The sequence below is a fragment of the Schistocerca gregaria genome, unplaced genomic scaffold (assembly GCF_023897955.1).
Source record: "Schistocerca gregaria isolate iqSchGreg1 unplaced genomic scaffold, iqSchGreg1.2 ptg000317l, whole genome shotgun sequence".
In the NCBI taxonomy this organism is placed as follows: Eukaryota; Metazoa; Arthropoda; class Insecta; order Orthoptera; family Acrididae; genus Schistocerca; species Schistocerca gregaria.
In genome coordinates this window covers 1,877,276-1,949,364 of record NW_026061795.1, presented here as the reverse complement: position 1 = coordinate 1,949,364, position 72,089 = coordinate 1,877,276, and positions in this window count along the sequence as shown.

The window sequence follows — 72,089 nt, the reverse complement described above, 5'->3', positions numbered from 1 at the left end:
AAGTGTTAGTAATCGATTATTGACCTTTTACCCGACTTTTGTAGCTTGGACATGGGCTAGGACCTTAAGATTTTGCATGAAAGGAGGACTAGCTGCCACGTTGCACGGTAGAATGTGAAAAGTGATCATATGTAGTAAACACCTGAGAAATCCGTCCGTATCCGTCATTTGTTGTCGAAACGACTGAAAGCCAGATCGTCACATTGGCCGCTCTTCTCCCTGAAACGGTTACATTTATCGTCTGCAAAGCTATATCGCGTGCTGCGGTATTCGGAGACACTAAAAGCACCATAGTAGAACACAGATGAATCTTCGAAGCTGATGTAATAGAAAGTATGAAGTAGAACAATTCAAGTGTTAGTTATCGATTATTGACTCTTACCCGGCTTTCGTGCCTTGGACTGGAGCTAGGGCCTTAAGATTTTGCATGAAACGAGGACTAACTGACGCGTTGCACGTGAGAATCTGAAAAGTGTTCATATGTAGTAAAAACATGAGAAATTCTTCCGTTTTATACTTTTTTCCCGAATCGACTTAAAGCCAGATCCTCACGTAGGATGCTCTTCTCTCTGAAACGGTTACATTTAACGTCTGCAAAGCTATGTCGCGTGCTGCTGTATGCGGAGACACTAAAAGGACCATAGTAGAACACAGATGAAGCTTCCAAATTGATGTAATAGAAAGCAAGAAATGGTACAATTCAAGTTTGATAACGTAACGACTTAAGATTGATCCTCACATTGGCCGCTCTTCTCGCTGAAACGATTACATTTATCGTCTGCAAATCTATGTTGCGTGCTGCGGAATGCGGTGACACTAAAAGCACCATAGTAGAACACAGAAGAAATATCTAACTTGATGTAATAGCCAAAAGAAGCAGAACAATTCAAGCTTTTGTACTCGATTATTGACTTTTTAGGCGGCTTGTGTGCCTTGGGCATGACCTAGGACCTTAAGATTTTGCATTAAAGAAGGACTAGCAGCCGCGTTGCACGGGAGAATGTGAAAAGTGTTCATATGTAATAAAAACCTGAGAAATTCATCCGTTTTCGTCATTTTGTATCGAATTGACTTAAAGCCAGATCGACACATTGGGGGCTCTTCTCTCTGAAACGGTTACATTTATCGTCTGCAAAGCTATGTCGCGTTCTGCGGTATGCGGAGACACTAAAAGCACCATAGTAGAACACAGAAGAAGCTTCTAAGTTGATGTAATAGCCAGTACGAAGCAGTTCAATTTAGATTTTAGTTATCGATTATTGACTTTTTACTCTTCTTTGGTGCCTTGGACATGAGCTTGGACCTTAAGATTTTGTATGAAAGGAGGACTAGGAACCGCGTTGTACGGGGGAATGTGAAAAGTGTTCATATGTAGTAAAAACCTGAGAAATCCGTCCGTTTCCGCCATTTCATAACGAATCGACTAAAACCTGGTCGTCACTTTAGCCGCTCTTCTCACTGAAACGGTTACATTTATCGTCTGCATATCTATGTCGCGTGCTGCAGTATGCGGAGAGACTAAAAGCACCATAGTAGAACACAGAAGAAGCTTCTAAGTTAATGTAATAGCCAGTAAGAAGCAGTAAAATTCAAGTTTCAGTTATCGATTATTGACTTTTTAGGCGGCTTGTGTGCCTTGGGCATGAGCTAGGACCTTAAGATTTTGCATGAAAGGAGGACTGGCAGCCGCGTTGCATGGGTGACTGTGAAAAGTGTTCATATGAAGCATAAACCTGAGAAATCCTTCCGTATTCGTCATTTGTTTTCGAATCGACTGTAAGCCAGATCGTCACATTGGCCGCTCTTCTCTCTGAAACGGTTACATTTATCGTCTGTAGAGCTATGTCACGTGCTGCGGTATTCGGAGACACTAAAAGCAGCATAGCAAAACACATAATAGGCTACTAAGTTGATGTAATAGCCAGTAATAAGCAGCACAATTCAAGTTTTAGTTTTCGATTATTGACTTTTCACCCTTCTTTGCTGCCTTGGAAATGAGCTAGGATCTTAAGATTTAGCATGAAAGGAGGACTCGTAGCCGCGTTGCACGGGAGAATGTGAAAAGTGTTCATATGTAGTAAAAACCTGAGAAATCCGTCCGTTTTCGTCCTTTGTTATCGAATCGACTAAAAGCCAGAACGTCACATTGGCCGCTCTTCAATCTGAAACGGTTATATTTACCGTCTGCAAAGCTATGTCGCGTGCTGCGGTAGGCATAGACACTAAAAGCACCATAGTAGAACACAGATGAAGGTCCTAAGTTGATGTAATAGCCAGCAACAAGTAGTACAATTCAAGTTTCACTTACCGATTATTGACTTTTTACCCTTCTTTGGTGCTTTGGACATGGGCTAGGACCTTAAGATTTTGCATGAAAGGAGGACTGGCAGCCGCGTTGCACGGGAGAATGTGAAAAGTGTTCATATGTAGTAAAAACCTGAGAAATCCGTCCGTTTTCGTCATTTGTTATCGAATCGACTAAAAGCCAGATCGTCACATTGTCCGCTCTTCTCTCTGAAACGGTTACATTTATTGTCTGCAAAGCTATGTCACGCTCTGCGTTATGCGGAGACACTAAAAGCACCATGGTAGAACACAGATGAAGCTTCTAAGTTGATGTAATAGCCAGTAAGAGGTAGTAAATTCATGTTTTAGTTATCGATTATTGACTTTAAACCCTACTTTGGTGCATTGGACATGAGCTAGGACCTTAAGATTTAGCCTGAATGGAGGACTGGGAGCCACTTTGCATGGGTGAATGTGAAACGTGTTCGTATGTAGCATAAACCCGAGAAATCCGTCCGTTTTCGTCTTTTGTTATCTCATCGGCTTAAAGCTAGATCGTCACATTGGCCGCTCTTCTCTCTGAAACGTTTACTTTTATAGTCTGCAAAGCAATGTCGCGTGCTCCGGTATGCGGAGAGACTAAAAGCAGAATAGCAGAACACATAAGAGGCTTCTAAGTTGATCTAATAGCCAGTAAGAAGCAGTACAATTCATGTTTTAGTTATCGATTATTGCCTTTTTGCCCTTCTTTGGTGCCTTGGACATGAGCTAGGACCTTAAGATTTTGCATGAAAGGAGAACTAGCAGCCGCGTTACATTGGAGAATGTGAAAAGCGTTCATATGTAGTAAAAACCTGAGAAATTCGTCCGTTTTCGACATTTGTTATCGAATCGACTTAAAGATAAATCGTCACATTGGCCGGTCTTCTCTCTGAAACGGTTACATTTATCGTCTGCAAAGCTATGTCGCGTGCTGCGGTATGCGGAAACACTAAAAGCACCATAGTAGAACTCAGATGTAGCTTCCAAGTTGATGTAATAGCCAGTAAGAAGTAGTACAATTCAAGTTTTAGCTATGGATTATTGACTTTTTAGCCGGCTTTGGTGCCTTGGACATCAGCTATCACCTTAAGATTCTGCATTAAAGGAGGACTAGCAGTCGCTTTGCACGGGAGATTGTGAAAAGTGTTCATATGAAGTCAAAACCTGAGAAATCCGTCCATTTTCGTCATTTGTTATCGTTTCGACTTAAAGCCAGATCGTCACATTGGCCGCTCCTCTCTCTGAAACGGTTACATTTCTCGTCTGCAAAGCTATGTCGCGTGCTGTGGTATGCGGAGATACTAAAAGCACCATAGTAGAAAACAGAAGAAGCTTATAAGTTGATGTAATAGCCGGTAAGAAGCAGTACAATTCAAGTTTTAGTTATCGATTATTATCTTTCTACCCTTCTTTGGTGCCTTGGACATGAGCTAGTACCTTAAGATTTTGCATGAACACAGGACTAGCAGCCGCGTTGCACGGGAGAATGTGAAAAGGTTTCATATGTAGTAAAAACCTGAGAAATCCGTTTATTTTCGTCATTTGTTATCGAATCGACTTAAAGCCAGATCGTCACATTGGCCGCTCTTCTCTCTGAAACGGTTGTACTTATCGTCTGCAAAGCTATGTCGCGTGCTGCGGTATGCGGAGACGCTAAAAGAACCATAGTAGAACACAGATGAAGCTTCTAAGTTGATGTATTAGCCAGTAACAAGTGGTACAAACCAAGTTTTAATTATCGATTATTGACTTTTTAGCCGGCTTTGGTGCCTTGGACATAAGCTAGGACCTTAAGATTTTGCATGAAAGGATCACTTTCAGCCGCGTTCCACGGGAGAATATGATATGTGTTCATATGTAGCAAAAACCTTGGAAATCCGTCGGTTTTCGTCATTTGTTATCGAATAGACTTAAAGTTAGATCGTCACATTTGCCGCTCTTCTCGCTAAACGGTTACATTTATCGTCTGCAAAGCTATGTCGCGTGCTGCGGTATGCGGAGACACTGAAAGCACCATAGTACAACTTAGAAGAAGCTTCTAACCTGATGTAATAGCCAGTAAGAAACAGTACAATTCCAGTTTTAGTTATCGATTAATGACTTTTTACCCTTCTTTGGTGCCTTGGACATAAGATAGGACCTTAAGATATTGCATGAAACGAGGACTATCAGTTGCATTGCACGGGAGAATGTGAAAAGTGTTCATATGTAGTAAAAACAAGAGAAATCCGTCCGTTTTCGCCATTTGTTACAGAATCGACTTAAAGCCAGATCGTCACATTGGCCGCTCTTCTCTCTGAAACGGCTACATTTATCGTCTGCAAAGCTGTGTCGCGTGACTCGGTATGCGGAGACACTAAAAGTACCATAGTAAAACACGGAAGAAGCTTCTAAGTTGAAGTAATAGCAAGTAAGAAGCAGTACAATTCAAATTTTAGTTACCGATTATTGACTTTTTACCCTTCGTTGGTGCCCTGGACATGTGCTAGAGCCTTAAGATTTTGCATGACAATAGGACTAGCAGCCGCGTCTGACGGGAGAATGTGAAAAGTGTTCGTATGTAGTAAAAACCTGAGAGATCCGTTTATTTTCGTCATTTGTTATCGAATCGACTTAAAGTAAGATCGTCAAATTGGCCGCTCTTCTCCCTGAAACGGTTACATTTATCGTCTGCAAAGCTATGTCGCGTGCTCCGGTAAGCGGAGAGACTAAAAGCAGCATGGCAGAACACATAAGATGCTTCTAAGTTGATCTAATAGCCAGTAAGACGCAGTACAATTCAAGACTTAGTTATCGATTTTTGATTCTTTGGTGACTTGGACATTAGCTAGGACCTAACGATTTTGCATGAAAGGAGGTCTAGCAGCCGCGTTGCAAAGGAGAGAGTGAAAAGTGTTCATATGTAGTATAAACCTGAGAAATCCGTTCGTTTTCATCATTTGTTATCGAATCGACTTAAAGTAAGATCGTCAAATTGGCCGCTCTTCTCTCTGAATTGGTTACATTTATCGTCTGCAAAGCTATGTCGCGTGCTCCGGTATGCGGAGAGACTAAAAGCAGCATGGCAGAACACATAAGATGCTTCTAAGTTGATCTAATACCCAGTAAGAAGCAGTACAATTCAAGTTTTAGTTATCGATTATTGACTTTTTACCCTTCTTAGATGCCTTTGACATGAGCTAGGACCTTAAGATGTTGCATGAAAGGAGGACTAGCAGAAGCGTTGCACGGGATAATGTGAAAAGTCTTCTTATGTAGTAAAAACCTGAGATATCAGTCCGTTTTCGTCATTTGTTATCGAATCGACTTGAAGCCAGATCGTCACATTGGCCGCTCTTCTCTCTGAAACGGTTACATTTATCGTCTGCAACGCTATGTCCAGTGCTGCGGTATGCGGAGACACTAACAGCACCATAGTAGAACACTGCTGAAACTTCTAAGTTGATGTAATAGCCAGTATGAAGTAGTACAATAACGTTTTGGATATCGACTATTGACTTTTTAGCTGGCTTTTGGGTCTTGGACATGAGCTAGGAACTTAAGACTTTGCATCAAAGGAGGACCAGCAGCTGCGTTGCACGGGAGAATGTGATAAGTGTTCATATGTAGTAAAAACCCGAGAAATCCGTTCGTTTTCGTCATTTCTTATCAAATCGACTTAAAGCCAGATCGTCATATTGTTCGCTATTCTCTCTGAAACGGTTACATTTATCGTCTGCAAAGCTATGTCGCGTGCTGCGGTATGCGGAGACACTAACAGCACTATAGTAGAACACAGATGGAACTTCCAAGTTGATGTAATAGCCAGTACGAAGTAGTACAATAACGTTTTAGATATCGATTATTGACTTTTTAGCTGGCTTTGGGGTCTTGGACATGCGATAGGACCTTAAGATTTTGCATCAAAGGAGAACTAGCAACTGCGTTGCACGGGAGAGAGTGAAAAGTGTTCATATGTATTAAGAACCTGAGAAATCCGTCCGTTTTCGTCATTTCTTATCAAATCGACTTAAAGCCAGATCGTCACATTGGTCGCTCTTCTCTCTGAAACGGTTACATTTATCGTCTGCAAAGCTATGTCTTGTGCTGCGGTTTGCGGAGACACTAACAGCACCATAGCAGAACACTGATGAAACTTCTAAGTTGATGTAATAGCCAGTAAGAAGTAGTACAATAACGTTTTAGATATCGATTATTGACTTATTAGCTGGCTTTGGGGTCTTGGACATGAGCTAGGACCTTACGACATGCATCAAAGGAGGACTAGCAGCTGCGTTGCATGGGAGAATGTGAAAAGTGTTCATATGTAGTAAAAACCTGAGAAATCCGTCAGTTTTCGTCATTCCTTATCAAATCGACTTAAAGGCAGAACGTCACATTCGCCGCTCTTCTCTCTGAAACGGTTACATTTATCGTCTGCAAAGCTATGTCGCGTGCTCCGGTATGCGGAAACACTAACAGCGCCATAGTAGAACACAGATGAAACTTCTATGTTCATGTGATAGCCAGTAAAAAGTAGTACAATAACGTTTTATATATCGATTATTGACGTTTTATTTGGCTTTGTGGCCTTGGACATGACCTAGGACCTTCAGATATTGCATCAAAAAAGGACTAGCAGCTGCGTTGCACGGGAGAATGTGAAGATTGTTCATATGTAGTAAAAACCTCAGAAATCCGTCCGTTTTCGTCATTTCTTATCAAATCGACTTAAAGCCAGATCGTCACATTGGTCGCTCCTCTCTGAAACGGTTACATTTATCGTCTGCAAAGCTATGTCGCGTGCTGCGGTATGCGGAGACACTAACAGCACCATAGTAGAAAACAGATGAAACTTCTAAGTTGATGTAATAGCCAGTTAGAAGTAGTACAATAACGTTATAGATACCGATTACTGACTTTTAAGCTGGCTTTGGGGTCTTAGACATGAGCTAGGACCTTAAGATTTTGCATCAAAGGAGAACTAGCAGCTGCGTTGCACGGGAGAATGAGAAAAGTGTACATATGTAGTAAAATCCTGGAAATTCGTCCGTTTTCGTCATTTCTTATCAAATCGACTTAAAGCCAGATCGTCACATTGGTCGCTCTTCTCTCTGCAACGGTTACATTTATCGTCTGCAAAGCTGTGTCGCGTGCTACGGTATGAAGAGACACTAACAGCACCATAGTAGAACACAGATGAAACTTCTAAGTTGATGTAATAGCCAGTAAGAAGTAGTACAATAAAGTTTTAGATATCGATTATTGACTTTTTAGCTGGTTTTGGGGCCTTGGACATGAGCTAGGACCTTAAGATTTTGCATCAAAGGAGGGCTAGATGCTCCGTTGCACGGGAGAATGTGCAAAGTGTTCATATGCAGTAAAAACCTGAGAAATCCGTCCGTTTTCGTAATTTCGTATCAAATCGACTTAAAGCCAGGACGTCACATTGGACGCTCTCCTCTCTGAAAAGGTTACATTTATCGTCTGCAAAGCTATGTCGCGTGCTGCGGTATGCGGAGACACTAACAGCACCATAGTAGAACACAGATGAAACTTCCAAGTTGATGTAATTGTCAGTAAGAAGTGGTACAATAACGTTTTAGTTATCGATTATCAACTTTTTAGCTGGCTTTGGGGAAATGGACATGAGCTAGGACCTTAAGATTTTGCATCAAAGGAGGACTAGCAGCTGCGTTGCCCGGGAGAATGTGAAAAGTGTTCATATGTAGTAAAATCCTGAGAAATCCGTCAGTTTTCGTCATTTCTTATCAAATCGACTTAAAGCCAGGTCATCATATTGGTCGCTCTTCTCTCTGAAACGGTCAAATTTATCGTCTGCAAAGCTATGTCGCGTGCTGCGATATGCCGAGACACTAACAGCACCATAGTAGAACACTGATGAATCTTCTAAGTTGATGTAATAGCCAGTAAGAAGTAGTGCAATAACGTTTTGGATATCGATTATTGACTTTTAACTGGCTTTTGGCTCTCGGACATGAGCTAGGACCTTAACACTTTGAATCAAAGGAGGACTAGCAGCTGCGTTGCACGGGAGAATGTGAAAAGTGTTCATATGTAGTAAAAACCTGAGAAATCCGTTCGTTTTCGTCATTTCTTATCAAATCGACTTAAAGCCAGATCGTCACATTGGTCGCTGTTCTCTCTGAAACGGTTACATTTATCGTTTGCAAAGCTATGTCGCGTGCTGCGGTTTGCGGAGACACTAACAGCACCATAGTTGAACAATGATTAATCTTCTAAGTTGATGTAATAGCCAGTAAAAAGTAGTACAATAACGTTTTATATATCGATTATTGACATTTTATTTGGCTTTGTGGCCTTGGACATGACCTAGGACCTTCAGATATTGCATCAAAAAAGGACTAGCAGCTGCGTTGCACGGGAGAATGTGAAGATTGTTCATATGTAGTAAAAACCTCAGAAATCCGTCCGTTTTCGTCATTTCTTATCAAATCGACTTAAAGCCAGATCGTCACATTGGTCGCTCCTCTCTGAAACGGTTACATTTATCGTCTGCAAAGCTATGTCGCGTGCTGCGGTATGCGGAGACACTAACAGCACCATAGTAGAAAACAGATGAAACTTCTAAGTTGATGTAATAGCCAGTTAGAAGTAGTACAATAACGTTATAGATACCGATTACTGACTTTTAAGCTGGCTTTGGGGTCTTAGACATGAGCTAGCACCTTAAGATTTTGCATCAAAGGAGAACTAGCAGCTGCGTTGCACGGGAGAATGAGAAAAGTGTACATATGTAGTAAAATCCTGGAAATTCGTCCGTTTTCGTCATTTCTTATCAAATCGACTTAAAGCCAGATCGTCACATTGGTCGCTCTTCTCTCTGAAACGGTTACATTTATCGTCTGCAGAGCTGTGTCGCGTGCTACGGTATGAAGAGACACTAACAGCACCATAGTAGAACACAGATGAAACTTCTAAGTTGATGTAATAGCCAGTAAGAAGTAGTACAATAAAGTTTTAGATATCGATTATTGACTTTTTAGCCGGCTTTGGGGCCTTGGACATGAGCTCCGACCTTAAGACTTTGCATCAAAGGAGGACTAGCAGCTGCGTTGCACGGGAGAATGTGAAAAGTGTTCATATGTAGTAAAAACCTGAGAAATCCGTCCGTTTGCGTCGTTTCTTATCAAATCGACTTAAAGCCAGAACGTCACATTGGCCGCTCTTCTCTCTGAAACGGTAACATTTATCGCCCACAAAGCTATGTCGCGCGCTGCGGTATGCCGAGACACTAACAGAACCTTAGCAGAACACAGAAGAAGCTTCTAAGTTGTAGTAATTGCCAGTAAGAAGTAGTGCAATAACGTTTTAGATATCGATTATTGACTTTTTAGCTGGCTTTGGGGCCTTGGACATGAGCTAGGGCCTTAAGATTCTGCATCAAAGGAGGACTAGCAGCTGCGTTACACGGGAGAATGTGAAAAGTGTTCATATGTAGTAAAAACCTGAGAAATCCGTCAGTTTTCGTCATTTCTTACCAAATCGACTTAAAGCCAGATCGTCACATTGGTCGCTCTTCTCTCTGAAACTGTTACATTTATCATCTGCAAAGCTATGTCGCGTGCTGCGGTATGCCGAGACACTAACAGCACCATAGTAGAACTTAGATGAAACTACTAAGTTGATGTAATAGCCAGTAAGAAGTAGTAAAATAACGTTTTAGATATCGATTATTGACTTTTTAGCTGGTTTTGGGGCCTTGGACATGAGCTAGGACCTTAAGATTTTGCATCAAAGGAGGACTAGATGCTCCGTTGCACGGGAGAATGTGCAAAGTGTTCATATGCAGTAAAAACCTGAGAAATCCGTCCGTTTTCGTAATTTCGTATCAAATCGACTTAAAGCCAGGACGTCACATTGGACGCTCTCCTCTCTGAAAAGGTTACATTTATCGTCTGCAAAGCTATGTCGCGTGCTGCGGTATGCAGAGACACTAACAGCACCATAGCAGAACACAGAAGAAGCTTCTAAGTTGTAGTAATTGCCAGTAAGAAGTAGTGCAATAACGTTTTAGATATCGATTATTGACTTTTTAGCTGGCTTTGGGGCCTTGGACATGAGCTAGAGCCTTAAGATTCTGCATCAAAGGAGGACTAGCAGCTGCGTTACACGGGAGAATGTGAAAAGTGTTCATATGTAGTAAAAACCTGAGAAATCCGTCAGTTTTCGTCATTTCTTACCAAATCGACTTAAAGCCTGATCGTCACATTGGTCGCTCTTCTCTCTGAAACTGTTACATTTATCATCTGCAAAGCTATGTCGCGTGCTGCGGTATGCCGAGACACTAACAGCACCATAGTAGAACACAGATGAAACTACTAAGTTGATGTAATAGCCAGTAAGAAGTAGTAAAATAACGTTTTAGATATCGATTATTGACTTTTTAGCTGGTTTTGGGGCCTTGGACATGAGCTAGGACCTTAAGATTTTGCATCAAAGGAGGACTAGATGCTCCGTTGCACGGGAGAATGTGCAAAGTGTTCATATGCAGTAAAAACCTGAGAAATCCGTCCGTTTTCGTAATTTCGTATCAAATCGACTTAAAGCCAGGACGTCACATTGGACGCTCTCCTCTCTGAAAAGGTTACATTTATCGTCTGCAAAGCTATGTCGCGTGCTGCGGTATGCAGAGACACTAACAGCACGATAGTAGAAAACAGATGGAACTTCTAAGTTGATGTAACAGCCAGTAAGAAGTAGTACAATAACGTTATAGATATCGATTATTGACTTTTTAGCTGGCTTTGGGGTATTGGACATGAGCTAGGACCTTACGATTTTGCATCAAAGGGGAACTAGCAGCTGCGTTGCACGGGAGAATGTGAAAAGTGTTCATATGTAGTAAAAACCTGAGAAATCCGTCTATTTTCGTCATTTCTTATCAAATCGACTTAAAGCCAGATCGTCACATTGGTCGCTCTTCTCTCTGAAACGGTTACATTTATCGTCTGCAAAGCTATGTCGCGTGCTGCGGTATGCAGAGACACTAACAGCACGATAGTAGAACACTGATGAAACTTCTAAGTTGATGTAATAGCCAGTAAGAAGTAGTGCAATAACGTTTTGGATATCGATTATTGACTTTTAACTGGCTTTTGGCTCTCGGACATGAGCTAGGACCTTAACACTTTGAATCAAAGGAGGACTAGCAGCTGCGTTGCACGGGAGAATGTGAAAAGTGTTCATATGTAGTAAAAACCTGAGAAATCCGTTCGTTTTCGTCATTTCTTATCAAATCGACTTAAAGCCAGATCGTCACATTGGTCGCTGTTCTCTCTGAAACGGTTACATTTATCGTTTGCAAAGCTATGTCGCGTGCTGCGGTTTGCGGAGACACTAACAGCACCATAGTTGAACAATGATTAATCTTCTAAGTTGATGTAATAGCCAGTAAAAAGTAATACAATAACGTTTTATATATCGATTATTGACTTTTTATTTGGCTTTGTGGCCTTGGACATGACCTAGGACCTTCAGATATTGCATCAAAAAAGGACTAGCAGCTGCGTTGCACGGGAGAATGTGAAGATTGTTCATATGTAGTAAAAACCTCAGAAATCCGTCCGTTTTCGTCATTTCTTATCAAATCGACTTAAAGCCAGATCGTCACATTGGTCGCTCCTCTCTGAAACGGTTACATTTATCGTCTTCAAAGCTATGTCGCGTGCTGCGGTATGCGGAGACACTAACAGCACCATAGTAGAAAACAGATGAAACTTCTAAGTTGATGTAATAGCCAGTTAGAAGTAGTACAATAACGTTATAGATACCGATTACTGACTTTTAAGCTGGCTTTGGGGTCTTAGACATGAGCTAGGACCTTAAGATTTTGCATCAAAGGAGAACTAGCAGCTGCGTTGCACGGGAGAATGAGAAAAGTGTACATATGTAGTAAAATCCTGGAAATTCGTCCGTTTTCGTCATTTCTTATCAAATCGACTTAAAGCCAGATCGTCACATTGGTCGCTCTTCTCTCTGAAACGGTTACATTTATCGTCTGCAAAGCTGTGTCGCGTGCTACGGTATGAAGAGACACTAACAGCACCATAGTAGAACACAGATGAAACTTCTAAGTTGATGTAATAGCCAGTAAGAAGTAGTACAATAAAGTTTTAGATATCGATTATTGACTTTTTAGCCGGCTTTGGGGCCTTGGACATGAGCTCCGACCTTAAGACTTTGCATCAAAGGAGGACTAGCAGCTGCGTTGCACGGGAGAATGTGAAAAGTGTTCATATGTAGTAAAAACCTGAGAAATCCGTCCGTTTGCGTCGTTTCTTATCAAATCGACTTAAAGCCAGAACGTCACATTGGCCGCTCTTCTCTCTGAAACGGTAACATTTATCGCCTACAAAGCTATGTCGCGCGCTGCGGTATGCCGAGACACTAACAGAACCTTAGCAGAACACAGAAGAAGCTTCTAAGTTGTAGTAATTGCCAGTAAGAAGTAGTGCAATAACGTTTTAGATATCGATTATTGACTTTTTAGCTGGCTTTGGGGCCTTGGACATGAGCTAGGGCCTTAAGATTCTGCATCAAAGGAGGACTAGCAGCTGCGTTACACGGGAGAATGTGAAAAGTGTTCATATGTAGTAAAAACCTGAGAAATCCGTCAGTTTTCGTCATTTCTTACCAAATCGACTTAAAGCCAGATCGTCACATTGGTTGCTCTTCTCTCTGAAACTGTTACATTTATCATCTGCAAAGCTATGTCGCGTGCTGCGGTATGCCGAGACACTAACAGCACCATAGTAGAACACAGATGAAACTACTAAGTTGATGTAATAGCCAGTAAGAAGTAGTAAAATAACGTTTTAGATATCGATTATTGACTTTTTAGCTGGTTTTGGGGCCTTGGACATGAGCTAGGACCTTAAGATTTTGCATCAAAGGAGGACTAGATGCTCCGTTGCACGGGAGAATGTGCAAAGTGTTCATATGCAGTAAAAACCTGAGAAATCCGTCCGTTTTCGTAATTTCGTATCAAATCGACTTAAAGCCAGGACGTCACATTGGACGCTCTCCTCTCTGAAAAGGTTACATTTATCGTCTGCAAAGCTATGTCGCGTGCTGCGGTATGCGGAGACACTAACAGCACCATAGTAGAACACAGATGAAACTTCCAAGTTGATGTAATTGTCAGTAAGAAGTGGTACAATAACGTTTTAGTTATCGATTATCAACTTTTTAGCTGGCTTTGGGGAAATGGACATGAGCTAGGACCTTAAGATTTTGCATCAAAGGAGGACTAGCAGCTGCGTTGCCCGGGAGAATGTGAAAAGTGTTCATATGTAGTAAAATCCTGAGAAATCCGTCAGTTTTCGTCATTTCTTATCAAATCGACTTAAAGCCAGGTCATCATATTGGTCGCTCTTCTCTCTGAAACGGTCACATTTATCGTCTGCAAAGCTATGTCGCGTGCTGCGATATGCCGAGACACTAACAGCACCATAGTAGAACACTGATGAATCTTCTAAGTTGAAGTTATAGCCAGTAAATGTAGTACAATAACGTTTTAGATATCGATTATTGACTTTTTAGCTGGCATTGGGGTCTTGGACATGAGCTAGGACCTTAAGACTTTGCATCAAAGGAGGACTAGCAGCTGCGTTGCCCAGGAGAATGTGAAAAGTGTTCATATGTAGTAAAATCCTGAGAAATCCGTCAGTTTTCGTCATTTCTTATCAAATCGACTTAAAGCCAGGTCATCATATTGGTCGCTCTTCTCTCTGAAACGGTTACATTTATCGTCTGCAAAACTATGTCGCGTGCTGCGGTATGCGGAGACACTAACAGCACCATAGTAGAACACTGATGAAAGTTCTAACTTGATGTAATAGCCAGTAAGAAGTAGTACAATAACGTTTTAGATATCAACTATTGACTTTTTAGCTGGCTTTGGGGACTTTGACAAGAGCTAGGACCATAAGATTTTGCATCAAAGGAGAACTAGCAGCTGCGTTGCACTGGAGAAAGTAAAAAGTGTTCATATGTATTAAGAAACTGAGAAATCCGTCCGTTTTGGTCATTTCTTATCAAATCGACTTAAAGTGAGATCGTCACATTGGTCGCTCTTCTCTCTGAAACGGTTATATTTATCGTCTGCAAAGCTATGTCGCGTGCTGCGGTATGCGGAGACACTAACAGCACCATAGTAGAATACTGATGAAACTTCTAAGTTAATGTAACAGCCAGTAAGAAGTAGTGCAATAACGTTTTAGATATCGATTATTGAGTTTTTAGCTGGCTTTGGGGTCTTTGACATGAGCTAGGACCTTAAGACTTTGCATCAAAGGAGGACTAGCAGCTGCGTTGCACGGGAGAATGTGAAAAGTGTTCATATGTAGTAAAAACCTGAGAAATCCGTCCCCTTTCGTCATTTCTTATCAAATCGACTTAAAGCCAGATCGTCACATTGGTCGCTCTTCTCTCTGAAACGGTTACATTTATCGTCTGCAAAGCTATGTCGCGTGCTGCGGTATGCAGAGACACTAACAGCACGATAGTAGAACACTGATGAAACTTCTAAGTTGATGTAATAGCCAGTAAGAAGTAGTGCAATAACGTTTTGGATATCGATTATTGACTTTTAACTGGCTTTTGGCTCTCGGACATGCGCTAGGACCTTAACACTTTGAATCAAAGGAGGACTAGCAGCTGCGTTGCACGGGAGAATGTGAAAAGTGTTCATATGTAGTAAAAACCTGAGAAATCCGTTCGTTTTCGTCATTTCTTATCAAATCGACTTAAAGCCAGATCGTCACATTGACCTCTCTTCTCTCTGACACGGTTACATTTATCCTCTGCAAAACTATGTCGCGTGGCGCGGTATCCGGAGAGACTAAAAGCATCATAGTAAAACACAGATGAACCTTCTTAGTTGATGTTATAGCCAATAAGAAGTAGTAAAACTCAAGTTTTAGTTATCGATTATTGACTTTTTTTGTCGGCTTTGGTGCCTTAGACATTAAATTGGACCTTAAGACATTGCATGAAAGGAGGACTAGCAGCGGCGTTGCGCGGGATAATGTGAAAAGTGTTGATAGGTAGTAAAAACCTGAGAATCCGTCCGTTTTCGTCATTTGTTATCGAATCGACCTAAAGCCAGATCGTCACACTGGCCTCTCTTCTCTTTGACACGGTTAAATTTATCCTCTGCAAAATTATGTCGCGTGGTGCGGTATCCGGAGAGACTAAAAGCATCATAGTAAAACACAAATGAACCTTCTAAGTTGATGTAATAACCAAGAAGAAGTAGTAAAACTCAAGTTTTAGCTATCGATTATTGACTTTTTAGGTGGCTTTGGTGAGTTGGACATGAGATGGGACCTGAAGATTTTGCATGAAAGGAGGACTAGCAGCCGCGCTACACGGGTGAATGTGAAAAGTGTTCATATGTAGTAAAACCTGAGAAATCCGTCCGTTTTCGTCATTTGTTATCGAATCGACTTAAAGCCAGATCGTCACATTATCCGATCTTCTCTCTGAAACGATTAGATTTATCGTCTGCAAAGCTATGTCGCGTGCTACGTTATCCGGAGACACTAAAAGCATCATAGTAAAACACAGATGAACCTTCTAAGTTGATGTGATAGCCAGTAAGCAGTAGTACAATTCAAGTATTAGTTATCGATTACTGACTTTTTACGCTTCTTTGGAGCCTTGGACTTGAGGTAGGACCTTAAGATTTTGCATGAAGGGAAGTCTATCAGCCCCGTAGCACGGGAGAAAGTGAAAAGTGTTCATACATAGTAAAAACCTGATAAATCTGTTCGTTTTCGTCATTTGTTATCGAATCGACTTAAATCCAGATCGCCACATTGGCCGCACTTCTTTCGGAAGCGGTTACATTTATAGTCTGCAAAACTATGTCGCGTGCTGTGGTATCCGGAGACACTAGAAGCACCATAGTAGAACACACATGAACCTTCTAAGTTGATATAATAGCCAGTAAGAAGTAGTACAATACAAGTTTTAGTTATCGATTATTGAGTTTTTAGCCAGCGTTGGTGTCTTGGACATGAGCTAAGACTTTACGATTTTGCATGAAAGGAGGACTAGCAACCACGTTGCACGGACGAGTGTAAAAAGTGTTCATATGTAGTAAAAACCTGAGAAATCCGTCCGTTTTCGTCATTTGTTATCGAATCGACTTAAAGCCAGATCGATACATTGGGCGCTCTTCTCTCTGAAACGGTTACATTTATCGTCTGCAAAGCAATGTCTCGCGTTTCGGTATCCGGAGATACTAATAGCACCATAGTGGAACACCGATGAAACTTATAAGTTGATGTAATAGCCAGTAAGAAGTAGTACAATTCAGGTTTTAGTTTTCGATTATTGACTTTCTAGCAGGCTTTGGTGCCTTGGACATTTGGTAGGACCTTAGGATTTTGCATGAAAGGAGGACTAGCAGCCGCGGTCCTCGGGCGAATGTGAAACGTGTTCATATGTAGTAAGAAACTGAGAATCCGTCCAATTTCGTCATTTGTTATCGAATCGACTTACCACCAGATCGTCTTATTGGCCGCTCTTCTCTCTGAAACGGCTACATTTATCGTCTGCAAAGCTATGTCGCGTGCTGTGGTATGCGGCGACACTAAAATCACCATAGAAGAATACAGATGAAACTTCTAAGTTTACGTAATAGCCAGTAAGAAGTAGTAGAATTCAAGTTTTAGCTATCGATTATTGACTTTTTCCCTTCATTGGCGCTTGGACATGAGTTACGGCCTTAAGATATTTCATGAAGGGAAGGCTAGTGGCCACGATGCACGGGAGAATGTGAAAAGTGTTCATATGTAGTAAAAATCTGAGAAATTCGTTCGTTTTCGTCATTTGTTATCGAATCGACCTAAATCCAGATCGACACATTTGCCGCTCTGCTCTCTGGAACGATTACATTTATCGTCTACAAAGCTATGTCGCGTGCTGCGGTATGCGGAGACACTAAAACCATTATAGTAGTACACAGATGAAGCTTCTAAGTAATGTAATAGCCAGTAAGCAGTAGTACAATTCAGGTTTTAGTTATTGGTTATTGACTTTTTAGCACGCTTTGGAGACTTGGACATTTGCTGGAGCTTAGGATTTTGCATGAAAGGATGGCTAGCAACTGCGTTGCACGGGAGAATACGATAAGCGTTCATATGTAGTAAGAATCTGAGAAATCCGTCCGTTTTCGTCATTTGTTATTGATTCGACTTAAATCCAGATCGACACATTGGCCGCTCTTCTCTCTGAAAGGATTACATTTATCGTCTGCAAAGCTATGTCGCGTGCTACGTTATCCGGAGACACTAAAAGCATCAGAGTAAAACACAGATGAACCTCGTAAGTTGATGTAATAGCCAGTAAGAAGTAGTACTATTCAAGTTTTTGTTATCGATTATTGACTTTTTACCATTCTTTGGTGCTTCGACATGAGGTAGGAAATTAAGATTTTGCATGAAGGGAAGTCTAGTGGCCGCGTTGCAGGGGAGAATGTGAAAAGTGTTCATAAGTAGTACAAATCTGAGAAATTCGTCCGATTTCGTCATTTGTTATGGAATCGACTTAAAGCCAGATCGTCACATTGGCCGCTCTTCTCTCTGAAACGATTACATTTATCGTCTGCAAAACTGTGTCGCGTGCTGCGGTATACGGAGACACTAAAAGCACCATAGTAGAACACAGATAAAGATTCTAAGTTGATGTAATTGCCAGTAAGAAGTAGTACAATTCAAGATTTAGTTATCGATTATTGACTTTTTAGCCGGCTTGGGTGCCTTTCACATGAGGTAGGACTATACGATTTTGCATGAAAGGAGGACTAGCAGCCGCGTTGCTCGAGCGAATGTGAAAAGTATTCATATGTAGTAAATACCTGAGAAATCCGTCCGTTTTCGTCATTTGTTATTAATTCGACTAAAATCCAGATCGACACATTGGCCGCTCTTCTCTCTGTAACGGTTACATTTATCGTCTGCAAAGCTATGTCGAGTGCTGCGGTATGCGGAGATACTGAAAGCACCATAGTAGAACACAGATGAATCTTCTAAGTTGATGTAAAGCCAGTAAGAAGTATTACAATTCAAGTTCTTTTATCGATTATTGACTTTTTAGCCGGCTTTGGTGCATTGGACATGAGCTAGGACCTTAAGATTTTGCATGAAAGGAGGACTAGCAGCCGCGCTGCACGGGCAAATATGAAAAGTGTCATATGTAGTAAAAACCTAAGAAATCCGTCCGTTTTCGTCATTTGTTATCGAATCGACTTAAATCCAGATCGTCACATTGGCCGCTTTTCTCTCGGAAACGCTTACATTTATCGTCTGCAAAGCTATGTCGCGTGCTGCGGTATGCGGAGATACTGAAAGCACCTTAGTAGAACACAGATGAAGCTTCTAAGATGATGTAATAGCCAGTAAGAAGAAGTACAATTCAAGTTTTAGCTATTGATTATTGACTTTTTAGCCGGCTTTGGTGCCTTGGACATGAGCTAGGACCTTAAGATTTTGCATGAAAGAAAGACTAGCAGCCAAGTTGCAAGGGACAATGTGAAAAGTGTTCATATGTAGTAAAAACCTGAGAAATCCGTCCGTTTTCGTCATTTGTTATCGAATCGACTTAAAGCCAGATCGTCACATTATCCGCTCTTCTCTCTGAAACGATTACATTTATCTTCTGCAAAGCTATGTCGCGTGCTACGTTATCCGGAGACACTAAAGCATCATAGTAAAACACAGATGAACCTTCTAATTTGATGTAATAGCCAGTAAAAAGTAGTACTATTCAAGCTTTTGTTATCGATTATTGACGTTTTACCATTCTTTGGTGCTTGGACGTGAACTAGGACCTTAACATTTTGCATGAAGGGAAGTCTAGTGGCCGCGTTGCAGGGGAGAAAGTGAAAAGTGTTCATATGTAGTAAAAATCTGAGAAATTCGTCCGTTTTCGTTATTTGTTATCGAATCGACTTAAATCCAGATCGACACATTGCCGCTCTTCTCTCTGAAACGATTACATTTATCGTCTGCAAAGCTATGTCCGGTGCTGCGGTATGCGGAGACACTAAAAGCACCATAGTAGAACACAGGTAAAGCTTCTAAGTTGATATAATAGCCAGTAAGAGTAGTACAATTCAAGATTTAGTTATCGATTATTGACTTTTTAGCTGGCTTTGGTGCCTTTGACATGAGGTAGGACTATACGATTTTGCATGAAAGGAGAACTAGCGACCGCGTTGCACGGGCGAATGTGAAAAGTGTTCATATGTAGTAAAAACCTGAGAAATCCGTCCGTTTTCCTCATTTGTATCGAATCGACTTAAAGCCAGATCGATACATTGGGCGCTCTTCTCTCTGAAACGGTTACATTTATCGTCTGCAAAGCAATGTCTCGTGTTTCGGTATCCGGAGATTCTTATAGCACCATAGTAGAACACAGATGAAACTTATAAGTTGATGTAATAGCCAGTAAGAAGTAGCAGAATTCAGGTTTTAGTTATCGATTATTGACTCTTTAGCAGGCTTTGGTGCCTTGGACATTTGCTTTGACCTTAGGATTTTGCATGAAAGGAGGACTAGCAGCCGCGGTCCTCGGGCGAATGTGAAAAGTGTTCATATGTAGTAAGAAACTGAGAAATCCGTCCGTTTTCGTCATTTGTTATCGAATCGACTTAACACCAGATCGTCTTATTGGCCGCTCTTCACTCTGATACGGCTACATTTAGAGTCTGCAAAGCTATGTCGCGTGCTGTGGTATGCGGCGACACTAAAAGCACCATAGAAAAATACAGATGAAACTTCTACGTTTATGTAATAGCCAGTAAGAAGCAGTAGAATTAAAGTTTTAGCTATCGATTATTGACTTTTTACCCTTCTTTGGCGCTTGGACATGAGTTAGTGCCTTAAGATATTTCATGAAGGGAAGGCTAGTGGCCACGATGCACGGGAGAATGTGAAAAGTGTTCATATGTAGTAAAAATCTGCGAAATTCGTCCGTTTTCGTCATTTGTTATCGAATCGACTTAAATTAAGATCGACACATTTGCCGCTCTTCTCTCTGGAACGATTACATTTATCGTCTCCAAAGCTATGTTGCGTGCTGCGGTATGTGGAGACACTAAAACCATCATAGTAGTACACAGATGAAGCTTCTAAGTAATGTAATAGCCAGTAAGCAGTAGTACAATTCAGGTTTTAGTTATCGGTTATTGACTTTTTAGCACGCTTTGGAGCCTTGGACATGAGCTAGGTCCTTAAGATTTTGCTTGAAGGAGGACTAGCAGCCGCGTTGCACGGGAGAATGTGAAAAGTGTTCATATGTAGTAAACACCTGAGAAATCCGTCCGTGTTCCTCATTTGTTATCGAATCGACTTAAAGACACATCGTCACATTTAACGCTCTTCTCTCTGAAACGGTTACATTTATCGTCTGCAAAGCTATGTCACGTATTGCGGTATGTGGTGAGGCTAAAAGCAAACATAATAGAACACAGAAGAAGCTTCTAAGTTGAAGTAATAGCCAGTAAGAAGCAGTACAATTCAAGTATTGGTTATCAATTATTGATTTTTAGCCGGCTTTGGTTCCTTAGACATTACTTGGAACCATAAGATTTTGCATGAAAGGAGGACTAGCAGCCGCGTTGCACGGGAAAATGTGAAAAGGGTTCATATGTAGTGAAAACCTGAGAAATCCGTATGTTTTCTTCAATTGTTATCGAATCGACTTAATGCCAGATCGTTACATTGGCCGCTCTTCCCTCAGAAACCGTTATATTTATCGTCTCCAAAGATAAGTCGCGAGCTACGTAATGCGGAGACACTAAAAGCAATATACTAGAACACAGAAGAAGCTTCTAAGTTGATGTAATAGCCAGTAAGAAGTAGTACAATTCAAGTCTTAGTTATTGATTATTGACTTTTTAGCCGGCTTTGGTGCCTTGGACATGAGTTAGGACCTTAAGATTTTGCATGAAAGGAAGACTAGCAGCCACGTTGCAAGGGACAATGTGAAAAGTGTTCATATGTATCAAAAACCTGAGAAATCCGTCCGTTTTCGTCATTTGTAATCGAATCGACTTAAAGCAAGGTTGTTACATTGGCCGCTCTTCTCTCTGAAACGGTTACATTCATCTTCTGCAAAGGTATGTCGCGTGCTGCGGTATTCGGAGACACTAAAAGCACCGTAGTAGAACACAGAAGAAACTACTAAATTGATGTAATAGCCAGTAAGAAGTAGTACAATTCACGTTTCAGTTATCGATTATTGACTTTTTAGCTGGCTTTGGTGCCTTGGACATGAGCTGGGACCTTACGATTTTGCATGTAAGGAGGACTAGCAGCTGCGTTGAACGGGAGAATGTGAAAAGTGTCCATATGTAGTTATAAAGTGAGAAATTCGCCCGTTTTCGTCATTTGTCATCAAATCCACTTTAAGCCAGATCGTCATATTGGCCGCTCTTCTCTCTGAAACGGTTACATTCAGCTTCTGCAAAGCACTGTCGCTGGGTGCGGTATGAGGAGACACTAAAAGAACCATTGTAGAACACAAAAGAAGCTTCTAAGTTGATTTAATAGCCAGTAAGAAGTAGTACAATTCAAGTTTAAGTTATCGATTATTGACTTTTTAGCCGGCTTTGGTGCCTTGGACATTTGCTAGGACCTTACGATTTTGCATTATGGAAGGTGTAGCAGCCGCGTTGCACGGAAGAATTTGAAAAGTGTTCATATGTAGTAAAACCTGAAAAGCCCGTCCGTTTTCGTTATTTTTTATGGAATCGACTTAAAGCCAGATCGTCACATTGGCCGCTCTTCTCTCTGAAACGAAACATTTGTCGTCTGCAAAACTAGGACGCGTGCTGCAGTAAGCGGAGACACTAAAAGCACCGTAGTAGAACACAGAAGAAGCTTCTAGGTTGATGTAATAGACAGTAAGAAGTAGTACAATACACGTTTTAACTATCGATTATTGCCTTTTGAGCCGGCTTTGGTGCCTTGGACATGAGCTAGGAACTTAAGATTTTGCATGAAATCAAGACTAGCAGCCGCGTTGCACGGGAGAATGTGAAAAGTGTTCATATGTAGTAAAAACCTGAGAAATCCGTCCGTTTTCATTTGTTATCGAATCGACTTAAAGCAAGGTTGTTACTTTGGCCGCTCCTCTCTCTGAAACGGTTACATTTATCTTCTGCAAAGCTATGTGGAGTGCTGCGGTATGCTGAGACACTAAAAGCACCATAGTAGAACACAGACGAAGCTTCCAAGTTGATGTAATAGCCAGTAAGAAGCAGTACAAATCAAGTTTCAGTTATCGATTATTGAATTTTTAGCCTTCTTTGGTGCCTTGGACATGAGCTAGGACCTTATGATTTTGCATGAAAGGAGGACTAGCAGCCGCGTTGCACGGGAAAATGTGAAAAGTGTTCATATGTAGAAAAAACCTGAGAAATCCGTCCGTTTTCGTCATTTGTATTCGAATCGACTAAAAGCAAGGTTGTTACATTGGCCGCTCTTCTCTCTGAAACGGTTACATTCATCTTCTGCAAAGGTATGTCGCGTGCTGGGGTATGCGGAGACACGAAAAGCACCATAGTAGAACACAGAAGAAACATCTAAGTTGATGTAATAGCCAGTAAGAAGTAGTACAATTCACGTTTTAGTTATCGATTATTGACTTTGTAGCTGGCTTTGGTGCCTTGGACATGAGCTAGGACCTTAAGATTTTGCATGAAATGAGGACTAGCAGCTGCGTTGAACGGGAAAATGTGAAAAGTGTCCATATGTAGTTATAAAGTGAGAAATTCGCCCGTTTTCGTCATTTGTTATCGAATGGACTTGAAGCCAGATCGTCACATTGGCCGCTCTTCTCTCTGAAACGGTTGTACTTATCGTTTGCAAAGCTATGTCGCGTGCTGCGGTATGCGGAGACACGAAAAGCACCATAGTGGACACACAGATGAAGCTTCTAAGTTGATGTAATAGCAAGTAAGAAGTAGTACAATTCAAGTTTTAGGTATGGATTATTGACTTTTTAGCTATCTTTGGTGCCTTGGAAATGAGATTGGACATTAAGATTCTGCATGAAAGGAGGACTAGGAGCCGCGTTTCATGGGAGTATGTGACAAATGTTCATATGTAGTAAAAACCTTAGAAATCCGTCCGTTTTCGTCTTTTGTTATCGAATAGACTTAAAGCCAGATCGTTACATTGGCCGCCCTTCTCTCTGAAACGGTTGTACTTAACGTCTGCAATGCTATGTCGCGTGCTGCGGTATGCAGAGACACTAAAAGCACCATACTAGAACACAGACGAAGCTTCTAAGTTGATGTAATAGCCAGTAAGAAGTAGTACAATTCAAGTTTTAGGTATCGATTATTGACTTTTTAGCTGGCTTTGGTGACTTGGACATGAGCTAGGATCTTAAGATTCTGCATGAAAGGAGTACTACCAGCCGAGTTGCATGGGAGGATGTGAAAAGTGTTCATATGTAGTAAAAACCTGAGAAATCCGTCCGTTTTCGTCATTTGTTATCGAATCGACTTGAAGCCAGATCGTCACATTGGCCGCTCTTCTCTCTGAAACAGTTGTACTTATCGTCTGCAAAGCTATGTCGCGTGCTGCGGTATGCGGAGACACTAAAAGCACCATAGTAGAACACAGATGAAGCTTCTAAGTTGATGTAATAGCCAGTAAGAAGTAGTACAATTCAAGTTTTAGGTATCGATAATTGAAGTTTTAGCTGGCTTTGGTGCCTTGGCCATGAGCTAGGACCTTAAGATTCTGCATGAAAGGAGGACTAGCAGCCGAGTTGCATGGGAGAATGTGAAAAGTGTTCATATGTAGTAAAAACCTGAAAAATCCGTCCGTTTTCGTCATTTGTTATCGAATGGACTTGAAGCCAGATCGTCACATTGGCCGCTCTTCTCTCTGAAACGGTTGTACTTATCGTTTGCAAAGCTATGTCGCGTGCTGCGGTATGCGGAGACACTAAAAGCACCATAGTAGAACACAGATGAAGCTTCTAAGCTGATGTAATAGCCAGTAAGAAGTAGTACAATTCAAGTTTTAGGTATCGATAATTGACGTTTTAGCTGGCTTTGGTGCCTTGGCCATGAGCTAGGACCTTAAGATTCTGCATGAAAGGAGGACTAGCAGGCGAGTTGAAAGGGAGAATGTGAAAAGTGTTCATATGTAGTAAAAACCTGAGAAATCCGTCAGTTTTCGTCATTTGTTATCGAATCAACTTGAAGCCAGATCGTCACATTGCCCGCTCTTCTCTCTGAAACGGTTGTACTTATCGTCTGCAAAGCTATGTCGCCTTCTGCGGTATGCGGAGACACTAAACGCACCATAGTAGAACACAGATGAAGCTTCTAAGTTGATGTAATAGCCAGTAAGGAGTAGTACAATTCAAGTTTTAGGTATCGAATATTGACTTTTTAGCTGGCATTGGTGCCTTGGACATGAGCTAGGACCTTAAGATTCTGCATGAAAGGAGGACTAGCAGCCGAGTTGCACGGGAGGATGCGAAAAGTGTTCATATGTAGTAAAAACCTGAGAAATCCGTCCATTTTCGTAATTTATTATCGAATCGACTTAAAGCAGTGCGTCACATTGGCCGCTCTTCTCTCTGAAACGGTTGTACTTATCGTCTGCAAAGCTATGTCGCGTGCTGCGGTATGCGGAGACACTAAAAGCACCATAGTAGAACACAGATTAAGCTTCTATGTTGATGTAATAGCCAGTAAGAAGTAGTACAATTCAAGTTTTAGGTATCGATTATTGACTTTTTAGCTGGCTTTTGTGTCTTGGACATGAGGTAGGACCTTATGATTTTGCATGAAAGGAGGACTAGCAGCCGAGATGCATGGGAGAATGTGAATAGTGTTCATATGCAGTAAGAAAATGAGAAATCCGTCCGTTTTCGTCATTTGTTATCGAATCCACTTAAAGCCAGATCGTCACATTGGCCGCTCTTCTCTCTGAAACGGTTGTACTTATCGTCTGCAAGGCTATGTCGCGTGCTGCAGTATGCGGAGACACTAAAAGCACCATAGTAAAACAGAGATGAGGCTTCTAAGTTGATGTGATAGCCAGTGAGAAGTAGTACAATTCAAGTTTTAGATATCGATTATTGACTTTTTAGCTGGCTTTGGTGCCTTGGAGATGAGCTAGGACCTTACGATTCTGCATGAATTGAGGACTAGCAGCCGCGTTGCACGTGAGTATGTGAAAAGTGTTCATATGTAGTAAAAACCTGAGAAATCGGTCCATTTTCGTCATTTGTTATCGAATCGACTTAAAGCCAGTTCGTCACATTGGCCCCTCTTCTGAAACGGTTGTACTTATCTTCTGCAAAGCTATGTCGCGTGCTTCGGTATGCGGGGACACTAAAAGCACCATAGTAGAACACAGATGAAGCTTCTAAGTTGATGTAATAGCCAGTAAGGAGTAGTACAATTCAAGTTTTAGGTATCGAATATTGATTTTTTAGCTATCTTTGGTGCCTTGGACATGACCTAGGACCTTAACATTCTGCATGAAAGGAGGACTAGCTGCCGAGTTGCATGGGAGGATGCGAAAAGTGTTCATATGTAGTAAAAACCTGAGAAATACGTCCGTTTTCGTAATTTATTATCGAATCGACTTAAAGCAGTGCGTCACATCTGCCGCTCTTCTCTCTGAAACGGTTGTACTTATCGTCTGCAAAGCTATGTCGCGTGCTGCGGTATGCGGAGACACTAAAAGCACCATAGTAGAACACAGATGAAGTTTCTAAGTTGATGTAATAGCCAGTAAGAAGTAGTACAATTCAAGTTTTATTTATCGATTATTGACTTTTTATCTGGCTTTTGTGCCTTGGACATGAGCTAGGACCTTAACATTCTGCATGAAAGGAGGACTAGCAACCGAGTTGCATGGGAGAATGTGAAAAGTGTTCATATGTAGTAAAAACCTGAGAAATCCGTCCGTTTTCGTCATTTGTTATCGAATCGACTTAAAGCCAGATCGTCACATTGGCCGCTCTTATATCTGAAACGGTTGTACTTATCGTCTGCAAAACTATGTCGCGTGCTGCGGTATGCGGAGACACTAAAAGCACCATAGTAGAACATAGATGAAGCTTCAAAGTTGATGTAATAGCCAGTAAGAAGTTGTACAATTCAAGATTTAGGTATCGATTATTGACTTTTTTGCTGGCTTTGGTGCCTTGAACATGAGCTAGGACCTTAACATTCTGCATGAAAGGAGGACTAGCAGCCGAGTTGCATGGGAGAATGTGAAAAGTGTTCATATGTAGTAAAAACCTGAGAAATCCGTCCGTTTTCGTCATTTGCTATCGAATCGACTTAAAGCCAGATCGTCACATTGGCCGCTCATATATCTGAAACGGTTGTACTTATCGTCTGCAAAACTATGTCGCGTGCTGCGGTATGCGGAGACACTAAAAGCACCATAGTAGAACATAGATGAAGCTTCAAAGTTGATGTAATAGCCAGTAAGAAGTAGTACAATTCAAGATTTAGGTATCATTATTGACTTTTTTGCTGGCTTTGGTGCCTTGGACTTGAGGTAGGACCTTAAGATTGTGCATGAAAGGAGGACTAGCAGCCGCGTTGCACGGGAGTATGTAAATAGTGTTCATATGTAGTAAAAACCTAAGAAATCCATCCGTTTTCGTCATTTGTTATCGAATCGGCATATAGCCAGATCGGCACGTTAGCCCCTCTTCTCTCTGAAACGGTTGTACTTATCGTCTGCAAAGCTATGTCTCGTGCTGCGGTATGCGGAGACACTAAAAGCACAATTGTAGAACACAGATGAAGCTTCTAAGTTCATGTAATAGCCAGTAAGAAGTAGTACAATTCAAGATTTAGGTATCGATTATTGACTTTTTATCTGGCTTTTGTGCCTTGGACATGAGTTAGGACCTTAACATTCTGCATGAAAGGAGGACTAGCAGCCGCGTTGCACGGGAGTATGTGAAAAGTGTTCATATGTAGTAAAAACCTGAGAAATCCGTCCATTTTCGTCATTTGTTATCCAATCGGCTTATAGCCAGATCGGCACATTAGCCCCTCTTCTCTCTGAAACGGTTGTACTTATCGTCTGCAAAGCTATGTCTCGTGCTGCGGTATTCGGAGACACTAAAAGCACAATTGTAGAACACAGATGAAGCTTCTAAGTTCATGTAATAGCCAGTAAGAAGTAGTACAATTCAAGATTTAGGTATCGAATATTGACTTTTTAGCTGGCTTTGGTGCCTTGGACATGAGCTAGGACCTTAAGATTGTGCATGAAAGGAGAACTAGCAGCCGCGTTGCACGGGAGTATGTAAAGAGTGTTCATATGTAGTAAAAACCTGAGAAATCCATCCGTTTTCGTCATTTGTTATCGAATCGACTTAAAGCCAGATCGTCACATTGGCCGCTCTTCTCTCTGAAACGGTTGTACTTATCGCCTGCAAAGCTATGTCGCGTGCTGCGGTATGCGGAGACACTAAAAGCACCATAGTAGAACACAGATGAAGCTTCAAAGTTGATGTAATAGCCAGTAAGAAGTAGTACAATACAAGATTTAGGTATCGATTATTGACTTTTTTGCTGGCTTTGGTGCCTTGGACATGACCTAGGACCTTAAGAATCTGCATGAAAGGAGGACTAGCAGCCGAGTTGCACGGGAGAATGTAAAAAGTGTTCATATGTAGTAAAAACCTGAGAAATCCGTCCGTTTTCGTCATTTGTTATCGAATCGACTTAAAGCCAGATCGTCACATGGGCCCCTCTTCTCTCAGAAACGGTTGTACTTATCGTCTGCAAAGCTATGTCGCGTGCTGCAGTATCCGGAGACACTAAAAGCACCATAGTAGAACACAGATGAAGCTTCTAAGTTGATGTGATAGCCAGTGAGAAGTAGTACAATTCAAGTTTTAGGTATCGATTATTGACTTTTTAGCTGGCTTTGGTGCCTTGTACATGAGCTAGGACCTTAAGATTCTGCATGAAAGGAGGACTAGCAGCCGCGTTCCACGGGAGAATGTAAAAAGTGTTCATATGTAGTAAAAACCTGAAAAATGCGTCCGTTTTCGTCATGTGTTATCGAATCGACTTATAGCCAGATTGTCACATTGGCCGCTCTTCTATCTGAAACGGTTGTACTTGTCGTCTGCAAAGCTATGTCGCGTGCTGCGGTATGCGGAGACACTAAAAGCACCATAGTAGAATACAGATGAAGCTTCAAAGTTGATGTAATAGCCAGTAAGATGTAGTACAATTGAAGATTTAGGTATCGATTATTGACTTTTTTGCTGGCTTTGGTGTTTTGGACATGAGCTAGGACCTTACGATTCTGCATGAAAGGAGGACTAGCAGCCGAGTTGCATGGGAGAATGTGAAAAGTGTTCATATGTAGTAAAAACCTGAGAAATCCGTCCGTTTTCGTCATTTGTTATCGAATCGACTTAAAGCCAGATCGTCACATTGGCCGCTCATATATCTGAAACGGTTGTACTTATCGTCTGCAAAACTATGTCGCGTGCTGCGGTATGCGGAGACACTAAAAGCACCATAGTAGAACATAGATGAAGCTTCAAAGTTGATGTAATAGCCAGTAAGAAGTAGTACAATTCAAGATTTAGGTATCGATTATTGACTTTTTTGCTGGCTTTGGTGCCTTGGACTTGAGGTAGGACCTTAAGATTGTGCATGAAAGGAGGACTAGCAGCCGCGTTGCACGGGAGTATGTAAAGAGTGTTCATATGTAGTAAAAACCTAAGAAATCCATCCGTTTTCGTCATTTGTTATCGAATCGGCATATAGCCAGATCGGCACATTAGCCCCTCTTCTCTCTGAAACGGTTGTACTTATCGTCTGCAAAGCTATGTCTCGTGCTGCGGTATGCGGAGACACTAAAAGCACAATTGTAGAACACAGATGAAGCTTCTAAGTTCATGTAATAGCCAGTAAGAAGTAGTACAATTCAAGATTTAGGTATCGATTATTGACTTTTTATCTGGCTTTTGTGCCTTGGACATGAGTTAGGACCTTAACATTCTGCATGAAAGGAGGACTAGCAGCCGCGTTGCACGGGAGTATGTGAAAAGTGTTCATATGTAGTAAAAACCTGAGAAATCCGTCCATTTTCGTCATTTGTTATCCAATCGGCTTATAGCCAGATCGGCACATTAGCCCCTCTTCTCTCTGAAACGGTTGTACTTATCGTCTGCAAAGCTATGTCTCGTGCTGCGGTATTCGGAGACACTAAAAGCACAATTGTAGAACACAGATGAAGCTTCTAAGTTCATGTAATAGCCAGTAAGAAGTAGTACAATTCAAGATTTAGGTATCGAATATTGACTTTTTAGCTGGCTTTGGTGCCTTGGACATGAGCTAGGACCTTAAGATTGTGCATGAAAGGAGGACTAGCAGCCGCGTTGCACGGGAGTATGTAAAGAGTGTTCATATGTAGTAAAAACCTGAGAAATCCATCCGTTTTCGTCATTTGTTATCGAATCGACTTAAAGCCAGATCGTCACATTGGCCGCTCTTCTCTCTGAAACGGTTGTACTTATCGCCTGCAAAGCTATGTCGCGTGCTGCGGTATGCGGAGACACTAAAAGCACCATAGTAGAACACAGATGAAGCTTCAAAGTTGATGTAATAGCCAGTAAGAAGTAGTACAATACAAGATTTAGGTATCGATTATTGACTTTTTTGCTGGCTTTGGTGCCTTGGACATGACCTAGGACCTTAAGAATCTGCATGAAAGGAGGACTAGCAGCCGAGTTGCACGGGAGAATGTAAAAAGTGTTCATATGTAGTAAAAACCTGAGAAATCCGTCCGTTTTCGTCATTTGTTATCGAATCGACTTAAAGCCAGATCGTCACATGGGCCCCTCTTCTCTCAGAAACGGTTGTACTTATCGTCTGCAAAGCTATGTCGCGTGCTGCAGTATCCGGAGACACTAAAAGCACCATAGTAGAACACAGATGAAGCTTCTAAGTTGATGTGATAGCCAGTGAGAAGTAGTACAATTCAAGTTTTAGGTATCGATTATTGACTTTTTAGCTGGCTTTGGTGCCTTGGACATGAGCTAGGACCTTAAGATTCTGCATGAAAGGAGGACTAGCAGCCGCGTTCCACGGGAGAATGTAAAAAGTGTTCATATGTAGTAAAAACCTGAAAAATGCGTCCGTTTTCGTCATGTGTTATCGAATCGACTTAAAGCCAGATTGTCACATTGGCCGCTCTTCTATCTGAAACGGTTGTACTTGTCGTCTGCAAAGCTATGTCGCGTGCTGCGGTATGCGGAGGCACTAAAAGCACCATAGTAGAATACAGATGAAGCTTCAAAGTTGATGTAATAGCCAGTAAGATGTAGTACAATTGAAGATTTAGGTATCGATTATTGACTTTTTTGCTGGCTTTGGTGCTTTGGACATGAGCTAGGACCTTACGATTCTGCATGAAAGGAGGACTAGCAACCGAGTTGCACGGGAGAATGTAAAAAGTGTTCATATGTAGTATAAACCTGAGAAATCCGTCCGTTTTCGTCACTTGTTATCTAATCGACTTGAGGCCAGTTCGTCACATTGGCCCCTCTTCTCTCTGAAACGGTTGTACTTATCGTCTGCAAAGCTATGTCGCGTGCTGCGGTATGCGGAGACACTAAAAGCACCATATTAGAACACAGATGAAGCTTCTAAGTTGATGTAATAGCCAGTAAGGAGTAGTACAATTCAAGTTTTAGGTATCGAATACTGACATTTTAGCTGGCTTTGGCGCCTTGGACATGAGCTAGGACCTTAAGATTCTGCATGAAAGGAGGACTAGCAGCCGAGTTGCACGGGAGGATGCGAAAAGTGTGCATATGTAGTAAAAACCTGAGAAATCCGTCCGTTTTCGTAATTTATTATCGAATCGACTTAAAGCAGTGCGTCACATTGGCCGCTCTTCTCTCTGAAACGGTTGTAGTTATCGTCTGCAAAGCTATGTCGCGTGCTGCGGTATGCGGAGACACTAAAAGCACCATAGTAGAACACAGATGAAGCTACTAAGTTAATGTAATAGCCAGTAAGGAGTAGTACAATTCAAGTTTTAGGTATCGAATATTGACTTTTTAGCTGGCTTTGGCGCCTTGGACATGAGCTAGGACCTTAAGATTCTGCATGAAAGGAGGACTAGCAGCCGCGTTGCACGGGACTATGTGACAAGTGTTCATATGTAGTAAAAACCTGAGAAATCCGTCCATTTTCGTCATTTGTTATCGAATCGACTTAAAGCCAGATCGTCACATTGGCCTCTCTTCTCTCTGAAACAGTTGTACTTATCGTCTGCAAAGCTATGTCGCGTGCTGCGGTTTGCGGAGACACTAAAATCACCATAGTGGAACACAGATGAAGCTTCTAAGTTGATGTAATAGCTAGTAAGATGTAGTCAATTTAGGTATCGATTATTGACTTTTTAGCTGGCTTTGGTGCTTTGGTCATGAGCTATGTCCTTAAGATTCTGCATGAAAGGAGGACTAGCAGCCAAGTGCATTGGAGAATGTGGAAAGTGTTCATATGTAGTAAAAACCTGAGAAATCCGTCCGTTTTAATCATTTGTTATCGAATCAACTTGAAGCCAGATCGTCACATTGGCCGCTCTTCTCTCTGAAACGGTTGTACTTATCGTCTGCAAAGCAATGTCGCGTGCTGCAGTATGCGGAGACACTGAAAGCACCATAGTAGAACGCAGATGAAGCTTCTAAGTTGATGTGATAGCCAGTGAGAAGTAGTACAATTAAAGTTTTAGGTATCGATTATTGACTTTTTAGCTGGCTTTTGTGCCTTGGATATGAGCTAGGACCTTATGATTCTGCATGAAAGGAGGACTAGCAGCCGAGTTACATGGGAGAATGTGAAAAGTGTTCATATGTAGTAAAATCCTGAGAAATCCGTCCGTTTTCGTCATTTGTTATCGAATCGACTTAAAGCCAGATCGTCACATGGGCCCCTCTTCCTTCTGAAACGGTTGTACTTATCGTCTGCAAAGCTATGTCGCGTGCTGCAGTATCCGGAGACACTAAAAGCACCATAGTAGAACACAGATGAAGCTTCTAAGTTGATGTGATAGCCAGTGAGAAGTAGTACAATTCAAGTTTTAGGTATCGATTATTGACTTTTTAGCTGGCTTTGGTGCCTTGGACATGAGCTAGGACCTAAAGATTCTGCATGAAAGGAGGACTAGCAGCCGCGTTGCACGGGAGGATGTAAAAAGTGTTCATATGTAGTAAAAACCTGAAAAATGCGTCCGTTTTCGTCATGTGTTATCGAATCGACTTAAAGCCAGATTGTCACATTGGCCGCTCTTCTATCTGAAACGGTTGTACTTATCGTCTGCAAAGCTATGTCGCGTGCTGCGGTATGCGGAGACACTAAAAGCACCATAGTAGAATACAGATGAAGCTTCAAAGTTGATGTAATAGCCAGTAAGAAGTAGTACAATTGAAGATTTAGGTATCGATTATTGACTTTTTTGCTGGCTTTGGTGCCTTGGACATGAGCTAGGACCTTACGATTCTGCATGAAAGGAGGACTAGCAACCGAGTTGCACGGGAGAATGTAAAAAGTGTTTATATGTAGTATAAACCTGAGAAATCCGTCCGTTTTCGTCACTTGTTATCGAATCGACTTAAAGCCAGATCGTCACATTGGCCCCTCTTCTCTCTGAAACGGTTGTACTTATCGTCTGCAAAGCTATGTCGCGTGCTGCGGTATGCGGAGACACTGAAAGCACCATAGTAGAACACAGATGAAGGTTCTAAGTTGATGTGATAGCCAGTGAGAAGTAGTACATTTCAAGTTTTAGGTATCGATTATTGACTTTTTAGCTGGCTTAGGTGCCTTGGACATGAGCTAGGAACTTAAGATTCTGCATGAAAGGAGGACTATCAGCCGCGTTGCACGGGAGTATGCGAAAAGTGTTCATATGTAGTAAAAACCTGAGAAATCCGTCCATTTTCGTCATTTGTTATCTAATCGACTTGAGGCCAGTTCGTCACATTGGCCCCTCTTCTCTCTGAAACGGTTGTACTTATCGTCTGCAAAGCTATGTCGCGTGCTGCGGTATCCGGAGACACTAAAAGCACCATATTAGAACACAGATGAAGCTTCTAAGTTGATGTAATAGCCAGTAAGGAGTAGTACAATTCAAGTTTTAGGTATCGAATATTGACGTTTTAGCTGGCTTTGGTGCCTTGGACATGAGCTAGGAACTTAAGATTCTGCATGAAAGGAGGACTATCAGCCGCGTTGCACGGGAGTATGCGAAAAGTGTTCATATGTAGTAAAAACCTGAGAAATCAGTCCATTTTCGTCATTTGTTATCTAATCGACTTGAGGCCAGTTCGTCACATTGGCCCCTCTTCTCTCTGAAACGGTTGTACTTATCGTCTGCAAAGCTATGTCGCGTGCTGCGGTATCCGGAGACACTAAAAGCACCATATTAGAACACAGATGAAGCTTCTAAGTTGATGTAATAGCCAGTAAGGAGTAGTACAATTCAAGTTTTAGGTATAGAATATTGACTTTTTAGCTGGCTTTGGCGCCTTGGACATGAGCTAGGACCTTAAGATTCTGCATGAAAGGAGGACTAGCAGCCGAGTTGCACGGGAGGATGCGAAAAGTGTTCATATGTAGTAAAAACCTGAGAAATCCGTCCGTTTTCGTAATTTATTATCGAATCGACTTAAAGCAGTGCGTCACATTGGCCGCTCTTCTCTCTGAAACGGTTGTACTTCTCGTCTGCAAAGCTCTGTCGCGTGCTGCGGTATGCGGAGACACTAAAAGCACCATAGTAGAACACAGATGAAGCTACTAAGTTGATGTAATAGCCAGTAAGGAGTAGTACAATTCAAGTTTTAGGTATCGAATATTGACTTTTTAGCTGGCTTTGGCGCCTTGGACATGAGCTAGGACCTTAAGATTCTGCATGAAAGGAGGACTATCAGCCGCGTTGCACGGGACTATGTGACAAGTGTTCATATGTAGTAAAAACCTGAGAAATCCGTCCATTTTCGTCATTTGTTATCGAATCGACTTAAAGCCAGATCGTCACATTGGCCTCTCTTCTCTCTGAAACGGTTGTACTTATCGTCTGCAAAGCTATGTCGCGTGCTGCGGTTTGCGGAGACACTAATATCACCATAGTGGAACACAGATGAGGCTTCTAAGTTGATGTAAAAGCTAGTAAGATGTAGTCAATTTAGGTATCGATTATTGACTTTTTAGCTGGCTTTGGTGCCTTGGACATGAGCTATGTCCTTAAGATTCTGCATGAAAGGAGGACTAGCAGCCGAGTGCATTGGAGAATGTGGAAAGTGTTCATATGTAGTAAAAACTTGAGAAATCCGTCCGTTTTAGTCATTTGTTATCGAATCGACTTAAAGCCAGTTCGTCACATTGGCCCCTCTTCTCTCTGAAACGGTTGTACTTATCGTCTGCAAAGCTATGTCGCGTGCTGCGGTATGCGGTGACACTAAAAGCACCATATTAGAACACAGATGAAGCTTCTAAGTTGATGTAATAGCCAGTAAGGAGTAGTACAATTCAAGTTTTAGGTATAGAATACTGACTTTTTAGCTGGCTTTGGCGCCTTGGACATGAGCTAGGACCTTAAGATTCTGCATGAAAGGAGGACTAGCAGCCGAGTTGCACGGGAGGATGCGAAAAGTGTTCATATGTAGTAAAAACCTGAGAAATCCGTCCGTTTTCGTAATTTATTATCGAATCGACTTAAAGCAGTGCGTCACATTGGCCGCTCTTCTCTCTGAAACGGTTGTACTTATCGTCTGCAAAGCTCTGTCGCGTGCTGCGGTATGCGGAGACACTAAAAGCACCATAGTAGAACACAGATGAAGCTACTAAGTTGATGTAATAGCCAGTAAGGAGTAGTACAATTCAAGTTTTAGGTATCGAATATTGACTTTTTAGCTGGCTTTGGCGCCTTGGACATGAGCTAGGACCTTAAGATTCTGCATGAAAGGAGGACTAGCAGCCGCGTTGCACGGGACTATGTGACAAGTGTTCATATGTAGTAAAAACCTGAGAAATCCGTCCATTTTCATCATTTGTTATCGAATCGACTTCAAGCCAGATCGTCACATTGGCCTCTCTTCTCTCTGAAACGGTTGTACTTATCGTCTGCAAAGCTATGTCGCGTGCTGCGGTTTGCGGAGACACTAAAATCACCATAGTGGAACACAGATGAAGCTTCTAAGTTGATTTAAAAGCTAGTAAGATGTAGTCAATTTAGGTATCGATTATTGACTTTTTAGCAGGCTTTGGTGCCTTGGACATGAGCTATGTCCTTAAGATTCTGCATGAAAGGAGGACTAGCAGCCGAGTGCATTGGAGAATGTGGAAAGTGTTCATATGTAGTAAAAACCTGAGAAATCCGTCCGTTTTAGTCATTTGTTATCGAATCGACTTAAAGCCAGTTCGTCACATTGGCCCCTCTTCTCTTTGTAATGGTTGTACTTATCGTCTGCAAAGCTATGTCGCGTGCTGCGGTATGCGGAGACACTAAAAGCATCATAGTAGAACTCAGATGAAGCTTCAAAGTTGATGTTATAGCCAGTAAGATGTAGTACAATTCAAGTTTTAGGTATCGATTATTGACTTTTTAGCTGGCTTTGGTGCCTTGGACATGAGCTATGTCCTTAAGATTCTGCATGAAATTAGGACTAGCAGCCGAGATGCATGGGAGAATGTGAATAGTGTTCATCTGTAGTAAAAAAATGAGAAATCCGTCCGTTTTCGTCAGTTGTTATCGAATCAACTTGAAGCCAGATCGTCATATTGCCCGCTCTTCTCTCTGAAACGGTTGTACTTATCGTCTGCAAAGCTATGTCGCGTGCTGCGGTATGCTGGGTCACTAAAAGCACCATAGTAGAACACAGATAAAGCTTCTAAGTTGATGTAATAGCCAGTAAGGAGTAGTACAATTCAAGTTTTAGGTATCGAAAATTGACTTTTTAGCTGGCTTTGGTGCCTTGGACATGAGGTAGGACCTTATGATTGTGCATGAAAGGATTACTAGCAGCCGAGTGGCACGGGAGGATGCGAAAAGTGTTCATATGTAGTAAAAACCTGAGAAATCCGTCCGTTTTCGGAATATATTATCGAATCGACTTAAAGCAGTGCGTCACATTGGCCGCTCTTCTCTCTGAAACGGTTGTACTTATCGTCTGCAAAGCTATGTCGCGTGCTGCAGTATGCGGAGACACTGAAAGCACCATAGTAGAACGCAGATGAAGCTTCTAAGTTGATGTGATAGCCAGTGAGAAGTAGTACAATTAAAGTTTTAGGTGTCGATTATTGACTTTTTAGCTGGCTTTTGTGCCTTGGATATGAGCTAGGACCTTATGATTCTGCATGAAAGGAGGACTAGCAGCCGAGTTACATGGGAGAATGTGAAAAGTGTTCATATGTAGTAAAAACCTGAGAAATCCGTCCGTTTTCGTCATTTGTTATCGAATCGACTTAAAGCCAGATCGTCACATGGGCCCCTCTTCCTTCTGAAACGGTTGTACTTATCGTCTGCAAAGCTATGTCGCGTCCTGCAGTATGCGGAGACACTAAAAGCACCATAGTAGAACACAGATGAAGCTTCTAAGTTGATGTGATAGCCAGTGAGACGTAGTACAATTCAAGTTTTAGGTATCGATTATTGTCTTTTTAGCTGGCTTTGGTGCCTTGGACATGAGCTAGGACCTAAAGATTCTGCATGAAAGGAGGACTAGCAGCCGCGTTGCACGGGAGGATGTAAAAAGTGTTCATATGTAGTAAAAACCTGAGAAATCCGTCCGTTTTCGTCATTTGTTATCGAATCGACTTGAAGCCAGATCGTCACATTGCCCGCTTTTCTCTCTGAAACCGTTGTACTTATCGTCTGCAAAGCTATGCCGCGTGCTGCGGTATGCGGAGACACTAAAAGCACCATAGTAGAACTCAGATGAAGCTTCAAAGTTGATGTAATAGCCAGTAAGAAGTAGTACAATTCAAGTTTTAGGTATCGATTATTGACTTTTTAGCTGGCTTTGGTGCTTTGGACATGAGCTATGTCCTTAAGATTCTGCATGAAAGGAGGACTAGCAGCCGAGATGCATGGGAGAATGTGAATAGTGTTCATCTGTAGTAAAAAAAATGAGAAATCCGTCCGTTTTCGTCAGTTGTTATCGAATCAACTTGAAGCCAGATCGTCATATTGCCCGCTCTTCTCTCTGAAACGGTTGTACTTATCGTCTGCAAAGCTACGTCGCGTGCTGCGGTATGCGGAGTCACTAAAAGCACCATAGTAGAACACAGATGAAGCTTCTAAGTTGATGTAATAGCCAGTAAGGAGTAGTAAAATTCAAGTTTTAGGTATCGAAAATTGACTTTTTAGCTGGCTTTGGTGCCTTGGACATGAGGTAGGACCTTATCATTGTGCATGAAAGGCTTACTAGCAGCCGAGTGGCACGGGAGGATGCGAAAAGTGTTCATATGTAGTAAAAACCTGAGAAATCCGTCCGGTTTCGGAATATATTATCGAATCGACTTAAAGCAGTGCGTCACATTGGCCGCTCTTCTCTCTGAAACGGTTGTACTTATCGTCTGCAAAGCTATGTCGCGTGCTGCAGTATGCGGTGACACTGAAAGCACCATAGTAGAACGCAGATGAAGCTTCTAAGTTGATGTGATAGCCAGTGAGAAGTAGTACAATTAAAGTTTTAGGTATCGATTATTGACTTTTTAGCTGGCTTTTGTGCCTTGGACATGAGCTAGGACCTTATGATTCTGCATGAAAGGAGGACTAGCAGCCGAGTTACATGGGAGAATGTGAAAAGTGTTCATATGTAGTAAAAACCTGAGAAATCCGTCCGTTTTCGTCATTTGTTATCGAATCGACTTAAACCCAGATCGTCACATGGGCCCCTCTTCTCTCTGAAACGGGTATACTTATGGTCTGCAAAGCTATGTCGCGTGCTGCGGTATGCGGAGACACTAAAAGCACCATAGCAGAACACAGATTAAGCTTCTAAGTTGATGTAATAGCCAGTAAGAAGTAGTACAATTCAAGATTTAGGTATCGATTATTGACTTTTTTGCTGGCTTTGGTGCCTTGGACATGAGCTAGGACCTTACGATTCTGCATGAAAGGAGGACTAGCAGCCGAGTTGCACGGGAGAATGTAAAAAGTGTTCATATGTAGTATAAACCTGAGAAATCCGTCCGTTTTCGTCACTTGTTATCGAATCGACTTAAAGCCAGATCGTCACAATGGCCCCTCTTCTCTCTGAAACGGTTGTACTTATCGTCTGCAAAGCTATGTCGCGTGCTGCGGTATGCGGAGACACTAAAACCACCATAGTAGAACACAGATGAAGGTTCTAAGTTGATGTGATAGCCAGTGAGAAGTAGTACAATTCAAGTTTTAGGTATCGATTATTGACTTTTTAGCTGGCTTAGGTGCCTTGGACATGAGCTAGGACCTTAAGATTCTGCATGAAAGGAGAACTAGCAGCCGAGTTGCACGGGAGGATGCGAAAAGTGTTCATATGTAGTAAAAACCTGAGAAATCCGTCCGTTTTCGTAATTTATTATCGAATCGACTTAAAGCAGTGCGTCACATTGGCCGCTCTTCTCTCTGAAACGGTAGTACTTATCGTCTGCAAAGCTATGTCGCGTGCTGCGGTATGCGGAGACACTAAAAGCACCATAGTAGAACACAGATGAAGCTACTAAGTTGATGTAATAGCCAGTAAGGAGTAGTACAATTCAAGTTTTAGGTATCGAATATTGACTTTTTAGCTGGCTTTGGCGCCTTGGACATGAGCTAGGACCTTAAGATTCTGCATGAAAGGAGGACTAGAAGCCGCGTTGCACGGGACTATGTGACAAGTGTTCATATGTAGTAAAAACCTGAGAAATCCGTCCATTTTCGTCATTTGTTACCGAATCGACTTAAAGCCAGATCGTCAGATTGGCCTCTCTTCTCTCTGAAACGGTTGTACTTATCGTCTGCAAAGCTATGTCTCGTGCTGCTGTTTGCGGAGACACTAAAATCACCATAGTGGAACACAGATGAAGTTTCTAAGTTGATGTAATAGCTAGTAAGATGTAGTCAATTTAGGTATCGATTATTGACTTTTTAGCTGGCTTTGGTGCCTTGGACATGAGCTATGTCCTTAAGATTTTGCATGAAAGGAGGACTAGCAGCCGAGTTGCATTGGAGAATGTGGAAAGTGTTCATATGTAGTAAAAACCTGAGAAATCCGTCCGTTTTAGTCATTTGTTATCGAATCGACTTAAAGCCAGATCGTCACATTGGCCGCTCTTCTCTCTGAAACGGTTGTACTTATCGTCTGCAAAGCTATGTCGCGTGCTGCGGTATGCGAAGACACTAAAAGCACCATAGTAGAACTCAGATGAAGCTTCAAAGTTGATGTAATAGCCAGTAAGAAGTAGTACAATTCAAGTTTTAGGTATCGATTATTGACTTTTTAGCTGGCTTTGGTGCCTTGGACATGAGCTATGTCCTTAAGATTCTGCATGAAAGGAGGACTAGCAGCCGAGAAGCATGGGAGAATGTTAATAGTGGTCATCTGTAGTAAAAATATGAGAAATCCGTCCGTTTTCGTCAGTTGTTATCGCATCAACTTGAAGCCAGATCCTCATATTGCCCGCTCTACTCTCTGAAACGGTTGTACTAATCGTCTGCAAAGCTATGTCGCGTGCTGCGGTATGCGGAGACACTAAAAGCACCATAGTAGAACACAGATGAAGCTTCAAAGTTGATGTAATAGCCAGTAAGAAGTAGTACAATTCAAGTTTTAGGTATCGATTATTGACCTTTTAGCTGGCTTTTGTGCCTTGGACATGAGCTAGGACCTTATGATTCCGCACGGAAGGAGGACTAGCAGCCGAGTTGCTTGGGAGAATGTGAAAAGTGTTCATATGTAGTAAAAACCTGAAAAATGCGTCCGTTTTCGTCATTTGTTATCGAATCGACTTAAAGCCAGATTGTCACATTGGCCGCTCTTCTCTCTGAAACGGTTGTACTTATCGTCTGCAAAGCTATGTCGCGTGCTGCGGTATGCGGAGACACTAAAAGCACCATAGTAGAATATAGATGAAGCTTCAAAGTTGATGTAATAGCCAGTAAGAAGTAGTAAAATTCAAGTTTTAGGTTTCGATTATTGACTTTTTTGCTGGCTTTGGTGCCTTGGACATGAGCTAGGACCTTACGATTCTGCATGAAAGGAGGACTAGCAGCCGAGTTGCACGGGAGAATGTAAAAAGTGTTCATATGTAGTATAAACCTGAGAAATCCGTCCGTTTTCGTCACTTGTTATCGAATCGACTTAAAGCCAGATCGTCACATTGGCCCCTCTTCTCTCTGAAACGGTTGTACTTATCGTCTGCAAAGCTATGTCGCGTGCTGCGGTATGCGGAGACACTAAAAGCACCATAGTAGAACACAGATGAAGGTTCTAAGTTGATGTGATAGCCAGTGAGAAATACTACAATTCAAGTTTTAGGTATCGATTATTGACTTTTTAGCTGGCTTAGGTGCCTTGGACATGAGCTAGGACCTTAAGATTCTGCATGAAAGGAGGACTAGCAGCCGCGTTGCACGGGAGTAAGTGAAAAGTGTTCATATGTAGTAAAAACCTGAGAAATCCGTCCATTTTCGTCATTTGTTATCGAATCGACTTAAAGCCAGTTCGTCACATTGGCCCCTCTTCTCTCTGAAACGGTTGTAGTTATCGTCTGCAAAGCTATGTCGCGTGCTGCGGTATGCGGAGACACTAAAAGCACCATAGTAGAACACAGATGAAGCTTCTAAGTTGATGTAATAGCCAGTAAGGAGTAGTACAATTCAAGTTTTAGGTATCGAATATTGACTTTTTAGCAAGCTTTGGTTCCTTGGACATGAGCTAGGACCTCAAGATTCTGCATTTAAGGGGGACTATCAGCCGCGTTGCACGGGAGTATGTGAAAAGTGTTCATATGTAGTAAAAACCTGTCAAATCCGTCCATTTTCGTCATTTGTTATCTAATCGACTTGAGGCCAGTTCGTCACATTGGCCCCTCTTCTCTCTGAAACGGTTGTACTTATCATCTGCAAAGCTATGTCGCGTGCTGCGGTATGCGGAGACACTAAAAGCACCATATTAGAACACAGATGAAGCTTCTAAGTTGATGTAATAGCCAGTAAGGAGTAGTACAATTCAAGTTTTAGGTGTCGAATATTGACTTTTTGATGGCTTTGGCGCCTTGGACATGAGGTAGGACCTTAAGATTCTGCATGAAAGGAGGACTAGCAGCCACGTTGCACGGGAGTATGTGAAAAGTGTTCATATGTAGTAAAAACCTGAGAAATCCGTCCATTTTCGTCATTTGTTATCGAATCGACTTAAAGCCAGTTCGTCACATTGGCCCCTCTTCTCTCTGAAACGGTTGTAGTTATCGTCTGCAAAGCTATGTCGCGTGCTGCGGTATGCGGAGACACTAAAAGCACCATAGTAGAACACAGATGAAGCTTCTAAGTTGATGTAATAGCCAGTAAGGAGTAGTAAAATTCAAGTTTTAGGAATCGAAAATTGACTTTTTAGCTGGCTTTGGTGCCTTGGACATGAGGTAGGACCTTATGATTCTGCATGAAAGGCTTACTAGCAGCCGAGTGGCACGGGAGGATGCGAAAAGTGTTCATATGTAGTAAAAACCTGAGAAATCCGTCCGTTTTCGGAATATATTATCGAATCGACTTAAAGCAGTGCGTCACATTGGCCGCTCTTCTCTCTGAAACGGTTGTACTTATCGTCTGCAAAGCTATGTCGCGTGCTGCAGTATGCGGTGACACTGAAAGCACCATAGTAGAACGCAGATGAAGCTTCTAAGTTGATGTGATAGCCAGTGAGAAGTAGTACAATTAAAGTTTTAGGTATCGATTATTGACTTTTTAGCTGGCTTTTGTGCCTTGGACATGAGCTAGGACCTTATGATTCTGCATGAAAGGAGGACTAGCAGCCGAGTTACATGGGAGAATGTGAAAAGTGTTCATATGTAGTAAAAACCTGAGAAATCCGTCCGTTTTCGTCATTTGTTATCGAATCGACTTAAAGCCAAATCGTCACATTGGCCGCTCTTCTCTCTGAAACGGTTGTACTTATCGTCTGCAAAGCTATGTCGCGTGCTGCGGTATGCCGGGACACTAAAAGCACCATAGTAGAACACAGATGAAGCTTCAAAGTTGATGTAATAGCCAGTAAGAAGTAGTACAATTCAAGATTTAGGTATCGATTATTGACTTTTTTGCTGGCTTTGGTGCCTTGGACATGACCTAGGACCTTAAGATTCTGCATGAAAGGAGGACTAGCAGCCGAGTTGCACGGGAGAATGTAAAAAGTGTTCATATGTAGTAAAAACCTGAGAAATCCGTCCGTTTTCGTCATTTGTTATCGAATCGACTTAAACCCAGATCGTCACATGGGCCCCTCTTCTCTCTGAACCGGGTATACTTATGGTCTGCAAAGCTATGTCGCGTGCTGCGGTATGCGGAGACACTAAAAGCACCATAGCAGAACACAGATTAAGCTTCTAAGTTGATGTAATAGCCAGTAAGAAGTAGTACAATTCAAGATTTAGGTATCGATTATTGACTTTTTTGCTGGCTTTGGTGCCTTGGACATGAGCTAGGACCTTACGATTCTGCATGAAAGGAGGACTAGCAGCCAAGTTGCACGGGAGAATGTAAAAAGTGTTCATATGTAGTATAAACCTGAGAAATCCGTCCGTTTTCGTCACTTGTTATCGAATCGACTTAAAGCCAGATCGTCACATTGGCCCCTCTTCTCTCTGAAACGGTTGTACTTATCGTCTGCAAAGCTATATCGCGTGCTGCGGTATGCGGAGACACTAAAACCACCATAGTAGAACACAGATGAAGGTTCTAAGTTGATGTGATAGCCAGTGAGAAGTAGTACAATTCAAGTTTTAGGTATCGATTATTGACTTTTTAGCTGTCTTAGGTGCCTTGGACATGAGCTAGGACCTTAAGATTCTGCATGAAAGAAGAACTAGCAGCCGAGTTGCACGGGAGGATGCGAAAAGTGTTCATATGTAGTAAAAACCTGAGAAATCCGTCCGTTTTCATAATTTATTATCGAATCGACTTAAAGCAGTGCGTCACATTGGCCGCTCTTCTCTCTGAAACGGTTGTACTTATCGTCTGCAAAGCTATGTCGCGTGCTGCGGTATGCGGAGACACTAAAAGCACCATAGTAGAACACAGATGAAGCTACTAAGTTGATGTAATAGCCAGTAAGGAGTAGTACAATTCAAGTTTTAGGTATCGAATATTGACTTTTTAGCTGGCTTTGGCGCCTTGGACATGAGCTAGGACCTTAAGATTCTGCATGAAAGGAGGACTAGAAGCCGCGTTGCACGGGACTATGTGACAAGTGTTCATATGTAGTAAAAACCTGAGAAATCCGTCCATTTTCGTCATTTGTTACCGAATCGACTTAAAGCCAGATCGTCAGATTGGCCTCTCTTCTCTCTGAAACGGTTGTACTTATCGTCTGCAAAGCTATGTCTCGTGCTGCTGTTTGCGGAGACACTAAAATCACCATAGTGGAACACAGATGAAGCTTCTAAGTTGATGTAATAGCTAGTAAGATGTAGTCAATTTAGGTATCGATTATTGACTTTTTAGCTGGCTTTGGTGCCTTGGACATGAGCTATGTCCTTAAGATTCTGCATGAAAGGAGGACTAGCAGCCGAGTTGCATTGGAGAATGTGGAAAGTGTTCATATGTAGTAAAAACCTGAGAAATCCGTCCGTTTTAGTCATTTGTTATCGAATCGACTTAAAGCCAGATCGTCACATTGGCCGCTCTTCTCTCTGAAACGGTTGTACTTATCGTCTGCAAAGCTATGTCGCGTGCTGCGGTATGCGGAGACACTAAAAGCACCATAGTAGAACTCAGATGAAGCTTCAAAGTTGATGTAATAGCCAGTAAGAAGTAGTACAATTCAAGTTTTAGGTATCGATTATTGACTTTTTAGCTGGCTTTGGTGCCTTGGACATGAGCTATGTCCTTAAGATTCTGCATGAAAGGAGGACTAGCAGCCGAGATGCATGGGAGAATGTTAATAGTGGTCATCTGTAGTAAAAAAATGAGAAATCCGTCCGTTTTCGTCAGTTGTTATCGCATCAACTTGAAGGCAGATCCTCATATTGCCCGCTCTTCTCTCTGAAACGGTTGTACTAATCGTCTGCAAAGCTATGTCGCGTGCTGCGGTATGCGGAGACACTAAAAGCACCATAGTAGAACACAGATGAAGCTTCTAAGTTGATGTAATAGCCAGTAAGAAGTAGTACAATTCAAGTTTTAGGTATCGATTATTGACCTTTTAGCTGGCTTTTGTGCCTTGGACATGAGCTAGGACCTTATGATTCCGCACGGAAGGAGGACTAGCAGCCGAGTTGCTTGGGAGAATGTGAAAAGTGTTCATATGTAGTAAAAACCTGAAAAATGCGTCCGTTTTCGTCATTTGTTATCGAATCGACTTAAAGCCAGATTGTCACATTGGCCGCTCTTCTCTCTGAAACGGTTGTACTTATCGTCTGCAAAGCTATGTCGCGTGCTGCGGTATGCGGAGACACTAAAAGCAACATAGTAGAATATAGATGAAGCTTCAAAGTTGATGTAATAGCCAGTAAGAAGTAGTACAATTCAAGTTTTAGGTTTCGATTATTGACTTTTTTGCTGGCTTTGGTGCCTTGGACATGAGCTAGGACCTCACGATTCTGCATGAAAGGAGGACTAGCAGCCGAGTTGCACGGGAGAATGTAAAAAGTGTTCATATGTAGTATAAACCTGAGAAATCCGTCCGTTTTCGTCACTTGTTATCGAATCGACTTAAAGCCAGATCGTCACATTGGCCCCTCTTCTCTCTGAAACGGTTGTACTTATCGTCTGCAAAGCTATGTCGCGTGCTGCGGTATGCGGAGACACTAAAAGCACCATAGTAGAACACAGATGAAGGTTCTAAGTTGATGTGATAGCCAGCGAGAAATACTACAATTCAAGTTTTAGGTATCGATTATTGACTTTTTAGCTGGCTTAGGTGCCTTGGACATGAGCTAGGACCTTAAGATTCTGCATGAAAGGAGGACTAGCAGCCGCGTTGCACGGGAGTATGTGAAAAGTGTTCATATGTAGTAAAAACCTGAGAAATCCGTCCATTTTCGTCATTTGTTATCGAATCGACTTAAAGCCAGTTCGTCACATTGGCCCCTCTTCTCTCTGAAACGGTTGTAGTTATCGTCTGCAAAGCTATGTCGCGTGCTGCGGTATGCGGAGACACTAAAAGCACCATAGTAGAACACAGATGAAGCATCTAAGTTGATGTAATAGCCAGTAAGGAGTAGTACAATTCAAGTTTTAGGTATCGAATATTGACTTTTTAGCAAGCTTTGGTTCCTTGGACATGAGCTAGGACCTCAAGATTCTGCATTAAAGGGGGACTATTAGCCGCGTTGCACGGGAGTATGTGAAAAGTGTTCATATGTAGTAAAAACCTGTGAAATCCGTCCATTTTCGTCATTTGTTATCTAATCGACTTGAGGCCAGTTCGTCACATTGGCCCCTCTTCTCTCTGAAACGGTTGTACTTATCATCTGCAAAGCTATGTCGCGTGCTGCGGTATGCGGAGACACTAAAAGCACAATAGTAGAACACAGATGAAGCTTCTAAGTTGATGTAATAGCCAGTAAGGAGTAGTACAATTCAAGTTTTAGGTGTCGAATATTGACTTTTTGATGGCTTTGGCGCCTTGGACATGAGCTAGGACCTTAAGATTCTGCATGAAAGGAGGACTAGCAGCCGAGATGCACGGGAGGATGCGAAAAGTGTTCATATGTATTAAAAACCTGAGAAATCCGTCCGTTTTCGTAATTTATTATGGAATCGACTTAAAGCAGTGCGTCACATTGGCCGCTCTTCTCTCTGAAACGGTTGTACTTATCGTCTGCAAAGCTATGTCGCGTGCTGCGGTATGCGGAGACACTAAAAGCACCATAGTAGAACACAGATGAAGCTTCAAAGTTGATGTAATAGCCATTAAGATGTAGACAATTCAAGATTTAGGTATCGATTATTGTCTTTTTTGCAGGCTTTGGTGCCTTGGACATGAGCTAGGACCTTAAGATTCTGCATGAAAGGAGGACTAGCAGCCGCGTTGCACGGGACTATGTGACAAGTGTTCATATGTAGTAAAAACCTGAGAAATCCGTCCATTTTCGTCATTTGTTATCGAATCGACTTAAAGCCAGATCGTCACATTGGCCTCTCTTCTCTCTGAAACGGTTCTACTTATCGTCTGCAAAGCTATGTCGCGTGCTGCGGTATGCGGAGACACTAAAAGCACCATAGCAGAACACAGATTAAGCTTCTAAGTTGATGTAATAGCAAGTAAGAAGTAGTACAATTCAAGTTTTAGGTATCGATTATTGACCTTTTAGCTGGCTTTTGTGCCTTGACATGAGCTAGGACCTTATGATTCCGCACGGAAGGAGGACTAGCAGCCGAGTTGCTTGGGAGAATGTGAAAAGTGTTCATATGTAGTAAAAACCTGAAAAATGCGTCCGTTTTCGTCATGTGTTGTCGAATCGACTTAAAGCCAGATTGTCAAATTGGCCGCTCTTCTATCTGAAACGGTTGTACTTATCGTCTGCAAAGCTATGTCGCGTGCTGCGGTATGCGGAGACACTAAAAGCACCATAGTAGAATACAGATGAAGCTTCAAAGTTGATGTAATAGCCAGTAAGAAGTACTACAATTCAAGTTTTAGGTTTCGATTATTCACTTTTTTGCTGGCTTTGGTGCCTTGGACATGAGCTAGGACCTTACGATTCTGCATGAAAGGAGGACTAGCAGCCGAGTTGCACGGGAGAATGTAAAAAGTGTTCATATGTAGTATAAACCTGAGAAATCCGTCCGTTTTCGTCACTTGTTATCGAATCGACTTAAAGCCAGATCGTCACATTGGCCCCTCTTCTCTCTGAAACGGTTGTACTTATCGTCTGCAAAGCTATGTCGCGTGCAGCGGTATGCGGAGACACTAAAAGCACCATAGTAGAACACAGATGAAGGTTCTAAGTTGATGTGATAGCCAGTGAGAAATACTACAATACAAGTTTTAGTTATCGATTATTGACTTTTTAGCTGGCTTAGGTGCCTTGGACATGAGCTAGGACCTTAAGATTCTGCATGAAAGGAGGACTAGCAGCCGCGTTGCACGGGAGTATGTGAAAAGTGTTCATATGTAGTAAAAACCTGAGAAATCCGTCCATTTTCGTCATTTGTTATCTAATCGACTTGAGGCCAGTTCGTCACATCGGCCCCTCTTCTCTCTGAAACGGTTGTACTTATCATCTGCAAAGCTATGTCGCGTGCTGCGGTATGCGGAGACACTAAAAGCACCATAGTAGAATATAGATGAGGCTTCAAAGTTGATGTAATAGCCAGTAAGAAGTAGTACAATTCAAGTTTTAGGTTTCGATTATTGACTTTTTTGCTGGCTTTGGTGCCTTGGACATGAGCTAGGACCTTAGGATTCTGCATGAAAGGAGGACTAGCAGCCGAGTTGCACGGGAGAATGTAAAAAGTGTTCATATGTAGTATAAACCTGAGAAATCCGTCCGTTTTCGTCACTTGTTATCGAATCGACTTAAAGCCAGATCGTCACATTGGCCACTCTTCTCTCTGAAACGGTTGTACTTATCGTCTGCAAAGCTATGTCGCGTGCTGCGGTATGCGGAGACACTAAAAGCACCATAGTAGAATATAGATGAAGCTTCAAAGTTGATGTAATAGCCAGTAAGAAGTAGTACAATTCAAGTTTTAGGTTTCGATTATTGACTTTTTAGCTGGCTTAGGTGCCTTGGACATGAGCTAGGACCTTAAGATTTTCGTCATTTGTTATCGAATCGACTTAAAGCCAGATCGTCACATTGGCCTCTCTTCTCTCTGAAACGGTTGTACTTATCGTCTGCAAAGGTATGTCGCGTGCAGCTGTATGCGGAGACACTAAAAGCACCATAGTAGAACACAGATGAAGGTTCTAAGTTGATGTGATAGCCAGTGAGAAATACTACAATTCAAGTTTTAGGTATCGATTATTGACTTTTTAGCTGGCTTAGGTGCCTTGGACATGAGCTAGGACCTTAAGATTCTGCATGAAAGAAGGACTAGCAGCCGCGTTGCACGGGAGTATGTGAAAAGTGTTCATATGTAGTAAAAACCTGAGAAATCCGTCCGTTTTCGTAATTTATTATGGAATAGACTTAAAGCAGTGCGTCACATTGGCCGCTCTTCTCTCTGAAACGGTTGTACTTATCGTCTGCAAAGCTATGTCGCGTGCTGCGGTATGCGGAGACACTAAAAGCACCATAGTAGAATACAGATGAAGCTTCAAAGTTGATGTAATAGCCAGTAAGAAGTAGTACAATTCAAGATTTAGGTATCGATTATTGACTTTTTTGCTGGCTTTGGTGCCTTGGACATGAGCTAGGACCTTACGATTCTGCATGAAAGGAGGACTAGCAGCCGCGTTGCACGGGACTATGTGACAAGTGTTCATATGTAGTAAAAACCTGAGAAATCCGTCCATTTTCGTCATTTGTTATCGAATCGACTTAAAGCCAGATCGTCACATTGGCCTCTCTTCTCTCTGAAACGGTTGTACTTATCGTCTGCAAAGCTATGTCGCGTGCTGCGGTTTGCGGAGACACTAAAATCACCATAGTGGAACACAGATGAAGCTTCTAAGTTGATGTAATAGCTAGTAAGATGTAGTCAATTTAGGTATCGATTATTGACTTTTTAGCTGGCTTTGGTGCCTTGGACATGAGCTATGTCCTTAAGATTCCGCATGAAAGGAGGACTAGCAGCCGAGTTGCATTGGAGAATGTGGAAAGTGTTCATATGTAGTAAAAACCTGAGAAATCCGTCCGTTTTAGTCATTTGTTATCGAATCAACTTGAAGCCAGATCGTCACATTGCCCGCTTTTCTCTCTGAAACCGTTGTACTTATCGTCTGCAAAGCTATGCCATGTGCCGCGGTATGCGGAGACACTAAAAGCACCATAGTCGAACTCAGATGAAGCTTCAAAGTTGATGTAATAGCCAGTAAGAAGTAGTACAATTCAAGTTTTAGGTATCGATTATTGACTTTTTAGCTGGCTTTGGTGCCTTGGACATGAGCTATGTCCTTAAGATTCTGCATGAAAGGAGGACTAGCAGCCGAGTTGAATGGGAGAATGTGAAAAGTGTTCATATGTAGTAAAAATCTGAGAAATCCATCCTTTTTCGTCAGTTGTTATCGAATCAACTTGAAGCCAGATCGTCATATTGCCCGCTCTTCTCTCTGGAACGGTTGTACTTATCGTCTGCAAAGCTATGTCGCGTGCTGCATTATGCGGAGTCACTAAAAGCACCATAGTAGAACACAGATGAAGCTTCTAAGTTGATGTAATAGCCAGTAAGGAGTAGTACAGTTCAAGTTTTAGGTATCGATATTGACTTTTTAGCTGGCTTTGGTGCCTTGGACATGAGCTGGGACCTTATGATTCTGCATGAAAGGAGGACTAGCAGCCGAGATGCATGGGAGAATGTGAATAGTGTTCATCTGTAGTAAAAAAATGAGAAATCCGTCCGTTTTCGTCATTTGTTATCGAATCGACTTAAAGCAGATCGTCACATTGGCCGCTCTTCTCTCTGAAACGGTTGTACTTATCGTCTGCAAAGCTATGTCGCATGATGCAGTATGCGGAGACACTAAAAGCACCATAGTAGAACACAGATGAAGCTTCTAAGTTGATGTAATAGCCAGTAAGGAGTAGTACAATTCAAGTTTTAGGTATCGAATATTGACTTTTTAGCTGGCTTTGGCGCCTTGGACATGAGCTAGGACCTTAAGATTCTGCATGAAAGGAGGACTAGCAGCCGAGTTGCACGGGAGGATGCGAAAAGTGTTCATATGTAGTAAAAACCTGAGAAATCCGTCCGTTTTCGTAATTTATTATGGAATCGACTTAAAGCAGTGCGTCACATTGGCCGCTCTTCTCTCTGAAACGGTTGTACTTATCGTCTGCAAAGCTATGTCGCGTGCTGCGATATGCGGAGACACTAAAAGCACCATAGTAGAACACAGATTAAGCATCTAAGTTGATGTAATAGCCAGTAAGAAGTAGTACAATTCAAGATTTAGGTATCGATTATTGACTTTTTAGCTGGCTTTTGTGCTTTGGACATGAGCTTGGACCTTATGATTCTGCATGAAAGGAGGACTAGCAGCCGAGTTGCATGGGAGAATGTGAAAAGTGTTCATATGTAGTAAAAACCTGAGAAATCCGTCCCTCTTCGTCATTTGTTATCGAATCGACTTAAAGCCAGATCGTCACATTGGCCGCACTTCTCTCTGAAACGGTTGTACTTATCGTCTGCAAAGCTATGTCGCGTGCTGCGGTATGCGGAGACACTAAAAGCACCATAGTAGAACACAGATGAAGCTTCAAAGTTGATGTAATAGCCAGTAAGAAGTAGTACAATTCAAGATTTAGGTATCGATTATTGTCTTTTTTGCTGGCTTTGGTGCCTTGGACATGAGCTAGGACCTTAAGTTTCTACATGAAAGGAGGACTAGCAGCCGCGTTGCACGGGACTATGCGACAAGTGTTCATATGTAGTAAAAACCTGAGAAATCCGTCCATTTTCGTCATTTGTTATCGAATCGACTTAAAGCCAGATCGTCACATTGGCCTCTCTTCTCTCTGAAACGGTTGTACTTATCGTCTGCAAAGCTATGTCGCGTGCTGCGGTATGCGGAGACACTAAAATCACCATAGTGGAACACAGATGAAGCTTCTAAGTTGATGTAATAGCTAGTAAGATGTAGTCAGTTTAGGTATCGATTATTGACTTTTTAGCTGGCTTTGGTGCCTTGGACATGAGCTATGTCCTTAAGATTCTGCATGAAAGGAGGACTAGCAGCCGAGTTGCATTGGAGAATGTGGAAAGTGTTCATATGTAGTAAAAATCTGAGAAATCCGTCCGTTTTAGTCATTTCTTATCGAATCAACTTGAAGCCAGATCGTCACATTGCCCGCTTTTCTCTCTGAAACGGTTGTACTTATCGTCTGCAAAGCTATGTCGCGTGCTGCAGTATGCGGAGACACTAAAAGCACCATAGTAGAACGCAGATGAAGCTTCTAAGTTGATGTGATAGCCAGTGAGAAGTAGTACAAATATAGTTTTAGGTATCGATTATTGACTTTTTAGCTGGCTTTTGTGCCTTGGACATGAGCTAGGACCTTATGATTCTGCATGAAAGGAGGACTAGCGGCCGAGTTACATGGGAGAATGTGAAAAGTGTTCATATGTAGTAAAAACCTGAGAAATCCGTCCGTTTTCGTCATTTGTTATCGAATCGACTTAAAGCCAGATCGTCACATTGGCCGCTCTTCTATCTGAAACGGTTGTACTTATCGTCTGCAAAGCTATGTTGCGTGCTGCGGTATGCGGAGACACTAAAAGCACCATAGTAGAACACAGATGAAGCTTCAAAGTTGATGTAATAGCCAGTAAGAAGTAGTACAATTCAAGATTTAGGTATCGATTATTGACTTTTTTGCTGGCTTTGGTGCCTTGGACATGACCTAGGACCTTAAGATTCTGCATGAAAGGAGGACTAGCAGCCGAGTTGCACGGGAGGATGTAAAAAGTGTTCATATGTATTAAAAACCTGAGAAATCCGTCCATTTTCGTCATTTGTTATCGAATCGACTTAAAGCCAGATCGTCACATGGGCCCCTCTTCTCTCTGAAACGGTTGTACTTATCGTCTGCAAAGCTATGTCGCGTGCTGCGGTATGCGGAGACACTAAAAGCACCATAGCAGAACACAGATTAAGCTTCTAAGTTGATGTAATAGCAAGTAAGAAGTAGTACAATTCAAGTTTTAGGTATCGATTAATGACCTTTTAGCTGGCTTTTGTGCCTTGGACATGAGCTAGGACCTTATGATTCCGCACGGAAGGAGGACTAGCAGCCGAGTTGCTTGGGAGAATGTGAAAAGTGTTCATATGTAGTAAAAACCTGAAAAATGCGTCCGTTTTCGTCGTGTGTTATCGAATCGACTTTAAGCCAGATTATCACATTGGCCGCTCTTCTATCTGAAACGGTTGTACTTATCGTCTGCAAAGCTATGTCGCGTGCTGCGGTATGCGGAGACACTAAAAGCACCATAGTAGAATACAGATGAAGCTTCAAAGTTGATGTAATAGCCAGTAAGAAGTAGTACAATTCAAGATTTAGGTATCGATTATTGACTTTTTTGGGGGCTTTGGTGCCTTGGACATGAGCTAGGACCTTACGATTCTGCATGAAAGGAGGACTAGCAGCCGAGTTGCACGGGAGTATGTGAAAGGTGTTCATATGTAGTAAAAACCTGAGAAATCCGTCCATTTTCGTCATTTGTTATCGAATCGACTTAAAGCCAGTTCGTCACATTGGCCCCTCTTCTCTCTGAAACGGTTGTACTTATCGCCTGCAAAGCTATGTCGCGTGCTGCGGTATGCGGAGACACTAAAAGCACCATAGTAGAACACAGATTAAGCTTCTAAGTTGATGTAATAGCCAGTAAGGAGTAGTACAATTCAAGTTTTAGGTATCGAATATTGACTTTTTAGCTGGCTTTGGTGCCTTGGACATGAGCTAGGACCTTAAGATTCAGCATGAAAGGAAGACTATCAGCCGCGTTGCACGGGAGTATGTGAAAAGTGTTCATATGTAGTACAAACCTGAGAAATCCGTCCATTTTCGTCATTTGTTATCTAATCGACTTGAGGCCAGTTCGTCACATTGGCCCCTCTTCTCTCTGAAACGGTTGTACTTATCGTCTGCAAAGCTATGTCGCGTGCTGCGGTATGCGGAGACACTAAAAGCACCATAGTAGAACACAGATGAAGCTTCTAAGTTGATGTACTAGCCAGTAAGGAGTAGTACAATTCAAGTTTTAGGTATCGAATATTGACGTTTTAGCTGGCTTTGGCGCCTTGGACATGAGCTAGGACCTTAAGATTCTGCATGAAAGGAGGACTAGCAGCCGAGTTGCACGGGAGGATGCGAAAAGTGTTCATATGTAGTAAAAACCTGAGAAATCCGTCCGTTTTCGTAATTTATTATCGAATCGACTTAAAGCAGTGCGTCACATTGGCCGCTCTTCTCTCTGAAACGGTTGTACTTATCGTCTGCAAAGCTATGTCGCGTGCTGCGGTATGCGGAGACACTAAAAGCACCATAGTAGAACACAGATGAAGCTATTAAGTTGATGTAATAGCCAGTAAGGAGTAGTACAATTCAAGTTTTAGGTATCGAATATTGACTTTTTAGCTGGCTTTGGCGCCTTGGACATGAGCTAGGACCTTAAGATTCTGCATGAAAGGAGGACTAGCAGCCGCGTTGCACGGGACTATGTGACAAGTGTTCATATGTAGTAACAACCTGAGAAATCAGTCCATTTTCGTCATTTGTTATCGAATCGAATTAAAGCCAGATCGTCACATTGGCCTCTCTTCTCTCTGAAACGGTTGTACTTATCGTCTTCAAAGCTATGTCGCGTGCTGCGGTTTGCGGAGACATTGAAATCACCATAGTGGAACACAGATGAAGCTTCTAAGTTGATGTAATAGCTAGTAAGATGTAGTCAATTTAGGTATCGATTATTGACTTTTTAGCTGGCTTTGGTGCCTTGGACATGAGCTATGTCCTTAAGATTCTGCATGAAAGGAGGACTAGCAGCCGAGTTGCATTGGAGAATGTGGAAAGTGTTCATATGTAGTAAAAACCTGAGAAATCCGTCCGTTTTAGTCATTTGTTATCGAATCAACTTGAAGCCAGATCGTCACATTGCCCGCTTTTCTCTCTGAAACCGTTGTACTTATCGTCTGCAAAGCTATGCCGCGTGCTGCGGTATGCGGAGACACTAAAAGCACCATAGTAGAACTCAGATGAAGCTTCAAAGTTGATGTAATAGCCAGTAAGAAGTAGTACAATTCAAGTTTTAGGTATCGATTATTGACTTTTTAGCTGGCTTTGGTGCCTTGGACATGAGCTATGTCCTTAAGATTCCGCATGACAGGAGGACTAGCAGCCGAGTTGGATGGGAGAATGTGAAAAGTGTTCATATGTAGTAAAAACCTGAGAAATCCATCCTTTTTCGTCAGTTGTTATCGAATCAACTTGAAGCCAGATCGTCATATTGCCCGCTCTTCTCTCTGAAACGGTTGTACTTATCGTCTGCAAAGCTATGTCGCGTGCTGCGGTATGCGGAGTCACTAAAAGCACCATAGTAGAACACAGATGAAGCTTCTAAGTTGATGTAATAGCCAGTAAGGAGTAGTACAATTCAAGTTTTAGGTATCGAAAATTGACTTTTTAGCTGGCTTTGGTGCCTTGGACATGAAGTAGGACCTTATGATTGTGCATGAAAGGATTACTAGCAGCCGAGTGGCACGGGAGGATGCGAAAAGTGTTCATATGTAGTAAAAACCTGAGAAATCCGTCCGTTTTCGGGATATATTATCGAATCGACTTAAAGCAGTGCGTCACATTGGCCGCTCTTCTCTCTGAAACGGTTGTACTTATCGTCTGCAAAGCTATGTCGCGTGCTGCAGTATGCGGAGACACTAAAAGCACCATAGTAGAACACGGATGAAGCTTCTAAGTTGATGTGATAGCCAGTGAGAAGTAGTACAATTCAAGTTTTAGGTATCGATTATTGACTTTTTAGCTGGCTTTTATGCCTTGGACATGAGCTAGGACCTTATGATTCTGCATGAAAGTAGGACTAGCAGCCGAGATGCATGGGAGAATGTGAATAGCGTTCATCTGTAGAAAAGAAATGAGAAATCCGTCCGTTTTCGTCATTTGCTATCGAATCGACTTAAAGCAGATCGTCACATTGGCCGCTCTTCTCTCTGAAACGGTTGTACTTATCGTCTGCAAAGCTATGTCGCGTGCTGCGGTATGCGGAGACACTAAAAGCACCGTAGTAGAACACAGATTAAGCTTCTAAGTTGATGTGATTGCCAGTGAGAAGTAGTACAATTCAAGTTTTAGGTATCGATTATTGACTTTTTAGCTGGCTTTTGTGCCTTGGACATGAGCTAGGACCTTATGATTCTGCATGAAAGGAGGACTAGCAGCCGAGTTGCATGGGAGAATGTGGAAAGTGTTCATATGTAGTAAAAACCTGAGACATCCGTCCATTTTCGTCATTTGTTATCGAATCGACTTAAAGCCATATCGTCACATTGGCCGCTCTTCTCTCTGAAACGGTTGTACTTATCGTCTGCAAAGCTATGTCGCGTGCTGCGGTATGCGGAGACACTAAAAGCACCATAGTAGAACTCAGATGAAGCTTCAAAGTTGATGTAATAGCCAGTAAGAAGTAGTACAATTCAAGTTTTAGGTATCGATTATTGACTTTTTAGCTGGCTTTGGTGCCTTGGACATGAGCTATGTCCTTAAGATTCTGCATGAAAGGAGGACTAGCATCCGAGTTGGATGGGAGAATGTGAAAAGTGTTCATATGTAGTAAAAACCTGAGAAATCCGTCCATTTTCGTCATTCGTTATCGAATCGACTTAAAGCCAGATCGTCACATTGGCCTCTCTTCTCTCTGAAACGGTTGTACTTATCGTCTGCAAAGCTATGTCGCGTGCTGCGGTTTGCGGAGACACTAAAATCACCATAGTGGAACACAGATGAAGCTTCTAAGTTGATGTAATAGCTAGTAAGATGTAGTCAATTTAGGTATCGATTATTGACTTTTTAGCTGGCTTTGGTGCCTTGGACATGAGCTAGGACCTTATGATTCTGCATGAAAGGAGGACTAGCAGCCGAGATGCATGGGAGAATGTGAATAGCGTTCATCTGTAGAAAAGAAATGAGAAATCCGTCCGTTTTCGTCATTTGTTATCGAATCAACTTGAAGCCAGATCGTCACATTGCCCGCTTTTCTCTCTGAAACCGTTGTACTTATCGTCTGCAAAGCTATGCCGCGTGCTGCGGTATGCGGAGACACTAAAAGCACCATAGTAGAACTCGGATGAAGCTTCAAAGTTGATGTAATAGCCAGTAAAAAGTAGTACAATTCAAGTTTTAGGTATCGATTATTGACTTTTTAGCTGGCTTTGGTGCCTTGGACATGAGCTATGTCCTTAAGATTCTGCATGAAAGGAGGACTAGCAGCCGAGTGGCACGGGAGGATGCGAAAAGTGTTCATATGTAGTAAAAACCTGAGAAATCCGTCCGTTTTCTGAATATATTATCGAATCGACTTAAAGCAGTGCGTCACATTGGCCGCTCTTCTCTCTGAAACGGTTGTACTTATCGTCTGCAAAGCTATGTCGCGTGCTGCAGTATGCGGAGACACTAAAAGCACCATAGTAGAACACGGATGAAGCTTCTAAGTTGATGTGATTGCCAGTGAGAAGTAGTACAATTCAAGTTTTAGGTATCGATTATTGACTTTTTAGCTGGCTTTTATGCCTTGGACATGAGCTAGGACCTTATGATTCTGCATGAAAGGAGGACTAGCAGCCGAGATGCATGGGAGAATGTGAATAGCGTTCATCTGTAGAAAAGAAATGAGAAATCCGTCCGTTTTCGTCATTTGTTATCGAATCGACTTAAAGCAGATCGTCACATTGGCCGCTCTTCTCTCTGAAACGGTTGTACTTATCGTCTGCAAAGCTATGTCGCATGCTGCAGTATGCGGAGACACTATAAGCACCATAGTAGAACACAGATGAAGCTTCTAAGATGATGTGATAGCCAGTGAGAAGTAGTACAATTCAAGTATTAGGTATCGATTAATGACTTTTTAGCTGGCTTTGGTGCCTTGGACAATGGGCTAGGACCTTAAGATTCTGCATGAAAGGAGGACTAGCAGCAGCGTTGCATGGGAGAATGTGGAAAGTGTTCATATGTAGTAAAAACCTGAGAAATCCGTCCGTTTTCGTCATTTGTTATCGAATCGACTTAAAGCCAGATCGTCACATTGGCCGCTCTTCTCTCTGAAACGGTTGTACTTATCGTCTGCAAAGCTATGTCGCGTGCTGCGGTATGCGGAGACACTAAAAGCACCATAGCAGAACACAGATGAAGCTTCAAAGTTGATGTAATAACCAGTAAGAAGTAGTAAAATTCAAGGTTTAGGTATCGATTATTGACTTTTTTGCTGGCTTTGGTGCCTTGGACATGAGCTAGGACCTTACGATTCTGCATGAAAGGAGGACTAGCAGCAGCGTTGCACGGGAGTATGTGAAAAGTGTTCATATGTAGTAAAAACCTGAGAAATCCGTCCATTTTCGCCATTTGTTATCGGAGCGACTTAAAGCCAGTTCGTCACATTTGCCCCTCTTCTCTCTGAAACGGTTGTACTTATCGTCTGCATAGCTATGTCGCGTGCTGCAGTATGCGGAGTCACTAAAAGCACCATATTAGAACACAGATAAAGCTTCTAAGTTGATGTGATTGCCAGTGAGAGGTAGTACAATTCAAGTTTTAGGTATCGATTATTGACTTTTTAGCGGGCTTTTGTGCCTTGGACATGAGCTAGGACCTTATGATTCTGCATGAAAGGAGGACTAGCAGCCGAGTTGCATGGGAGAATGTGGAAAGTGTTCATATGTAGTAAAAACCTGAGAAATCCGTCCGTTTTCGTCATTTGTTATCGAATCGACTTAAAGCCAGATCGTCACATTGGCCGCTCTTCTCTCTGAAACGGTTGTACTTATCGCCTGCAAAGCTATGTCGCTTGCTGCGGTATGCGGAGACACTAAAAGCACCATAGTAGAACACAGATGAAGCTTCAAAGTTGATGTAATAACCAGTAAGAAGTAGTAAAATTCAAGGTTTAGGTATCGATTATTGACTTTTTAGCTGGCTTTGGTGCCTTGGACATGAGCTAGGACCTTACGATTCTGCATGAAAGGAGGACTAGCAGCAGCGTTGCACGGGAGTATGTGAAAAGTGTTCATATGTAGTAAAAACCTGGGAAATCCGTCCATTTTCGCCATTTGTTATCGGAGCGACTTAAAGCCAGTTCGTCACATTGTCCCCTCTTCTCTCTGAAACGGTTGTACTTATCGTCTGCAAAGCTATGTCGCGTGCTGCGGTATGCGGAGACACTAAAAGCACCATAGTAGAACACAGATGAAGCTTCAAAGTTGATGTAATAACCAGTAAGAAGTAGTAAAATTCAAGGTTTAGGTATCGATTATTGACTTTTTTGCTGGCTTTGGTGACTTGGACATGAGCTAGGACCTTACGATTCTGCATGAAAGGAGGACTAGCAGTAGCGTTGCAAAGCTATGTCGCGTGCTGCAGTATGCGGAGACACTAAAAGCACCATAGTAGAACACGGATGAAGCTTCTAAGTTGATGTGATAGCCAGTGAGAAGTAGTACAATTCAAGTTTTAGGTATCGATTATTGACTTTTTAGCTGGCTTTTATGCCTTGGACATGAGCTAGGACCTTATGATTCTGCATGAAAGTAGGACTAGCAGCCGAGATGCATGGGAGAATGTGAATAGCGTTCATCTGTAGAAAAGAAATGAGAAATCCGTCCGTTTTCGTCATTTGCTATCGAATCGACTTAAAGCAGATCGTCACATTGGCCGCTCTTCTCTCTGAAACGGTTGTACTTATCGTCTGCAAAGCTATGTCGCGTGCTGCGGTATGCGGAGACACTAAAAGCACCATAGTAGAACACAGATTAAGCTTCTAAGTTGATGTGATTGCCAGTGAGAAGTAGTACAATTCAAGTTTTAGGTATCGATTATTGACTTTTTAGCTGGCTTTTGTGCCTTGGACATGAGCTAGGACCTTATGATTCTGCATGAAAGGAGGACTAGCAGCCGAGTTGCATGGGAGAATGTGGAAAGTGTTCATATGTAGTAAAAACCTGAGACATCCGTCCATTTTCGTCATTTGTTATCGAATCGACTTAAAGCCATATCGTCACATTGGCCGCTCTTCTCTCTGAAACGGTTGTACTTATCGTCTGCAAAGCTATGTCGCGTGCTGCGGTATGCGGAGACACTAAAAGCACCATAGTAGAACTCAGATGAAGCTTCAAAGTTGATGTAATAGCCAGTAAGAAGTAGTACAATTCAAGTTTTAGGTATCGATTATTGACTTTTTAGCTGGCTTTGGTGCCTTGGACATGAGCTATGTCCTTAAGATTCTGCATGAAAGGAGGACTAGCATCCGAGTTGGATGGGAGAATGTGAAAAGTGTTCATATGTAGTAAAAACCTGAGAAATCCGTCCATTTTCGTCATTCGTTATCGAATCGACTTAAAGCCAGATCGTCACATTGGCCTCTCTTCTCTCTGAAACGGTTGTACTTATCGTCTGCAAAGCTATGTCGCGTGCTGCGGTTTGCGGAGACACTAAAATCACCATAGTGGAACACAGATGAAGCTTCTAAGTTGATGTAATAGCTAGTAAGATGTAGTCAATTTAGGTATCGATTATTGACTTTTTAGCTGGCTTTGGTGCCTTGGACATGAGCTAGGACCTTATGATTCTGCATGAAAGGAGGACTAGCAGCCGAGATGCATGGGAGAATGTGAATAGCGTTCATCTGTAGAAAAGAAATGAGAAATCCGTCCGTTTTCGTCATTTGTTATCGAATCAACTTGAAGCCAGATCGTCACATTGCCCGCTTTTCTCTCTGAAACCGTTGTACTTATCGTCTGCAAAGCTATGCCGCGTGCTGCGGTATGCGGAGACACTAAAAGCACCATAGTAGAACTCGGATGAAGCTTCAAAGTTGATGTAATAGCCAGTAAAAAGTAGTACAATTCAAGTTTTAGGTATCGATTATTGACTTTTTAGCTGGCTTTGGTGCCTTGGACATGAGCTATGTCCTTAAGATTCTGCATGAAAGGAGGACTAGCAGCCGAGTGGCACGGGAGGATGCGAAAAGTGTTCATATGTAGTAAAAACCTGAGAAATCCGTCCGTTTTCTGAATATATTATCGAATCGACTTAAAGCAGTGCGTCACATTGGCCGCTCTTCTCTCTGAAACGGTTGTACTTATCGTCTGCAAAGCTATGTCGCGTGCTGCAGTATGCGGAGACACTAAAAGCACCATAGTAGAACACGGATGAAGCTTCTAAGTTGATGTGATTGCCAGTGAGAAGTAGTACAATTCAAGTTTTAGGTATCGATTATTGACTTTTTAGCTGGCTTTTATGCCTTGGACATGAGCTAGGACCTTATGATTCTGCATGAAAGGAGGACTAGCAGCCGAGATGCATGGGAGAATGTGAATAGCGTTCATCTGTAGAAAAGAAATGAGAAATCCGTCCGTTTTCGTCATTTGTTATCGAATCGACTTAAAGCAGATCGTCACATTGGCCGCTCTTCTCTCTGAAACGGTTGTACTTATCGTCTGCAAAGCTATGTCGCATGCTGCAGTATGCGGAGACACTATAAGCACCATAGTAGAACACAGATGAAGCTTCTAAGATGATGTGATAGCCAGTGAGAAGTAGTACAATTCAAGTATTAGGTATCGATTAATGACTTTTTAGCTGGCTTTGGTGCCTTGGACAATGGGCTAGGACCTTAAGATTCTGCATGAAAGGAGGACTAGCAGCAGCGTTGCATGGGAGAATGTGGAAAGTGTTCATATGTAGTAAAAACCTGAGAAATCCGTCCGTTTTCGTCATTTGTTATCGAATCGACTTAAAGCCAGATCGTCACATTGGCCGCTCTTCTCTCTGAAACGGTTGTACTTATCGTCTGCAAAGCTATGTCGCGTGCTGCGGTATGCGGAGACACTAAAAGCACCATAGCAGAACACAGATGAAGCTTCAAAGTTGATGTAATAACCAGTAAGAAGTAGTAAAATTCAAGGTTTAGGTATCGATTATTGACTTTTTTGCTGGCTTTGGTGCCTTGGACATGAGCTAGGACCTTACGATTCTGCATGAAAGGAGGACTAGCAGCAGCGTTGCACGGGAGTATGTGAAAAGTGTTCATATGTAGTAAAAACCTGAGAAATCCGTCCATTTTCGCCATTTGTTATCGGAGCGACTTAAAGCCAGTTCGTCACATTTGCCCCTCTTCTCTCTGAAACGGTTGTACTTATCGTCTGCATAGCTATGTCGCGTGCTGCAGTATGCGGAGACACTAAAAGCACCATATTAGAACACAGATAAAGCTTCTAAGTTGATGTGATTGCCAGTGAGAGGTAGTACAATTCAAGTTTTAGGTATCGATTATTGACTTTTTAGCGGGCTTTTGTGCCTTGGACATGAGCTAGGACCTTATGATTCTGCATGAAAGGAGGACTAGCAGCCGAGTTGCATGGGAGAATGTGGAAAGTGTTCATATGTAGTAAAAACCTGAGAAATCCGTCCGTTTTCGTCATTTGTTATCGAATCGACTTAAAGCCAGATCGTCACATTGGCCGCTCTTCTCTCTGAAACGGTTGTACTTATCGCCTGCAAAGCTATGTCGCTTGCTGCGGTATGCGGAGACACTAAAAGCACCATAGTAGAACACAGATGAAGCTTCAAAGTTGATGTAATAACCAGTAAGAAGTAGTAAAATTCAAGGTTTAGGTATCGATTATTGACTTTTTAGCTGGCTTTGGTGCCTTGGACATGAGCTAGGACCTTACGATTCTGCATGAAAGGAGGACTAGCAGCAGCGTTGCACGGGAGTATGTGAAAAGTGTTCATATGTAGTAAAAACCTGGGAAATCCGTCCATTTTCGCCATTTGTTATCGGAGCGACTTAAAGCCAGTTCGTCACATTGTCCCCTCTTCTCTCTGAAACGGTTGTACTTATCGTCTGCAAAGCTATGTCGCGTGCTGCGGTATGCGGAGACACTAAAAGCACCATAGTAGAACACAGATGAAGCTTCAAAGTTGATGTAATAACCAGTAAGAAGTAGTAAAATTCAAGGTTTAGGTATCGATTATTGACTTTTTTGCTGGCTTTGGTGACTTGGACATGAGCTAGGACCTTACGATTCTGCATGAAAGGAGGACTAGCAGTAGCGTTGCACGGGAGTATGTGAATAGTGTTCATATGTAGTAAAAACCTGAGAAATCCGTCCATTTTCGCCATTTGTTATCGGAGCGACTTAAAGCCAGTTCGTTACATTGGCCCCTCTTCTCTCTGAAACGGTTGTACTTATCGTCTGCAAAGCTATGTCGCGTGCTGCGGTATGCGGAGACACTAGAAGTACCATAGTAGAACACAGATGAAGCTTCTAAGTTGATGTAATAGCCAGTAAGGAGTAGTACAATTCAAGTTTTAGGTATCGAATATTGACTTTTTAGCTGGCTTTGGTGCCTTGGACATGAGCTAGGACCTTAAGATTCTGCATGAAAGGAGGACTAGCAGCCGAGTTGCACGGGAGGATGCGAAAAGTGTTCATATGTAGTAAAAACCTGAGAAATCGGTCCGTATTCGTAATTTATTATCGAATCGACTTAAAGCAGAGCGTCACATTGGCCGCTCTTCTCTCTGAAACGGTTGTACTTATCGTCTGCAAAGCTATGTCGCGTGCTGCGGTATGCGGAGACACTAAAAGCACCATAGTAGAACACAGATGAAGCTTCTAAGCTGATGTAATAGCCAGTAAGGAGTAGTACAATTCAAGTTTTATGTATCGAATATTGAATTTTTAGCTGGCTTTGGTGCCTTGGATATGAGCTAGGACCTTACGATTCTGCATGAAATCAGGACTAGCAGCCGCGTTGCACGGGAGTATGTGAAAAGTGTTCATATGTAGTAAAAACCTGAGAAATCCGTCCATTTTCGTCATTTGTTATCGAATCGATTGAAAGACAGATCGTCACATTGGCCATTCTTCTCTCTGAAACGGTTGTACTTATCGTCTGCAAAGCTATGTCGTGTGCGGCGGTATGCGGAGACACTAAAATCACCATAGTGGAACACAGATGAAGCTTCTAAGTTGATGTAATAGCCAGTAAGAAGTAGTACAATTCAAGTTTTAGGTATCGAATATTGACTTTTTAGCTGGCTTTGGTGCGTTGGACATGAGGTAGGACCTTAAGATTGTGCATGAAAGGAGGACTAGCAGCCGAGTGGCACGGGAGGATGCGAAAAGTGTTCATATGTAGTAAAAACCTGAGAAATCCGTCCGTTTTCGTCATTTGTTATCGAATCGACTTAAAGCAGTGCGTCACGTTGGCCGCTCTTCTCTCTGAATCGGTTGTACTTATCGTCTGCAAAGCTATGTCGCGTGCTGCAGTATGCGGAGACACTAAAAGCACCATAGTAGAACACAGATGAAGCTTCTAAGTTGAGGTGATAGCCAGTGAGAAGTAGTACAATTCAAGTTTTAGGTATCGATTATTGACTTTTTAGCTGGCTTTGATGCCTTGGACATGAGCTAGGACCTTAAGATTCTGCATGAAAGGAGGACTAGCAGTCGAGTTGCACGGGAGAATGCGAAAAGTTTTCATATGTAGTAAAAACCTGAGAAATCCGTCCCTCTTCGTCATTTGTTATCGAATCGACTTAAAGCCAGATCGTCACATTGCCCGCTCTTCTCTCTGAAACGGTTGTACTTATCGTCTGCAAATCTATGTCGCGTGCTGCGGTATGCGGAGTCACTAAAAGCACCATAGTAGAACACAGATGAAGATCCTAAGTTGTTGTGATAGCCAGTGAGAAGTAGTACAATTCAAGTTTTAGGTATCGATTATTGACTTTTTAGCTGGCTTTGGTGCCTTGGGCATGAGGTAGGACCTTAAGATTGTGCATGAAAGGAGGACTAGCAGCCGCGTTGCACGGGAGTATGTGAAAAGTGTTCATATGTAGTAAAAACCTGAGAAATCCGTCCCCTTTTATTCATTTGTTATCGAATCGACTTAAAGCCAGATCGTCACATTGGCCGCTCTTCTCTCTGACACGGTTGTACTTATCGTCTGCAAAGCTATGTCGCGTGCTGCGGTATGTGGAGACACTAAAAGCACCTTGGTAGAACACAGATGAAGCTTCTAAGTTGATGTAATAGCCAGTAAGAAGTAGTAAAATTTAGGATTTAGGTATCGAATATTGACTTTTTAGCTGGCTTTGGTGCCTTGGACATGAGCTAGGACCTTAAGATTCTGCATGAAAGGAGGACTAGCAGCCGAGTTGCACGGGAGGATGCGAAAAGTGTTCATATGTAGTAAAAACCTGAGAAATCCGTCCGTTTTCGTAATTTATTATCGAATCGACTTAAAGCAGTGCGTCACATTGGCCGCTCTTCTCTCTGAAACGGTTGTACTTATCGTCTGCAAAGCTATGTCGCGTGCTGCAGTATGCGGAGACACTAAAAGCACCATAGTAGAACACAGATGAAGCTTCTAAGTTGATGTGATTGCCAGTGAGAAGTAGTACAATTCAAGTTTTAGGTATCGATTATTGACTTTTTAGCTGGCTTTTGTGCCTTGGACATGAGCTAGGACCTTATGATTCTGCATGAAAGGAGTACTAGCAGCCGAGTTGCATGGGAGAATGTGGAAAGTGTTCATATGTAGTAAAAACCTGAGAAATCCGTCCGTTTTCGTCATTTGGTATCGAATCGACTTAAAGCCAGATCGTCACATTGGCCGCTCTTCTCTCTGAAACGGTTGTACTTATCGTCTGCAAAGCTATGTCGCGTGCTGCGGTATGCGGAGACACTAAAAGCACCATAGTAGAACACAGATGAAGCTTCAAAGTTGATGTAATAACCAGTAAGAAGTAGTAAAATTCAAGGTTTAGGTATCGATTATTGACTTTTTTGCTGGCTTTGGTGCCTTGGACATGAGCTAGGACCTTACGATTCTGCATGAAAGGAGGACTAGCAGCAGCGTTGCACGGGAGTATGTGAAAAGTGTTCATATGTAGTAAAAACCTGAGAAATCCGTCCATTTTCGCCATTTGTTATCGGAGCGACTTAAAGCCAGTTCGTCACATTGGCCCCTCTTCTCTCTGAAACGGTTGTACTTATCGTTTGCAAAGCTATGTCGCGTGCTGCAGTATGCGGAGCCACTAAAAGCACCATAGTAGAACACAGATGAAGCTTCTAAGTTGATGTGATTGCCAGTGAGAAGTAGTACAATTCAAGTTTTAGGTATCGATTATTGATTTTTAGCTGGCTTTTGTGCCTTGGACATGAGCTAGGACCTTATGATTCTGCATGAAAGGAGGACTAGCAGCCGAGTTGCATGGGAGAATGTGGAAAGTGTTCATATGTAGTAAAAACCTGAGAAATACGTCCGTTTTCGTCATTTGTTATCGAATCGACTTAAAGCCAGATCGTCACATTGGCCGCTCTTCTCTCTGAAACGGTTGTACTTATCGTCTGCAGAGCTATGTCGCGTGCTGCGGTATGCGGAGACACTAAAAGCAATATAGTAGAACACAGATGAAGCTTCAAAGTTGATGTAATAACCAGTAAGAAGTAGTAAAATTCAAGGTTTAGGTATCGAATATTGACTTTTAGCTGGCTTTGGTGCCTTGGACATGAGCTAGGACCTTACGATTCTGCATGAAATCAGGACTAGCAGCGGCGTTGCACGGGAGTGTGTGAAAAGTGTTCATATGTAGTAAAAACCTGAGAAATCCGTCCATTTTCGTCATTTGTTATCGAATCGACTGAAGCCAGATCGTCACATTGGCCATTCTTCTCACTGAAACGTTTGTACTTATCGTCTGCAAAGCTATGTCGTGTGCGGCGGTATGCGGTGACACTAAAATCACCATAGTGGAACACAGATGAAGCTTCTAAGTTGATGTAATAGCCAGTAAGAAGTAGTACAATTCAAGTTTTAGGTATCGATTATTGACTTTTTAGCTGGCTTTGGTGCCTTGGACATGAGCTATGTCCTTAAGATTCTGCATGAAAGGAGGACTAGCAGCCGAGTTGCATGGGAGAATGTGAAAGGTGTTCATATGTAGTAAAAACCTGAGAAATCGGTCCTTTTTCGTCATTTGTTATCGAATCAACTTGAAGCCAGACCGTCACATTGCCCGCTCTTGTCTCTGAAACGGTTGTACTTATCGTCTGCGAAGCTATGTCGCGTGCTGCGGTATGCGGAGTCACTAAAAGCACCATAGTAGAACACAGATGAAGCTTCTAAATTGATGTAATAGCCAGTAAGGAGTAGTACAATTCAAGTATTAGGTATCGAATATTGACTTTTTAGCTGGCTTTGGTGCGTTGGACATGAGGTAGGACCTTAAGATTGTGCATGAAAGGAGGACTAGCAGCCGAGTGGCACGGGAGGATGCGAAAAGTGTTCATATGTAGTAAAAACCTGAGAAATCCGTCCGTTTTCGTCATTTGTTATCGAATCGACTTAAAGCAGTGCGTCACGTTGGCCGCTCTTCTCTCTGAATCGGTTGTACTTATCGTCTGCAAAGCTATGTCGCGTGCTGCAGTATGCGGAGACACTAAAAGCACCATAGTAGAACACAGATGAAGCTTCTAAGTTGATGTGATAGCCAGTGAGAAGTAGTACAATTCAAGTTTTAGGTATCGATTATTGACTTTTTAGCTGGCTTTGGTGCCTTGGACATTAGCTATGTCCTTAAGATTCTGCATGAAAGGAGGACTAGCAGCCGAGTTGCATGGGAGAATGTGAAAGGTGTTCATATGTAGTAAAAACCTGAGAAATCGGTCCTTTTTCGTCAGTTGTTATCGAATCAACTTGAAGCCAGATCGTCACATTGCCCGCTCTTCTCTCTGAAACGGTTGTACTTATCGTCTGCAAATCTATGTCGCGTGCTGCGGTATGCGGAGTCACTAAAAGCACCATAGTAGAACACAGATGAAGCTTCTAAGTTGATGTAATAGCCAGTAAGGAGTAGTACAATTCAAGTTTTAGGTATCGAATATTGACTTTTTAGCTGGTTTAGGTGCCTTGGACATGAGCTAGGACCTTAAGATTCTGCATGAAAGGAGGACTAGCAGCCGAGTTGCACGGGAGGATGTGAAAAGTGTTCATATGTAGTAAAAACCTGAGAAATCCGTCCGTTTTCGTAATTTATTATCGAAAGGACTTATAGCCAGATCGTTACATTGGCCGCTCATCTCTCTCAAACGGTTGTACTTATCGTCTTCAAAGCTATGTCGCGTGCTGCGGTATGCGGAGACACTAAAGCACCATAGTAGAACACAGATGAAGCTTCAAAGTTGATGTAATAGCCAGTAAGAAGTAGTACAATTCAAGATTTAGGTATCGATTATTGACTATTTTGCTGGCTTTGGTGCCTAGGACATGAGCTAATACCTTACGATTCTGCATGAAAGGAGGACTAGCAGCCGAGTTGCACGGGAGAATGTAAAAATTGTTCAAATGTAGTAAAAAACTGAGAAATCCGTCCGTTTTCATCATTTGTTATCGAATCGACTTAAAGCCAGATCGGTACATTGTCCGCTCTTCTCTCTGAAACGGTTGTACTTATCGTCTGCAAAGCTATGTCGTGTGCTGCGGTATGCGGAGATACATAAAGCACCATAGTACAACACAGTTGAAGCTTCTAAGTTGATGTAATAGACAGTAAGAAGTAGTACAATTCAAGATTTAGGTATCGATTATTGACTTTTTACCCTTCTTTGGTGCCTTGGACATGAGCTGGGGCCTTAAGATTCTGCATGAAGCGAGGACTAGCAGCCGAGTTGCACGGGAGAATGTGAAAAGTGTTCATATGTATTAAAAACCTGAGAAATCATTCCGTTTTCGTCATTTGTTATCGAATCGACTCAAAGCCAGATCGTCACATTGGTCGCTCTTCTCTCTGAAACGGTTGTACTTATCGTCTGCAAAGCTATGTCGCGTGCTGCGGTATGCGGAGACACTAAAATCACCATAGTGGAATACAGATGAAGCTTCTAAGTTGATGTAATAGCCAGTAAGAAGTAGTACAATTCAAGTTTTAGGTATCGATTATTGACTTTTTAGCTGGCTTTGGTGCTTTGGTCATGAGCTATGTCCTTAAGATTGTGCATGAAAGGAGGACTAGCAGCCGAGTTGCATGGGAGAATGTGAAAAGTGTTCATATGTAGTAAAAACCTGAGAAATACGTCCATTTTCGTCATTTGTTATCGAATAGACTTAAAGCCTGATCGTCACATTGACCCCTCTTCTCTCTGAAACGGTTGTTCTTATCGTCTGCAAAGCAATGTCGCGTGCTGCGGTATGCGGTGACACTAAAATCACCATAGTGGAACACTGATGAAGCTTCTAAGTTGATGTAATAGCCAGTAAGAAGTAGTACAATTCAAGATTTAGGTATCGATTATTGACTTTTTTGCTGGCTTTGGTGCCTTGGACATGATTTAGGACCTTACGATTCTGCATGCAATCAGGACTAGCAGCGGCGTTGCACGGGAGTATGTGAAAAGTGTTCATATGTAGTAAAAACCTGAGAAATCCGTCCATTTTCGTCATTTGTTATCGAATCGACTGAAGCCAGATCGTCACATTGGCCATTCTTCTCACTGAAACGTTTGTACTTATCGTCTGCAAAGCTATGTCGTGTGCGGCGGTATGCGGAGACACTAAAATCACCATAGTGGAACACAGATGAAGCTTCTAAGTTGATGTAATAGCCAGTAAGAAGTAGTACAATTCAAGTCTTAGGTATCGATTATTGACTTTTTAGCTGGCTTTGGTGCCTTGGACATGAGCTATGTCCTTAAGATTCTGCATGAAAGGAGGTCTAGCAGCCGAGTTGCATGGGAGAATGTGAAAGGTGTTCATATGTAGTAAAAACCTGAGAAATCGGTCCTTTTTCGTCAGTTGTTATCGAATCACCTTGAAGCCAGATCGTCACATTGCCCGCTCTTGTCTCTGAAACGGTTGTACTTATCGTCTGCAAAGCTATGTCGCGTGCTGCGGTATGCGGAGTCACTAAAAGCACCATAGTAGAACACAGATGAAGCTTCTAAATTGATGTAATAGCCAGTAAGGAGTAGTACAATTCAAGTATTAGGTATCGAATATTGACTTTTTAGCTGGCTTTGGTGCGTTGGACATGAGGTAGGACCTTAAGATTGTGCATGAAAGGAGGACTAGCAGCCGAGTGGCACGGGAGGATGCGAAAAGTGTTCATATGTAGTAAAAACCTGAGAAATCCGTCCGTTTTCGTCATTTGTTATCGAATCGACTTAAAGCAGTGCGTCACGTTGGCCGCTCTTCTCTCTGAATCGGTTGTACTTATCGTCTGCAAAGCTATGTCGCGTGCTGCAGTATGCGGAGACACTAAAAGCACCATAGTAGAACACAGATGAAGCTTCTAAGTTGATGTGATAGCCAGTGAGAAGTAGTACAATTCAAGTTTTAGGTATCGATTATTGACTTTTTAGCTGGCTTTGGTGCCTTGGACATGAGCTATGTCCTTAAGATTCTGCATGAAAGGAGGACTAGCAGCCGAGTTGCATGGGAGAATGTGAAAGGTGTTCATATGTAGTAAAAACCTGAGAAATCGGTCCTTTTTCGTCAGTTGTTATCGAATCAACTTGAAGCCAGATCGTCACATTGCCCGCTCTTCTCTCTGAAACGGTTGTACTTATCGTCTGCAAATCTATGCCGCGTGCTGCGGTATGCGGAGTCACTAAAAGCACCATAGTAGAACACAGATGAAGCTTCTAAGTTGATGTAATAGCCAGTAAGGAGTAGTACAATTCAAGTATTAGGTATCGAATATTGACTTTTTAGCTGGTTTAGGTGCCTTGGACATGAGCTAGGACCTTAAGATTCTGCATGAAAGGAGGACTAGCAGCCGAGTTGCACGGGAGGATGTGAAAAGTGTTCATATGTAGTAAAAACCTGAGAAATCCGTCCGTTTTCGTAATTTATTATCGAAAGGACTTACAGCCAGATCGTTACATTGGCCGCTCATCTCTCTCAAACGGTTGTACTTATCGTCTTCAAAGCTATGTCGCGTGCTGCGGTATGCGGAGACACTAAAGCACCATAGTAGAACACAGATGAAGCTTCAAAGTTGATGTAATAGCCAGTAAGAAGTAGTACAATTCAAGATTTAGGTATCGATTATTGACTATTTTGCTGGCTTTGGTGCCTAGGACATGAGCTAATACCTTACGATTCTGCATGAAAGGAGGACTAGCAGCCGAGTTGCACGGGAGAATGTAAAAATTGTTCAAATGTAGTAAAAAACTGAGAAATCCGTCCGTTTTCGTCATTTGTTATCGAATCGACTTAAAGCCAGATCGGTACATTGTCCGCTCTTCTCTCTGAAACGGTTGTACTTATCGTCTGCAAAGCTATGTCGTGTCCTGTGGTATGCGGAGATACATAAAGCACCATAGTACAACACAGTTGAAGCTTCTAAGTTGATGTAATAGACAGTAAGAAGTAGTACAATTCAAGATTTAGGTATCGATTATTGACTTTTTACCCTTCTTTGGTGCCTTGGACATGAGCTGGGGCCTTAAGATTCTGCATGAAGCGAGGACTAGCAGCCGAGTTGCACGGGAGAATGTGAAAAGTGTTCATATGTATTAAAAACCTGAGAAATCATTCCGTTTTCGTCATTTGTTATCGAATCGTCTCAAAGCCAGATTGTCACATTGGTCGCTCTTCTCTCTGAAACGGTTGTACTTATCGTCTGCAAAGCTATGTCGCGTGCTGCGGTATGCGGAGACACTAAAATCACCATAGTGGAATACAGATGAAGCTTCTAAGTTGATGTAATAGCCAGTAAGAAGTAGTACAATTCAAGATTTAGGTATCGATTATTGACTTTTTACCCTTCTTTGGTGCCTTGGACATGAGCTGGGGCCTTAAGATTCTGCATGAAGCGAGGACTAGCAGCCGAGTTGCACGGGAGAATGTGAAAAGTGTTCATATGTATTAAAAACCTGAGAAATCATTCCGTTTTCGTCATTTGTTATCGAATCGTCTCAAAGCCAGATCGTCACATTGGTCGCTCTTCTCTCTGAAACGGTTGTACTTATCGTCTGCAAAGCTATGTCGCGTGCTGCGGTATGCGGAGACACTAAAATCACCATAGTGGAATACAGATGAAGCTTCTAAGTTGATGTAATAGCCAGTAAGAAGTAGTACAATTCAAGTTTTAGGTATCGATTATTGACTTTTTAGCTGGCTTTGGTGCTTTGGTCATGAGCTATGTCCTTAAGATTGTGCATGAAAGGAGGACTAGCAGCCGAGTTGCATGGGAGAATGTGAAAAGTGTTCATATGTAGTAAAAACCTGAGAAATCCGTCCGTTTTCGTCATTTGTTATCGAATCAACTTGAAGCCAGATCGTCACATTGGCCGCTCTTCTCTCTGAAACGGTTGTACTTATCGTCTGCAAAGCTATGTCGCGTGCTGCGGTATGCGGAGACACTAAAAGCACCATTGTAGAACACAGATTAAGCTTCTAAGTTGATGTAATAGCCAGTAAGGAGTAGTACAATTCACGTTTTAGGTATCGAATATTGACTTCTTAGATTGCTTTGGTGCCTTGGACATGAGCTAGGACCTTAAGACTCTGCATGAAAGGAGGACTAGCAGCCGAGTTGCACGGGAGGATGCGAAAAGTGTTCATATGTAGTAAAAACCTGAGAAATCCGTCCGTTTTCGTAATTTAT